Genomic DNA, 72,089 nt, shown 5'->3' with positions numbered 1-72,089 from the left:
AATATATGTGGAATTAGGAAATAAAAGTAAAAAAAAAAATATATATGTGGCAATAGGAAATAAAATGAAATAAATAATCATTTTGAACTGAGTACATGTATTTATTTATTTATGTAGGTAAATGAGCCAGGAAATGAAAAAAGGCGCCAATGACAATAAATAATATTGATCATGCCACCAAATACAAAGTAGTGAGCCTGGATTTAAAATATAATGAGTAGAAAGTACAGATATTTGTGTACAAAATATAAGGAGTGAAAGTATAAAGTTGTCAGAAAAATAAACAGTGAAGTAAAGTACTGATACCATAATGTACTCTATAATATTTAATCAAGTACAGTAACCAAGTATTTATTCTCTGTTACTTCCCATCTCTCGTTTATGGTAAATAAATAGACCAAACCTTTATACTCAGAATCAGTTTAAACACAATACAACATAAATAGCATATCTTATGGGAGTCTAGTTTCATTTAAAATAAAACATATTGAGGATTAACATGAATGTATGTTTTCCACGTTCCATCAAATCTGGATTTATGAGGGACTCTACTTTCAGTGTATCCGTCTGTAGTCTTTTATGGCTGCCTTCTCCAGTGATTGACTTGGCCACTTTAATTGAGCTGTATTGCTGTATGCATATCCAACATATATTTGAAATAAATATTGTGTTCATAGCGCTGTTAACTAGTGTTGTAGGTTTATCAGAGGGTGTTGTTAAGATGATGAACAGTACCAGTCCAAGGGGCGGGGCCAGTGCTGATTATGTCACAGAAGCTCTGGGTCACAGAAGGTAGTAAAGCAGGAGAATGCAGTAAATAAGCCGGGCGACGATCAAACAGTCCATTTATAAAGTACAGCACAATATCAAGGATAAGAAGTGTGTAGTTCTACAAACATGTGCAAACACAAGGTACAGTCTATTAGTACAGCTACACAGTATGCACTTTACTGGAATGAGAGAGAGAGAGAGAGAGAGAGAGAGAGAGAGAGAGAGAGAGAGAGAGAGAGAGAGAGAGAGAGAGAGAGAGAGAGAGAGAGAGAGAGAGAGAGAGAGAGAGCTGGGAAGAAGCGGAGGGGGACAGAGATAGAGATGGATCATGTTTAATGATCATGTTTAATTGCTTGCTTGTTTAGAATCAGAGTGCAATTCACTATCAGGTCTATCTCCATGCTCAATGCAGCGAACAACAACCTTTAAGCTCACAAAATGACACTGTTATTTAGGTATGTGAGCAAACTCAGTAAAGCTGTACAAAACCACCATTGATCTGGCAAGATACGATAGCACAAAATAACACCAACAATTTGGTGAGTATTTGAAGCAAATTACAGCATTCAAGTGGTTGCATCAAGTTGATAGCTTTCAATCAGGCAGCCTATGAGCAATCTAAATGAGGCAGGATTATTGCTGCCCTTGGTCTCCTGTTACAGTGTGACATAAGGTCTCAAACTGGGGGGTGATTGCAGGATGATTCAAGCCCTTTAATCACCTGGAAGGGTATGGACCAATCAGATGAATATGGACACCTGAGAGCATTGATCCATAGATTACTACCTGTGGTTCAAAAAGAGAGGGAGGAGAAGGGAAGGAGAAAGGGGAGAGAGACAGAGAGAGAGTGGGGAGAAACAGAGAGAGGGGGTAGGAGAGAAGGAAGAGATAGGAGAGAAGGAGGGGGTGGGAGAGAAGGAGGTGGAAGAGAGAAAGAGGTGGAGGAGTAGGGGGGAGAGAAGACTAGTAGCCGTTTCTATCTTGGTGGACAGGTGATGACATCAGACCTATGGTATCAGTGGTGCCTTTGTTGAGAGTAGTGAGACTATGGATTTCCTGCTGTGTAAAAAAGGATTGATTGTCCATCAGCAGCAGCAGGGGCCAGTCTCACATGATACTTCCTGTTCCTGCCTTCTACTTCCTGTTCCTGCTCTCTACTTCCTGTTCCTGCTCTCTACTTCCTATTCCTTGTGCTCCTCAGCTGACACAAACAAGTAGACGAGGATTTAGGGCACTGTCCAGGAGCCTGTGACAGAGCAGAGTACAGCAGGGTACAGCAGAGCAGAGTACAGCAGAGCAGGGTAGAGTAGAGTAGAGTGCAGCAGGGTGGAGTGCAGCAGGGTGGAGTAGAGTTGAGTAAAGTAGAGCAGAATAGAGCAGGTTCGAGCACAGCAGAGCAGAGAAAAATAGACTAGAGTAGAGTAGAGCAGTACAGAACAGGGTAGTATAGAACAATGCTGAGTATTGCTATATACGATGACTTCCACATATCGCTCCCATGATTAAGTGTGCATGGCTCAACCAGGAACACATCCTTATATCTCACCCAGGAACACATCCTTATATCTCACCCAGGAACACATCCTTACATCTCACCCAGGAACACATCCTCACATCTCACCCAGGAACACATCCTTACAGTTCACCCAGGAACACATCCTTATATCTCACCCAGGAACACATCCTCACAGCTCACCCAGGAACACATCCTCACAGCTCACCCAGGAACACATCCTTACATCTCACCCAGGAACACATCCTTACATCTCACCCAGGAACACATCCTTATATCTCACCCAGGAACACATCCTCACAGCTCACCCAGGAACACATCCTCACAGCTCACCCAGGAACACATCCTTACATCTCACCCAGGAACACATCCTTATATCTCACCCAGGAACACATCCTTACATCTCACCCAGGAACACATCCTCACAGCTCACCCAGGAACACATCCTTACATCTCACCCAGGAACACATCCTCACAGCTCACCCAGGAACACATCCTTACATCTCACCCAGGAACATATCCTTACATCTCACCCAGGAACACCACCTTACAGCTCATTGTACTGGAGACATAATCAAGCCCCTCTGATAGATCGGCTGAGACAGTTACATCCATATTTCAAAGCCAAAGTGGGATGGTACTTTGTTCTTTAGCAGCAAGATGAGGGAGAGAGAGACACAGTGATAAAAAGATGGAGGGAAAAGAGAGAGACCGAGTGGAAGACAGAGCGAGGGAGAGTAGAGTGCGAGAAAGAGGAGAAATGAAAGAGAGTATTTATACAGAGAGAGAAACCGGTTGACATGATTGCTACAGCATACAGTGGTCCCAACAGACAGATTTTATGAATTTTTCCCTGAGACAGGAGGTGAGAGAATACACCAGGGAACCTGACATGTTGACGGTTGAGCCCCAAATAAACAACTAGACATGCTGGAGGAACTGCTCCTCAACCTGGACAGTCACAGAAAGTCTTCATGTTATTCATTTAGGCGAAGCTTCCACCAAAAGCGACATACAAAAAATGGATGCAGAAAGTAAAAAAAATCAAGGATCAGAAATGCGTAGTTCTAACAGTATTTCAATGGTCAGAGTCAAGAAAACAGGGTCGAGGGCAGTTTGAGGCAGTCTGAGGCAGTTTGAGGCAGTCTGAGGCAGTTTGAGGCAGTCTAAGGCAGTCTGAGGCAGTCTGAGGCAGTCTGAGGCAGTCTGAGGCAGTTTGAGGCAGTCTGAGGCAGTCTTGGGTGATCTGAGGCAGACTGAGACACTGACGCATGTAGACTTGAGTCATCACTTTTACATGCAGCCTTGCGCTCAGACAGTACTGGCCCCAGCCCGAGGTCACCGAATCAAAAGCGTTTGTCTTTGTCCCCGACCCGATCAGATCCTCCTGGAGGATGCAGATTCAAAACATCTTCAGATGACCCACTTAAGAGTGAGTCAACCTGAGGGTTCATCTGTTGGAGGTGTTTGGGTTTGTGTGTGCTTGCATGCCCTCCAGACTCAGTCTGTCCTGCCCTCTATAGGCAGAGCACAACTTCAGCAGCCCCCTAGTTCATATCCAGTTCTTACTTAAAGGGGTCATTGACTGATTTTATTGGGTATTTCACACTGTTCCTTAAGGGGTATGTAACATTGGTTGGGCTGCAAATGGCCCGGGTGCTGTTCTATGCGCCCTAATGCACCCTGTGAAACAGCCCTGGAAAGAAACGTTTTTTTACCTTTTATGGTATGCTCATGAATATATAGATGAGCTGCACGCTGATTGGTTGGTTTACAACGAGCGAAGCTGCGTAGCCAAGACGCAACATAGCCAAACATGCATCGTTAATTGTAGATTTACAGGACAACATAGGTTATTTATTCGAATGAAACACAGTCAAGAAAATGAAATAACAATAGCCTCATTGCCAATAAACAATCATTACACATTCTACCTATGCTAGATACAGGATACGTTAGTGTAGCATGTTTCACCCTGCGTTGTGTAGATTGATTGAAGACACTGCCATAACTGTAGATATGCTGATCTAGAGTAGGTTTTATTTTCCCTGTGCACGTAGAAACAACCATTGGCTAGCTCAGCAACCCTGTCTGATCTGAGCTAGCTGTGTGCACCTCTCTCACAGCGCTCGGCCAGCTTAGTGAGCACTTCCTCATCCGCTATCGTCCTCACAGATCACAACCGGCACTGTAGTCAGCGAACTCAGTAATATTAACAGTGTAAATATGACATTACTGTACATTTTACAGTATCCCCTTGGTAACAAAACTTATATACAATATAAATATGAACTTGACATTTTACCACAGCTTAACAATTCAACAATTCCCAGACTCAAAGACAACATACAACGCTGGCTGGAGTTCAGGTTGAAAAGAACGATAGAACTGTGAGTACACAAATGACCCACGATGGGTCAAACCAAAACATAAAAATACTTTTTTAGAAAAATTTATATTTTTACTTTTGTAAACATAGATATGGAAAAATGTTTGTACACCAAAAATGTACATTCAATTTGCATCTGTAATTTCTTTTTTAAACACATTGAAATATGACCATGACCACCAACTGATCAACTTCCCCCTCCTAATGTGACCCACTTGACCTGGTCCTTATGTGCAATCCAGTGCGTAATCTAGGGATCAACATTCCACCGCTATATTAGCATTGCTAATTAACTGTTAGCGACAAAATCATACTTACAGCTTGCGGTTGTGATGAGCATACGGTCGGAACAGCAGCTCTTTTCAGCAACAGCGGTTTAGCAAATCCTGATTTATATAGTCCATGGTTTTCAAAACGTTCTTTGGTGAAATGGTTGGAGCAAATTAATAATTAAGTGTCGAACTTTACAGGGATCTTCTCATAGACAAACATCAGCCAACAGCGAGTTTCTCGGTCCCATCCAACGTCTATAAAGCCGAACAATGGATTTTGGTGTTTCAAAACCCATTGACACTGTATGAATATGTTTAGCTTGTGTTCTGCTCCTCTCTCTTACCAACCGTCTCTGGAGGAGGGGATCCCTCTCTGAATTGCTCCTCCCAAGGTTTCTTCAATTTTTTCTCCCATTGGGAGCTTTTCTGGGAGCTTTTCCTTGTCTTCCTTGAGGGTTTAGGTTGGTTGAGGGGCAGTTCTATGGGCGTATGTGAAGCCCTCTGTGACACGCTTGCGTGTAAAAAGGGCTTATATACAAATAAATTTGATTTTGATCAGCCATGCCCGTCGAGTGTTTGGTTCCTTAGGAAGACTGTGAAAAGTGTCAACATTCCCTGTACAACCTGGAACACTGCATTTACAACCGAAGTCCATTTTTTATATCCTTGAAAAACTTCCAAACTTTCTTCTTTGTAGGTTCTCGTGAAAGCACACAGAGCAGCGCGCAAAACCACATTTTGAAGCATTCATTGTAAAAACTAAATAAGTACCAAAAGTAAGAACCATAAGAGCATGTAGTTGAACAAGATACGATTAAACCACATGAACCTTGAAAAGTGAAGGGGTGTACCTGTGGAAAAAAAACTGCAACAAAATCATGTTACACAGAAAGTAGGGGCAGCTTTTCAGTGGCCACTACTGACAGCGGAATAATCCGGACAACGCGTGTCTTCAATAATAGAGGGTTTTATTAGTCTTTTGGTTGTCTCAAACAAAAGCTCTCCACCGCATTAACACAGTTGAATTTTTTTTCTTTCACTTCCGCTCTACTGGGCTCGGCGCTGCCACGGCCCTATATCACAGGTCCATTAGACATGTGTCAATTATTCAATCACGGCTAGACAGTTGACCAGGCAGAACATGGCGATCACAGTATTCATCTTCGCATTACTTTAAACCATAATTCAAATGTTTCATTAACTTAAACTTATCAACATTAACCATTCAGATTGTGGCTACATTTGGAAACTTAAATTACAGAACGGCTCCAACAGGTGTCAATGAACTTTGAAGTTCGCTGGAAGTCCATTTTACCCACAAACTATCGTTATTGAACTATGACAAGGTAAACTCGGTTTTGCAGTCAATGACCCCTTTAAATTGAAATGAATAATTAACAGCTTGATGCTAGCTATAATTAAAATCCTATAGAACAGCGAGTGTCAGAACGGGGATTTTGAGATGATGGAATTTCAATTACCCTCCTAATGCCAAAGCTCACAACTGTGTTTCTTTATTTAAGGATTTTTATTTTGGCAGATGAGAGAATGCACCCTGCTGCTGAATGAGATGTCGTTTAAGTCTTGTCACAGAGTCACACCACACACCCTCACACACACACTCTCTCACACACACACCACACTCTTTCACACACACACTCTCTCACACACACACCACACTCTCACACACACACTCTCTCACACACACCACACTCTCACACACACACTCTCTCACACACACACTCTCTCACACACACACCACACTCTCAGACACACCCTCACACCACACTCTCACACACCCAGAACCCCAAACCCTCCAATCGAACTCCAGCCATGGCATCCAGGGCCAAACAGGCTTGGCAGTTTGCCAAGGAACCTTCAGACGACATTTAATAACATCGAAAACACACAGTCACGACAAATCACCCACATCTACAGTGTTCTCTGCCTCATCGCCACGTCTGGGTCACTGTGTGCAGCTCAGTGGAGCATTTGACTGCATATAAAGAGGTTGTGGACTCGAATCCCCCTTTGAAATGCTGCTGTAGATAAAAGAGTTTGGTAAACAAACACACACTATACCAGAAAACCAATCATTTGTAGGAATTAACGCAAGGATCAAACTTTCCCAGCTTTGACAGGCTGGAGTATAACACTAACCAAGCCTTCCCACCAGCAGACGAAGGTAGTTGGCCCAGAGTCTCTGACTTTCCTGTGAAAGACCGGAGGGTCTTGGGGTCTGGGGGTCTGGAGGGTCTGGAGGGTCTGGGGGCTGGGGGTCTGGAGGGTCTGGGGGGTCTGGAGGGGCTGGAGGGTCTGGAGGGTCTGGGGGCTGGGGGTCTGGAGGTCTGGGGGGTCTGGAGGGTCTGGAGGTCTGGGGGGTCTGAAAGGGTCTGGGGGTCTAGAGGGTCTGGGGGCTGGGGGGTCTGGGGGTCTGGAGGGTCTGGGGAGTCTGGAGGGGCTGGAGGGTCTGGAGGTCTGGGGGGTCTGGAGGGTCTGGGGGCTGGGGGTCTGAAAGGGTCTGGGGGTCTAGAGGGTCTGGGGGCTGGGGGTCTGAAAGGGTCTGGAGGGGCTGGGGGTCTGGAGGGCTGGGGGTCTGGAGGTCTGAAGGGTCTGGGGGGCTGGGGGTCTGGGGGGCTGGGGGTCTGGAGGTCTGGGGGGCTGGAGGGTCTGGAGGTCTGGGGGGTCTGGAGGGTCTGGGGGCTGGGGGTCTGAAAGGGTCTGGGGGTCTAGAGGGTCTGGGGGCTGGGGGTCTGAAAGGGTCTGGAGGGGCTGGGGGTCTGGAGGGCTGGGGGTCTGGAGGTCTGAAGGGTCTGGGGGGCTGGGGGTCTGGGGGGCTGGGGGTCTGGAGGTCTGGGGGGCTGGAGGGTCTGGAGGTCTGGGGGGTCTGGAGGGTCTGGGGGCTGGGGGTCTGAAAGGGTCTGGGGGTCTAGAGGGTCTGGGGGCTGGGGGTCTGAAAGGGTCTGGAGGGGCTGGGGGTCTGGAGGGCTGGGGGTCTGGAGGTCTGAAGGGTCTGGGGGGCTGGGGGTCTGGGGGGCTGGGGGTCTGGAGGTCTGGGGGGGCTGGAGGGTCTGGAGGTCTGGGGGGTCTGGAGGGTCTGGAGGGCTGGGGGTCTGGAGGGTCTGGGGGTCTGGAGGGTCTGGAGGTCTGAAGGGTCTGGAGGGTCTGGAGGGCTGGGGGTCTGGAGGGTCTGGAGGGTCTGGAGGGTCTGGAGGGTCTGGGGGTCTGGTGGTTTGGAGTGGGAAGGTCTGGAAAGCCAACAAATCACTGAAGGACCTTGGCCTCGATGCACTGGCAAGCAGATGTCCATCTGGCCCGACAGTCTGCAGTCTGGTGTGTGTGTGTGTGTGTGTGTGTGTGTGTGTGTGTGTGTGTGTGTGTGGTATTCACTCCAAAAGCAAATACAATTATGGGGGATTTTGTTTCTCAACGTCAAGGTTCCTGAGAAACACTTGCATCACAGAGACACTTGTAGCACAGACGGTTTAAAGACTAAATGACATCAATTTTGAATCAAATGCTCATGGCTGAGGTTTCCTCTGGGACACAGAGGAGGGTAGCATCTGAGCTGAGGGAAAAGGAAAATATACAGTCTGATTTCCACTGGTGGTGAGTATAGTCCATCTGCATACATCTGATGTGTTTGGATGGAAAACAGCCCCCCACACACACACACACCCCAACATCACTCACGCATCACTGGTGTAGGAGACAGGGACCGGGGATTGAACCCTGTTTTGTCACATTGGTGCGGTGACTATTTTTAGTTTGTGTTGTTTAATAGTGTCCCTTTGGATTGGTCTAATACTATTCGTGTTTAACGGATGGGGTCAGTTTGAAGTCTACATTATGGGTAACTTAGTTTGACTGACCAATATTCATATGGTTGAGGTACTCTTTCCTAGAATATTTTGTCCTTCAGTCAACAAGAGCATTTTCGTATCAGCAGAGCAAGGCACCTCACACGATGAATGAAACAGCCGATAGTTCTAACCCTGGTTATGGACACAGCAAGATGTGAGTGAAACTGACCCCCCCCCCAAACACAACACTCGCGAATCCAATGCGTTTCCTCGCAAGCCACAGAACGTCAAAAAGACCTGCGTCAATGAAAGTGTCAATCTCGGGGTAAAATAGAGGTAGTGTTACTTACCGTATAAAGCGGTTCCTAGACTGATGTAGCCGGAGCGGTGAGTCCCCGAGGTCCGGCCACTACGGTGCTGAAGCTTATCGGCAGGTTAAATCAGTAAGGGGAGATACCTTATTTTGTTTTTTCAACACATCAACATTTGCAGACAATTACTTAAGAATACCGGCATTAGACTCGATAAAAATAAGATATTCGAATTCTCCCTATTCAGCAGTTCAGATGGCAGAGCGCGCGTTGAGCTACGGCCAACCCGCTTTCGATGTATTAGCGAAGATCCGGTGTACGGTACTGAACTATCTTTCCTTTCTTTTACATCGAATAAAATACGCTGTCACTGTCACGTGCTTTCATCCCCACAGAGCTCTCGGTGATGCACCGTACACACACGAGCTACTCCCAGCACTACCGACAAGACACACATAATAGCCACTTAATCCAAATCTCCATCCACTCTAACGCTGCCTGCCAATAATTACGTGAAGCACTGTTTGTAACGAGAGAGTTGAGGGATAATTGCCGACAATCTGTTTAGCACCATTGTTGTATTGGCAGAAACGTGCTGGTCCAGTATATGAGGGCTACCTCCTTCTCCTTCTCAATGTAACCTCTTGGTTATTTGATGGAGCTGTTAATATCTGTTTTATTCTAATAAATTCCTTTCCTGATGAAGCGTTTCAATGGTTATGACATTCTCTCTCTCCTCTCTCAATCAATCAATCAATCAATCAATCAATCAATCAATCAATCAATCAATCATTATTTATAAAGCACAACAAAACACAACTTTCGTTGACCAATGTGTTTATACAGAGTGCTAAAATCAACATGACAACAGATACATACAGACATGATATGGCAACAGATACATAGACAAAACACTCCCTCTCTCTCTCTCTCCTCTCTGTCTCCCTCTCTCTCCTCTCTGTCCCCCTCTCTGTCTCCCTCTCTCCTCTCTGTCTCTCTCTCTCTCCTCTCTGTCCCCCTCTCTCTCCTCTCTGTCCCCCTCTCTGTCTCCCTCTCTCTCCTCTCTGTCTCCCTCTCTCTCCCCCTCTCTGTCTCCCTCTCTCTCCTCTCTGTCTCCCTCTCTCTCCTCTCTCTCTCCCTCTCTCTCCTCTCTGTCTCCCTCTCTCTCCTCTCTCTCTCCCTCTCTCTCCTCTCTGTCTCCCTCTCTCTCCTCTCTGTCTCCCTCTCTCTCCTCTCTGTCTCCCTCTCTCTCCTCTCTGTCTCCCTCGCTCTCCTCTCTGTCCCCCTCTCTCTCCTTCCATCGTTTACTGTTCCTCACAGCAGCCCAGATCATTAACAAACTATGGTCTCAACAAAGCTCCTTGTGCTAGTCAGCCACAGCTCAGCGCTGTGTGTAGTGCTGATGCTGGCAGCACAGACGGCAGACACCAAGCTGGATTTAAGAGCCCAGTTTGGTTTGAGCAGTCGGAGCACAGGCCTATGGGCCTGCCTGTCTGGAGACAGGGGTGGAGTCCCCTCTCAGCAGAGCATACCAGTCACAGATCTGACCAGCGGGACCAGCTCAGACACAACCACACTCACCCTGACCCACTCCACCCAGCCCAGTACTGGTCATGCGTCCTGGACCGACAGCTGATGAACACAGTGCTGAGGTCTACTTATCCAGCTGTGTCTTGCCTGCTGGATATAGTCTTGCCTGTTGCGTCCGAGAAAAGCTCTTCATTCATCCCTGCGAGAGCGGGGGGTGAGGCTGGTGAACACGCTGGCTTGGCGGGGGAAGGGTTCACCCTGTTGACTGGCTCCTCAGTGGTAAGTCATGCTGACTCGCCCATCAAGCTTCTCTCACGTCCAGATCTCCATTAACACAAGGGGTTGAGAGCCATCTAATGAATGAATAATGAATCTGCCTGACCTGGCTAAATCAAATCAAATGTATTTGTATAGCCCTTTTTACACGCAAGCATGTCACAGAGGGCTTCACATACGCCCATAGAACTGCCCCTCAACCAACTTAGAACCCTTTAGGAAGACAAGAAAAACTCCCAGAAAAACTCCCAACAGGAGAAAAAATGGAAGAAACCTTGGGAGGAGCAATTCAGAGAGGGATCCCCTCCTCCAGAGACGGTTGGTAAGAGAGAGGAGCTGAACACAAGCTAAACATAGTCATACAGTGTCAATGGGTTTTGAAACACCAAAATCCATGGTTCCTCTCTCTCTCTCCCTCTTCTTCTCTCTCCTCTCTCCCTCTCTCTTTCAATTCCTCCTGCCTCTTTCCATTTCTCCCGTCTCCCTCTCTCTCCCTCACCTTACCAACTTCCATCTCTCCTCCCTACCTCCTCAGGCCCTTCACCCTCCCCCTCTCCTCCCACACACCCCACAGATATCATTTCTAGGTTTCCTGCTGATCATCAGTGATCACTGCCAGATCAATACTGGGGGCTCCTGCATAGAAAGATGGATCTTCTGGTTAGACACAAATGTGTTCTCATACACTGCAATATCAAATCATTGCTGGGCAGAGGTAAACAACCTTAAATATAATGGTCCTGCCTTTCTAGCTAAATGACAAATCGATTGGTTTGGCCAAAGCAATTGATGCACCCTGAGCGCCCAGCCTGTTGTACCTCGGATCAAGCGTGTGCTTCCTCAAGGTCAGGGGCGGTTCTACACGGGGGCCCACAGGGGCCAGTGCCCCTGTAAACATGTCCCTGGTCCCCCCCTGTGGCCCCCCTGAGCTGACTGAATAAAAATAAAAATAAACATTTTTTTTTACGCGTTTTTCTTCTTCTAGTAGTCATTATGAAACGAGAAAGGGACATTGCAGCCTTTTTTGCCCCAGTAAATAAAATAGAGAATCATATCAAGGTATTGAGAGAGCTGAGGAGCTGAAAGAGGGAGAGCCAGAGCCAAATTAAAGTATTTAATGTTGAAATATAATTTGTTTCCGTTTTTAATGTGCCCCTCTGATTAAACGCTGGCCCCCCCTTGGCCCCCCCAGTAAAATGTGTCTAGAACTGCCACTGCTCAAGGTCCACCCACACTGCTCAAGGTCCAGCCACACTGCTCAAGGTCCACCCCCACTGCTCAAGGTCCACCCCCACTGCTCAAGGTCCACCCCCACTGCTCAGGGTCCACCCACACTGCTCACGGTCCACCCCCACTGCTCACGGTCCACCCCCACTGCTCAAGGTCCAGCCACACTGCTCAAGGTCCAGCCACACTGCTCACGGTCCACCCCCACTGCTCACGGTCCACCCCCACTGCTCAGGGTCCACCCCCACTGCTCAAGGTCCAGCCCCACACCTAAGCTCCAGCTCTGGGACATGTCAGTATTTGCAGGCTGATATTTAATTACATTTTGGTGGTTAACCAAAGTCCTCCTGTTGCTATTGCCCAGCCTTACCACAACGCACCTCTTAGCCATGTCTCAGGGCATCATCACCACAGCAGGATGATGACGCCCCCAGGTCACCAGAGGTGACAGACGAGACACACCTGGTGAAGAGACCCCCCCTGGCACACACACACACACACACACACTCACACACAGACACACACTCTCACAGACACACACTCTCACAGACACACTCTCACAAACAGACAAGCAGGTGTTGTTTGGTTTCTGGATTGTTGATTACTAGAGTGGTTTCATCAATGGAACGCAATTCCAGAAATCATAGCTTGACATTTCAGAGTCAAGCTTGTGAACACGGATGAGTGTGTTGCTAGGGAGCACAGACCTCACCTCACGTTACACCCCATCAGAGATGTATACGAGAGGAATCACATTATGATTATCACATGTTATGACTGCCTATGGGCATCATCTGTCAGTACAACTGGCCATCATGTATGATCATTTACCACTTCACACCAGCTTGTGTTTGTCTCTGCGTACATGTTCTGAACATGAATGTTGTGTACATCTTCACTGGTCTCATCTCATTGGATCCTCTGCTATGTCTCTGGACGTCTGGGTGTATTTTCTGCAGGTCAAAGGTGTCATTCAGTTACACAGGGGTTTATGTGTGTGTGTGTTCTGGAGGGGGCATCAGTCTCCCACAGCATCCTGCTGGGAACCTACTAGAGTCTGTGTCAACCCCATTATACACTTCCCAACGAATGTTCTGTTCTCTTGGTAACCATGGATACCCACAACAATGGTGGCCGGGGAAGGCTTTGACGGCTGCTGATGGAGGCCGTGTCGGAGCCACAGGAGGCTGCCAGGGAAGCGCTCTCCTCTTTGCTGGCAGAGTGAGGAGAGCGGAGGCCTTGTGGCCTGCCGGCCGCAGGGAAGATGCCGATTTCAGAACACCAGAGAGCTCTGGAGAACGTCTCCGCGTTCTAGGACCCGCGGGGGTTTGGGTGTTTCTCTCTTGGTGGAGTCTGTCTGTGGAGGCTCCCATCTCCCTGCAGCCCTGCCGGCTCAGCCCATCTCCCTGCCGGCTCAGCCCATCTCCCTGCCGGCTCAGCCCATCTCCCTGCCGGCTCCGCCCATCTCCCTGCCGGCTCCGCCCATCTCCCTGCCGGCTCAGCCCATCTCCCTGCCGGCTGAGCCCATCTCTCCCTGCCGGCTCAGCCCATCTCCCTGCCGGCTCCGCCCATCTCTCCCTGCCGGCTCAGCCCATCTCCCTGCCGGCTCCGCCCATCTCCCTGCCGGCTCAGCCCATCTCCCTGCCGGCTCCGCCCGGATTACACTGAGACATCGATCCATGGAGCTGGAGGAGGGGAGGACGTAGGAGAAGAAGAGAGGAGGAGGGGAAGAGGGGATGAAAGTAGATGGGGAGGAGAGGAAAAAGGAGAGCAGAAAGGGGTGTGTGAGCATGTGAGTGTTTTCCGGGCAGGTTCAAAGTGTAGGATGTGTTGTCCTCAGTAGAGAACTGCCTTGAATGTAACGTAACATCAGGAACATTCTCCAGTATATTAGTGCTGTGTATTAACGCTCAGAACAGCCATGCTGCCGGTGCATCAACAACCCACATGATGCAGTTCACTGTCAGGAGGACAGGAGGAGTGCCTTGACTGGAAGGGTGGCTTGATGGAGGGGAGACATTACTCCTGCGTACCACGGCACTGCTCCCCAGTAGTCACTTCACGTTTATTTAATGCCATGGTGCAGCTGTCCTGCTTACACTCGCATGCTCAGCCCCTCCTCAGGGAGGATTCATGGAGCGCATCAATCACACCCGTTCATCCCAGGTGTGTGGTGTGGTTGACATCGATCTCTCTGGACAGAGACAGCAGACCAGGGAGCTGAGTGGACACACGCTTGATTTAGACGCTGGTTAAACCCACGTTCTGTCTTATGCAACACTCTCTCTCTCTCACCCAGCCCTCTCTCTCACCCAGCCCTCCATCACATCCACCAAACTGAACGCAGTCTCATCTGCAGTTCATCCAGCAGCACATGCAGCAGTCAGGAGTGTGCAGGTTGTTCCAGGGGGGCAGACAACAGTGAGCAGGTGCAGGGTCGGCTCTTTGAGGGGGCACAGCATTCCATTTGGGGGGGCATTGGCATTATAGGGTTAGGGTTAGTTTGCTCTGATCTGAACTGTTACAGCTGGGCCATGTTAGCGCGTTCCCCACAGAATGACAGAATCTGTGTTACATCTCAGTGTGTCAGAGGATTTTCTGTTTAAACAGGCGTTTTTTCTTATTCTGCTTTTGTCCTTGGAGCAAAGTGCTAGTGACTCTGGCATGACTGCTTGGCTGAGCCTGTTTCGATAACGTACCAGTTGTTGGCCCTGCAGATTCCGGCATATAGTCCGGCATATCGACTATGTTGATCTGGGTGCTTTGTGGCAATGTGAATATTGACTCTATTGACCTTTCATCAGGCTGGCCAGCCTGCACACCGAGGGACTCCCAGACAGGCTGACTGACCTGACGGGAGCTCTGGAGAGGAAGCACCCTGGCCCCAAGCGATCTGAGAGGAGGGGAGGGGAAGCACCCTGGCCCCCAGCGATCTGAGAGGAGGGGAGAGGAAGCACCCTGGCCCCCAGCCATCTGAGAGGAGGGGGGAGGAGGGGGATGGAGGTGTGAGGGGAGGGGAGAGGAGAGGGCTGAGTTTCCATCTGTCCACATTAGCAGGTGTCAGGCCCCATCCACGATTGTCATGGTGACAGAGTGTGGTATCCTCCAGGTGCATTGTGGGTTGAGGGTTAAGTGATTGCCCCAGTCTGCCTGTTCAGCTGGGCCACCTCTGTCATGAGCCCAGACTGGAGGAAGGAAGGCAGAGAAGGAGACAGACAAATTCTGGTGTGGCATTTTTTTGTTGTGGCTATTTTGGTGCATTTTTACAGCTTGCGTTCTGTATTATGAATTCATAAAAATGATGAGAGACAAACAGAAAGGAGAAAAAGAGAACGAGAAAGAGAAGGATAGAGGGTTCTACCCACAGCAGAGTTGCAGCATAAGCAGAATCTGCATTACTCCTGTAGGATAGGACGTGAGGGAGAGACGCAGGAATAGGAAGTATGTTAGAGTAGGTGGAGACAGGGAGGGAGGACAGACAGGATCGAACAGGGAGTGTAGGAAAGAATATGTAGTTGCTGAAGGAGAGAGGGAAACGGAGATGTTCAGTAGGGAAGATAGAGTACGGAGGGGAGGGAGGGAGGAAGAGAGGGAAGGAGAGAGGGAGGGAGAGAGGGAGGAAGAGAGGGAGGAAGAGAGGGAGGAAGAGAGGGAGGGAGAGATGGAGAGAGGGAGGAAGATAGGGAGGGAGAGAGGGAGGAAGAGAGGGAGGAAGAGAGGGAGGAAGAGAGGGAGGGAGGGAGAGATGGAGAGAGGGAGGAAGAGAGGGAGGGAGAGATGGAGGGAGAGAGGGAGGGAGAGATGGAGAGAGGGAGGAAGAGAGGGAGGGAGAGATGGAGAGAGGGAGGAAGAGAGGGAGGGAGAGAAAGAGAGGGAGAGAGGGAGGGAGAGATGGAGAGAGGGAGGGAGGGAGAGAGGGAGAGATGGAGAGAGGGAGGAAGAGAGGGAGATATGGAGAGAGGGAGGGAGGTAGAGAGGGAGGGAAAGATGGCAGCTCTGAGGCCTGTCTGATGTATTATGCATGTGTACCCCCCCCTTGCTGCTTAATCTGCACCAGATCTGCATGGATTGTAGACCAGGGCCGTCATCTCTCTCCACCCCACCAAGGCCTCAGCCAAGCTGCCACACAACCTCCAGGACATCAGAGCCCATTCTCTGGGGAGGATCTCAGGAAAGTGGGCCAGAAGAGGGAAGCCATTTGTCTTAACAGTAAAACCTCCTAAATTCTTTTGACAGAACTAGCAGCTCAGCAAGGACGGGGGTAAGTGTTTGGGATAAACTCCCTCTCCACTTTTAGGGGGCAGGTACAGAGAAACACACACACTCACCTCTATCCTCAGTGTAAATAGGGAGCTCTAAGTCTGTCTGTCCTCAGACACTGAACAGAGTAGCCTCAGCCTGGGGTGTGCGTCTGTGTCCTCTCCAACCCGTCTCCTAAATGTCAGCCATGACTCCTCTATCTGGCCGGCGACAACATGCTCACCAGCTGCCTGGCAGCTCACCACCATCACCAGCCCAAACCACAACACACAGTGTCTTCTTTGCTCATTGACATTCCTCTCAGCTAACGAGACACGGCACTAATGAAGATGTTCACCGCAGGCGTGGAGATTCTGCCAGAGCAGGCTGACTGACAGGAGGGGAGGAGGAGGGTGGGGAGGGAAGGACTGGTCTGTTCAGCTACGCACACTGGACTTTCAACCACTGAACAGGTGGAAGTCTTCTCCCAGGGCAAGGATAATGTGTGTTGCATCCTCCTGCAGCTGGCCTCTAGGGGCCTCTGGTGCATCCTCCTGTAGCTGGCCTCTAGGGGCCTCTGGTGCATCCTCCTGTAGCTGGCCTCTAGGGGCCTCTGGTGCATCCTGGATGGAACTGCAGCTCTGCTCTGCTGCTAGGACCTCAACAGCTGTGGTGTTGCATGTGTTCACAAGGACCCAGGCTGTGGTGCTGAATGCTCTCAGAAGGACCCAGGGCCCCACCCCAGGGCTATAGACTTAATTTGCATAACGGCGTACTTGACACTCAGTGGCTGTAATTGCTTCTTTTCTTTCTTTCTCTTTCTCTCTCTCTCTCTCTCTCTCTCTCTCTCTCTCTCCCTCTCTCTCTCCGTCCTCTCTGCTTCGGAGAGTAATACTAACAAAACTCCTCCTCTCTCCCCCCTGGTCAAGACCTCTCTCCTCCTGGGTCTGGGTGTGTGTGTTTATCCTATTCCTCATGCTCCCATATGCATGTGAATGAGAGTGGGAGAGACAAATAAAACAAGAGGAGAAATCTTACAACCGGGTTTGATCAGAGTGAAGCTTCAGAAGGAAGGAAGCCCTCCAGGAACAGGGATGAACTGCTGCTGTTAACGTGTGTGTATGTGTGTGTGTGCGTGTGTGTTTACCTTCCGTATGGTGGCCACACCCACAACTCTTCCCAGTGCTCCCATGCCTGTAGAGTACCATCCATCCTACTGTATGTTCAGACACATCAACATCATTTCACATCCTCACCTTGTGAACGCTTCCTGTTTCCACAGCAACGGGAGGTGAAGGCTAGGGGGTCCTCCTGTCTCTGTGGTTAGGTTAAGGGGGGGACAGAGAGGGAGGAAGAAGAGACAGAGAGAGAGAGAGAGAGAGAGAGAGAGAGAGAGAGAGAGAGAGAGAGAGAGAGAGAGAGAGAGAGAGAGAGACAGAGAGACAGAGAGAGACAGAGAGAGGGAGAGAGACAGTGTTTGCCCTTCCCCTTATCCTCCAGTGTCTGAGTAGCAGGTGTGTATTGATCACCAGGGCCTATTCTATCATTCATAACCAGCTGTCAGTACTCTGAGGTGGGGCAGACTAATGGGTTACAGTAATGCTTCCAAATCAATCACTTTGTTCATGTTCCCCGAAACGTACCGTGTTTGGCCAACAATCATTTACTATCAATGTCCCACCGTGCGTGTGCACGCTTGTGTTTGTGTGTGTTTGTATGTGTGTGTGCTTGTGTGTGTGTGTAAATGATGACTAAAGGAAAGTTCAAGCAGATAGACACTTGTGTGCACAACCTTTTCCACAATGACAGAAGACATTTAGTCATTCACAACAGGGCAGATTCTCTCTGAGAAGATCTAAGATTCTAAACTGTGTGTGTGTGTGTTTGCTTCCATGCGTGCATGTATGTGTATGTAAAGCAGCTGGAGGCCTTGTGGTAAAAAGAGGGAGGGAGGAGGAAGTGATAAGGTGGAGGGGACCTCTCTTTCCCTAGGAATCAACAACAGCTTTTAATGGGAGAGAAGTTAGTCTTAGGCTAAACAGTAAAGATGCAGTGGACAGTGTATTTGTGGTATTGGTGTGTTAATGTGTAAATGTTTTGCATCCTGGATGTGTGTGTATAATCTACTGGTTATAGAGGCCTGCTTCTCTCTAACACAAAGACTCTGAGCATCTGTCATTGAAGGATCATACATTTTCAAATGATGTCATCCTCACATTCTGCTGTAGCCCCTTCCAGCCACATGGCAGTATCCCTGGACACGGTAGCCCCTTCCAGCCACATGGCAGTATCCCTGAACACTGTAGCCCCTTCCAGCCACATGGCAGTATCCCTGAACACTGTACCCCCTTCCAGCCACATGGCAGTATCCCTGAACACTGTACCCCCTTCCAGCCACATGGCAGTATCCCTGAACACTGCTGTCGGTCCCCCTCCAGACAGCACTGTTTGGAGGGATGGGGGGTAAACTTTCTTTGAAGCCAGTTGATCACACATTGCCTCTCCCTCCCTGTTTGTTTTCACTGTCTTTCTCCCTCACACACACACACACATTTTGGTTTCCCTGGTAACAGCTAAAAGGCACTGAAGGTTTTCTTGACTCATTTCCAAACTATGTTTTCATGGTAACACATTCCTCATCTTCCTAGCGGTCAGGGTTACTGGCACACCCTGGCGGTGGTGATGGTTGCTTTTTAGCTATAGTTGTATTTGTATACATTGTATTCACCCTCTTCAAAAACATATTCTCTGTTGAATTAAACATTGAATTGAATTGCCATTTAGGAAATAATTCAGAATAATTCAGAAATAATTCAGAATGTCCTTACACAAACACATATGAAACACATACACATGAAACGTTCACACACGACACGTATTCATTCTACTGAACATTTACATAGGCCTACATATACATATTAAATACTGGCACAGAATGTGAATGTGAATCACACTCACAGGGTTAGTACACTCACACTCACAGGGTTAGTACACTCACACACATAGGGTTAGTACACTCACACACATAGGGTTAGTACACTGACACTCATATGAAACACTCAGGTCTCATAAGGATATACTCCCAGCTACAGCTGGGAGTTGCATGATTTCCATAACCATCTCAAAGTTGTTGGCCTGGTGTTTTGAGGAGGTGTTACTACAGGCTACACATTTGGTGTGCCTGAGTGATTGAGAAAAACGAATTCAGTGTAAATAACTATTGTCAATTATGTTTTTGCTGGCAATAACCTATACAAAATACATTGCTGTACCGTATCGCGATTCGCGAGTTCACAAACTGAGGTGAAAAATATTACAGCACTTGTGAGACTTTTATTCTACTGGACTGTCGCGATTTTCGTTTATTGACCATCACAACTTACATCAGGAATGTCTATTCATGTTAAAATGAATTTTAGATACAAGGAGACAAAAGTGTAAAGAAAGTCACCTTTATTTTCATGGATATAAACAAGCTGGCCAACACAATAGTAATATTCTGATATAGCACATCCAGTATCACACCTCAGGGGCAGTGAAGACAGCCTCCTGTAGGGTTGAAAAACACCAAACATGACACAGAGTTATCCATGCTGCACACAACTCACAACTCGTTCTTTTGGGACTCCCTGCATTAAGTTTAACTTTGTTTTTTTCTGTCTCACTCTCTCTCTCTCTCTCTCTCTCTCTCTCTCTCTCTCTCTCTCTCTCGCTCTCTCTCTCGCTTAACATGCATACGCACCACACACTCAACGATCACTTGAATTCTTTTAGACCAGCAAAACTCCCCAAAACATGCTGCCTCTCATCAAACGTCACTGACTGCCTACTGGGGGGGGGGACGGGGACGGGGGGGCGGAGAGACCACTCTCAAACACATCACACCGCCACAATGCGCGATGCAGATGCAATTCATGTATGGGATTGATGCATATATTGCAGATATATGCATGTATAGATATTAAACCCACGTTCATACAAATATTCATTCAGCATGCTGGAGACTCACATTGTTTTCTGCTGTACAGTTACGACTTAGCAACAAGTTCATTTACTCATACAAATAGTTAAGTTCCAAACTGACATTTTCAATAAGATCAAACAGCAGGGAAACAATAAAGACGACTTACAAAACAAAAAAGTTACAATTAATTAAAAAAGTAAAAACAGTGAAACAAAATATTTCTTGCTTTGGTCACAGTGTTTTGTTAGATCCAAAGGGCATTTTCAACATTGTAAGATAAATAAAATGCAACTTGCACACAACAATGGATGTTAAAATGTGCACTTTCATCCCGCTCCCGTCAGTAAGAACAGGCCGTGACCTCTTTCGGTAGCTTGACGCTGGGAAAGTGATAAGTCATGCGATATCAACCGATTACAAAGTTAGATAAAATGTGATATGCAAACAGAAAATAGGCTTGTGATCTATACTAGATCTTCAAGGCAAGATTTCACAGCAAAATAATGTCAGAACAAGACAGATAGTTGGTTGTGCTGTAGCTGTTGCTACAGTATGAAATGTTCAAAGGAAAACAGACATAACCGATCACTTTCCCAAAGGCTTGGAGAGTCTGCAGGCCTTGTGTTCAACGGTCTGTCTGTTTCCTGCTCACGGACGCAGAGGAGCCCTGGACCACAGGAACATCTCACTTTCACAGAAGACTTTCAATTAAACATATTTGTAATCTCTAATTAGTGTTAGTCTTAAATCCAATAATACAGCCCTAACTGCTAGACCTCTTACAAGTCTGAAGTTATTTAAATCCACCTGAAGATCTCTCTCTGCTTGGATGGCAGGAGATCCTCCCTCAGAAAATGACCCCGCATGGATAACATCAACACGCTCGTTTGGCACATCACATAAACATTACCATGTGTGAGCAATATTGACGTGTTCCAAGTTTTCTACCATTTGAAGTATTAGCTTACATGTCATGGTAGGAGATCTCCCTACTTCAAGTATTCGGTATTTATAAGGACCTGAAAATAGAGGATTGATACTCCCTAACCCTGATGGTGAAGAGACCTTTCATTCTTCCTCCTGTCTTTTAGCCTTTTTTTTTTTTCTTCTGTGACACCATGACCACTTTCCTGATGTTTGTAAACCCAAACACCAAAGGACATCAGGGCAGAAGGGGGGTGGTTCCTCAGCGAGGTAACCTGGTCTGACACCTGGAGGGCCGGAGGAGGCAAGGTCTGTTCTTGGCCACGTCGCAGGTTTCCATGGGATACGGGACGCTTTTTTTGTTTACGACGAGTAACGACATCATCCACAGGGAGACACACACAGGCACAGCTGGGGGGGGGGGGGGGGGGGGCAGGGGCGAATCAGGAACAGCCTGAAAGGTTTGGTCTAGGCACAGCGGGGGGGGGGGGAGGCAGGAACAGCCTAAAGGGTTTGGTCAACTTAGGGGTTGGGTTTCACTCTCACAACCACGAATGTCACTACGTTTACACACAAGGACAGCCAAAAGGAAAACCCAACAGGACAGGGAAGGTGCGACTGTGAGCCCTGCTTGGGCCTGCAGGGTCATGACCCCGCTAGGCTACAGGGTCATGACCTCTCTGCTGCTCTGGTTGTGAGCAGCAAAAACAAGGTGGTCAGCGTCTTCCCCTCTGCAGGGAGACCAGGCGTAGCCCGGAGACCTCATGAAGCATCAGTGTGACATCCAGACGTTCTCACACCGTGCTAGGGTCAGGGCTAGGGTCAGGGTTAGGGTCAGGGCTAGGGTCAGGGTTAGGGTCAGGGTTAGGGTCAGGGCTAGGGTCAGGGCTAGGGTCAGGGCTAGGGTCAGGGCTAGGGTCAGGGCTAGGAATGTAACGTTAGCTCTTAGCAGATCGGTCAGGTGGCTGCTCTGATCACTGTCATCTGACAGTGTTGATCACTGCTTAGGACTTGGTCTGACAGTGTTGATCGCTGCTTAGGACTTGGTCTGACAGTGTTGATCGCTGCTTAGGACTTGATTTGACAGTGTTGATCGCTGCTTAGGACTTGGTTTTTCTTGCCACGTACAAAACAGGGTCACAACACTCGACACACTAGATAACGGGACTCTAATGTCCAGCTCTTTTTTTACACAATATACATGACCACATATAGACACACTCTATAGATTTTCTTTCTCTCTCTCTTTATATATATATATATATATATATATATCTATATTATGTATACAAATCTTAAATGAGGTCCATGCCTTGTTTATCCGGAGGGAAAGGTGAAAGGTGAAAGGTCAGCATGTTTGTGTTTTGGGGGGGGACAGACAGGTGGACCTTCAGAGGAGGAGAAACAGACGGAGGGTGAATACAGCAACGTCTGAAACTGGTGTTCAATAGACTGGGTGATACACTTGTACTACTAAACACCTATTACATACCATGTCAGTCTATAATGCTATCTATAGTGACAATATACATAGAAAATCATGGTAACTGCCTGTCTTTATCATTGCAGTTCCAACTTATTAGATCCTTATGTACAGTTAACAGGTCTCCCACGGTTTGGGCAGGTCAAAGGTCAAACCCTGTATCTGTGATATTATTGGACAATGGCCGTGTCTCTCCTTGTTTTCTGCCTCCTTGTTGTGTGAGCACCAGTGGAAGCACCAATAGAAATTCCCCTGCACAAGAGTGGGAGGTGCATAGGTGCGTACTCTTATAAACACAGTCGTCTCATTGGTGAATACTCTCTCAACCACTCAGATGGACCACTCTGATTGGACTGGCGCCACTGAGAAATGCATAGGAATGCAGTGCCCTTGATTAGTGACTGGAAACAAAGCTGCATTGACTGACATCTGCATAGATTGAATATGGGACGGCTTCTGATTTTTCATGAGGTAATGATGATTTTTACAAATGGCACCTCACCCCAAAGACCCAACACAGCCCTCTCAGGATAGGAGACTCCAGACTCGACTGGCCCGGGAGGCCCCGACTGGCCTCGACTGGCCCGGGGAGGGCTCGACTGGCCCGGGGAGGCCCCAGGGACCCTCAGAGACAGACATCTTCTGTTGGTTGTGTGAAAAGCTTGGCTTGTTTTGCCCAACAGTGATGGACTTGACACCCAAGTCCAGCAGTCCTGTGTTGAACCTGCTCACCAGTGTTCCAGTATTCACGAACAGGTCATGAAGATGGCCGCTACTTTGTTTTTAGAGACACAGTAAAAGAGCTCCCACCAGGAGGATGGCAGTAAACACAAGTGGCAACTGTGTGGCACTTGATTGTATAAACAGCAGGTGAGGTTTGGCCCCAGAATGAAGAAAAAATGAACAACACAATGATCGAGTAAGCATCGTTTGTGATTCTGCTGCGCAAAACAAGAGTGTCAGCAACAACACCAGGAACAGACTGAGACAGGTTCTTCATAGAAGGTTAAGGGAAAACAGTTAACTAGTACAGCTGAGTCAATCACAGGCAGAAGGCAGGAATGCAAGCCAATTAGAGAAGGAAGCCATTTGTTTGAACCAATCATAGGCAGGAGAAGCCTGTGAGCCAGTCATAGTCTGGCAGGTCAACCAATAAGGTGTAGGTGGCTTTCTAGACAGGAAGTGGCATGATGGTGAACCCATCAGAGTTCCTGGGCGGACCAGCAGGGCGAGGGTGGAGATGTGGAGGCAGGAATAATATGAGGCGATGTACAAGATTGGCTCAGATGTTGACAGACAGCTCAGGTAAGCAGTGTGACCAGAAGCCAGTGGGGGTGGAGCTGGGCTATAGTCCTGACAACTGATAGGCCAGCTGATATGTCTGTCTGTCTGTCCAATCCACAGTCAGACAGTCTGACCTTGCAGGCCCCTGATGTGTCACTTCCTGTTCCGGCTCCCAGGCTGGTCTTGCTGCTGAGGGTCCAGGCAGGGGGTCAGCTGGGCTCTCGTCACATCTGCAGACACAACATCACGGTCATAACATCATGACCGTGTCAGACATCACATCATCACAGTCAGACAGCACATCATCACAGTCAGACATCACATCATCACAGTCAGACAGCACATCATCACAGTCAGACATCACATCATCACAGTCAGACATCACATCATCACAGTCAAACAGCACATCATCACAGTCAGACATTACATCATCACAGTCAAACAGCACATCATCACAGTCAGACAGCACATCATCACAGTCAGACAGCACATCATCACAGTCAGACAGCACATCATCACAGTCAGACAGCACATCATCACAGTCAGACATCACATCATCACAGTCAGACAGCACATCATCACAGTCAGACATCACATCATCACAGTCAGACATCACATCATCACAGTCAGACAGCACATCATCACAGTCAGACAGCACATCATCACAGTCAGACAGCACATCATCACAGTCAGACAGCACATCATCACAGTCAGACAGCAGTCAGACATCACATCATCACAGTCAGACATCACATCATCACAGTCAGACATTACATCATCACAGTCAGACATCACATCATCACAGTCAGACATCACATCATCACATTCAGACAGCACATCATCATAGTCAGACATCACATCATCACAGTCAGACAGCACATCATCACAGTCAGACATCACATCATGACAGTCAGAAAGCACATCATCACAGTCAAACAGCACATCATCACAGTCAGACAGCAGTCAGACATCACATCATCACAGTCAGACATCACATCATCACAGTCAGACATCACATCATGACAGTCAGAGAGCACATCATCACAGTCAGACATCACATCATCACAGTCAGACATCACATCATGACAGTCAGAGAGCACATCATCACAGTCAGACATCACATCATCACAGTCAGACATCACATCATCACAGTCAGACATCACATCATGACAGTCAGAGAGCACATCATCACAGTCAAACAGCACATCATCACAGTCAGACAGCAGTCAGACATCACATCATCACAGTCAGACATCACATCATCACAGTCAGACATCACATCATGACAGTCAGAGAGCACATCATCACAGTCAGACATCACATCATCACAGTCAGACATCACATCATGACAGTCAGAGAGCACATCATCACAGTCAGACAGCACATCATCATAGTCAGACAGCACATCACTCATCAATTCATCTTGCCCCAAATCTCAATATCTTTCCTTATTAACATTTCTAATTGGAGATATATATTTGACATTCCTGCAATCTAATGTGTGTTGAGAAGGAGATAAACAGGAAACAGAACTTTTGATATTCCACCAAAGAAGCTCATTGTACCTGCTCAGCGGTCAGCCTCTTCGCCCGGCACTCCCGCCTGAGCCCCCCCCCCCCTCCTCCTCCTCAGTAAAGATCCCCAATGTAGAGTGTGGAATTAGTGGTGCTAACAAAGACTTGGTCAGGTACTCGATGTGTTTCAGCATCATGGCATGCCTGTGCTGCTCCAGTGGTGACTGAATCATCTGAGAAGAGGAGGGGAGGGGAGGGGGAGAGAGAGGGAGAGAGGGAGAGAGAGAGAGAGAGAGAGAGAGAGAGAGAGAGAGAGAGAGAGAGAGAGAGAGAGAGAGAGAGAGAGAGAGAGAGAGCCAGAAAGATACTGTTATTTTGAAGAATAGTAAAAAGCCTATTACACACAGAGAAGGTGAGTTAGTGAAAGAGATACAGTTTGAATGAGAGACAGAGAGAGAGATATGGAGAGACACACAGACAGAGAGACACAGATAGAGACTCTGGGATATCTGGGGGTAGGTCAGAAACATGAATGCAGGAAAAGACAGCTCACCCCTCAGAACAACATCAAAGCTTTGGTTGTCATAGACAAGGATTATGCCCAGATCCCCTCCTCATCATCCTGGTGTTACAGCAAAGCAGCAGGAGGCAGCGTTGAGTAAAAAGCAGAATGTTACTGGAGTTAGTAGAAGATCCAAGTTCAAATTTTAAAAAGCAAAAAACTGATTGAGGGAAAACAAAGTGTTAGTTTAGTTTTCAGTCCCACAAATGTTTTATATTTGTGTTTTATAAGTATGTATTTGAACAGGTCTGAATGAGGAAAAGTAATACAGGAGGGTGGAGACACACAGATATGCATAGATTCTAATAGATAACTGTATGTAATAATGCCGAAATAAAATCACCCTTCAATTAGACCTACGACATGAAAAAAGGAAGGAGAGGCTAGAGATGGGATGAGAGCTTACCTGGTCAAGGGAGGGATGAGAGCTTACCTGGTCAGGGGAGGGATGAGAGCTTACCTGGTCAAGGGAGGGATGAGAGCTTACCTGGTCAGGGGAGGGATGAGAGCTTACCTGGTCAGGGGAGGGATGAGAGCTTACCTGGTCAGGGGAGGGATGAGAGCTTACCTGGTCAGGGGAGGGGCGATGCCCAGCATGGGGGGGTCCTCGGGCGGGGCCTCCTCGGTGATGGGGGGGCGGGTGCCGTGGTTGCTGAGAGTGAGGAGGTCCATGAGGGGGGTGGTGGGGATGTGGACCCTGCTGGGGGGGCGGCCCGTGCGGATGCTGCTGTTGAGGATGGGGGTGCTGTTGGGGGTGCTGTTGTTGAGGATGAGGGTGCTGTTGAGGATGGGGGTGCTGTTGAGGATGGGGGTGTTGTTGAGGGTGCTGTTGGGGGTGAGGGTGCTGTTGAGGGTGTGGGTGCTGTTGGGGGTGTGGGTGCTGTTGGGGGTGTGGGTGCTGTTGGGGGTGCTGTTGTTGAGGGTGGGACTGCTGTGGTCTGGGCCCTCCATGTTGGTGCTGGGATGGGGGCTGAGGGTGCCCAGGGTGGGGGTGCTGGGGTGGGGGCTGGGAGTGTCCAGGGTGGGGGTGCTGGGGTGGGGGCTGGGGGTGTCCAGGGTGAGGGTGCTGGGGTGGGGGCTGGGGGTGTCCAGGGTGGGGGTGCTGGGATGGGGGCTGGGGGTGTCCAGGGTGGGGGTGCTGGGGTGGGGGCTGGGAGTGTCCAGGGTGGGGGTGCTGGGATGGGGGCTGGGAGTGTCCAGGGTGGGGGTGCTGGGATGGGGGCTGGGGGTGTCCAGGGTGGGGGTGCTGGGGTGGGGGCTGGGGGTGTCCAGGGTGGGGGGCGTGAGGATATGGGGGCTGCTGCTGGGGCTGGGGGTACTGGGGCTGGGAGGGCTGGGGCGCAGAGTGGGGGTGGTAGTGGTCATCCTCATAGTTGTCAGCGATCAGCTTCATCCTGCTCTGGGTCTGTGGTCCGGAGGAGGAATATTGGTTTAGCAACCCAAACACTTGCTACAAGTACAGCGCTGTAGCTAACATCACATATAGTCCTAGTTGTTAGCTAACTAACAGCACAGAGATATTCCTGGTTGTTAGCCAACTAACAGATATAGTTAGCTAGCTAGCTAACAAGTAGGACGAACAGAGACAGTCCTACCCTTACAAAAAAAGTATACTTCAAGTTTAATTTGTAAGTATACTTAAGTATAAAAAGTATACTGATAGTGATTTGAGTAAACTGAATTGGCCCACTTTTTTGTTTCTTTAGTACACTTTAAAGTACACTTACGGTGTGTTTTAAGTTCACGATTGAATATCTTAAAGTAGCCTGTGAAGTGCACTTTTAGTTTATGAAACAGACTTTTTAAAGTACTTAAAAGTATCCTTTTTAATACTTTAAAGTAACCTGTGTAGTGCACTTTCAGTTCATGAAGTATACTTCTTAAAGTACTTCAAAGACGTATACCTTTGAATACTTTAAAGTAACCTTTGTAGTGCACTTTCAGTTCATGGAGTATACTTCCTAAAATACTTCAAAGTATACTTTGGAATACTTTCAAGTGCACCTTCAATTAATGTTGTCTTCTCCATGTCCTTAACTCTTTTCTTACTTCCGGCACTTTCCTGTCTGCCTTCAAACAGGCCAGAGTTAGCCCTCGACTTAAAAAACCCTCCCTGAACCCAGCCGTCCTCCACAACTACAGACCGGTATCACTGCTACCCTTCTTTTCTAAAACAATTGAAAGCGCTGTATCTAACCAACTGTCAAACTTCCTCTCTCAGAACAACCTGCTTGACCCCAACCAATCGGGCTTCGAGACTGGCCACTCCACAGAAACTGCCCTCCTGTCAGTCACCACTGCCCTCCAGTCTGCCAGAGCGGCTTTGAGGTAATCCGTCATCATTCTGCTGGACCTTTCTGCATCTTTTGATACGGTTAACCATCAAATCCTGCTCGCCAGACTTTCTGAGATGGGCATCACTGGCACTTCACTTCAGTGGATCTCATCCTACCTGTCGGGAAGATCCTACCAGGTCTCCTGGAGAGGCAAAGTGTCGGCCCCCCGCCAGCTCTCCACTGGTGTCCCACAGGGCTCTGTCCTTGGACCCCTACTCTTCCCTCATGGCTTCTCCTACCACTGCTATGCTGACGACACGCAACTGTACCTGTCGTTCCCCCCGACTGATCCGGGGATCTCAGCTAGGATCAAGGCCTGCCTCACAGACATCTCCGCCTGGATGACCGGGCACCACCTCCAGCTGAACTTTGCCAAAACAGAACTCCTCATCATCCCAGCCAAAGCCTCAATCTCCCACAACCTCTCAATCACCCTGGGATCGGCTACGGTGACCCCTTCATCCTCGGCCAGGAACCTCGGGGTTGACCATGGATGACAAGCTTTCCCTCACTGCCCACATTGCTGCAGTCTCCCGGTCTTGTAGATTCACCCTCTACAACATCCGGAAGATCAGGAAATACTTGTCGGAGCATTCCACCCAGCTGCTAGTCCAAGCACTTATCCTCTCTAAGTTGGACTACTGCAACTCGCCGTTCGCCGGTCTCCCAGCATGCGCAACCCGCCCTCTCCAGAGGATTCAGAATGCGGCGGCCCGTCTGGTCTTCAACCTACCCAGACGCTCCCATGTTACCCCGCTCCTCATCTCCCTCCACTCGCTTCCCATCATGGCCCGTATCAGATTCAAGACTCTGTTAATGACCTTCCGAGCGGTGAACGGGACTGCACCCGACTACATCAAGTCTCTCCTCCAGCCTTACACCCCCACCTACCACTCAAGAGCGCCCGGTTTCAACACAAGCTCTTCTCTGTCTGGCCCCTCAATGGTGGAATCAGCTCCCCACCTCCATCAGGGACACTGACTGTCTCCCCACCTTCAAGAAAAGGCTCAAGACGCACTTGTTCCGGGAGTACAACGGCACTTAGGAATACTTGGCTGGACTTGATGTTAGTTTCCTCCAGGTTCACAATGACTCTTATTGAGAGACTTGTTGCTCTTGTTGGTTAGTTGTAACGGTTTTTAAATTCTTGTACTAGCTGCGAAATATTTTACTTTTGATTGTTTTTTTCTACAGGTACACTGTTGCACTTTTTGAGTTTCATGTTGTTTAATTGTAACTTGTTTAACTGCATGCTCTTATGGTTCAAGAAGTTACATTTGTATTTCGAACAAACGGCAAATTCAGAGGCAAATTTTAACACTCTATTTACCGCCTTGCATCATGGGAATTGACCATCCAATGAGCCACGCTATCTTCATTTTTTCACATTGTTATTTGTTCTTCAGTCAGTTTGACAGTATAACCTTCAATAATGGGCATAATGCATCCCTTCTGTCTGCTTCTTTTTCAATTTGCTTTTTCGTTTTTTCCATTAATACTGATAATTATTAGTATAAGAGTATAGGGCTTTAAAATGTTTTGGCAGTAATTAAGGTTACAGCTTCAGTAACAAAAAAGATTCAATGTGCAATGAATAATAGATTTTCCTAGACATGAATAATTAGAATATACAGGATGGATCTAAAAATGTAACTTGTAATATACTTTTAAAGTATTTTGACTGTTTTTGCTGTATAATAAAAGAAAACGTACATCCTACTCCTACTCTTTTTTCAAAGCATACTTCTTAAAGTGAAAAGTATACCAAAAGTGAACTATTTTCTAAGCATACTTCTTAAAACGATATCAAAAGTGAACTAAAAGTGCACTATCCATTTTTGTATACTTATAGTAGACTTGAATACACTTATTTTTCATAAGGGGAGTCACAGCACAGTCACACAAGGCAGAGAGCTAGTTGCTACCTGTTGTTTGAGCTGGTGCATCAGTCTGTCTTTCTCCCTCTTCAGCCCCAGAACCTCCTCCTGACTCTTCTTCTTGTTGGAAGCAGACAGCTCCAGCAGGGCAATATTAGCATCTTTCTCACTGATGGCTGCTAGCAAGGCTTGCTGCCTGGGGAACGCAGAATAACGAGTTAGCTTAGCATAAACACAGTAATATAGCTGGCCTAGCACAGCAACAACCAAAACCTACAACCAGCTATATTGTTAAAACAAAGAGAAAACACAATATAGGTCACAGTAAAGACAACAGTTAGTACAAGAGTAAAAGTTAGAGTACATGTACACTGATCGACTTAATAATAGCAAACAGAACAAAACAATCCAATAAAATCGAAAGTCAAAATTTAAATAATTGGGTAAAAGCAAGTCTATATCTACAATGGCGTATTAGGGTCATTGTAGGTAAGAGGGGGGGTCATATTCAGAGAAAGAAATTGTACATTCAGTCAGATGTTTGAGCGGTTAGGGAACCGGGCTAGTAATCTGAAGGTTACTAGATCGATTCCCTGCTGTGCTAAATGAAGTTGTATCCTTGGGCAAGGCACTTCACCCTACTTGCCTCGGGGGGAATGTCCCTGTACTTACTGTAAGTCGCTCTGGATAAGAGCGTCTGCTAAATTAGTAAATGTAAATGTACATTTGCGAGAAAAAAAGTCTGAATTTCCAAGATTAAAGTTGTAAATTTGCAAGAAAAAACTATTAATTTATTGGGGGAAAAAACTCTGAGTTTCTCTGAGATTATAAAGTCACATATTTGCAAGATTAAAGTCAACATTTTTCCAGAAAAAATAGTTATTTTGAGAGAAAATGACCTCAGACTCAGATTTTTTAACCCACAATTGCCCTAAAACGTCCTTTTACTATATCAGTGTGTTTTAAGACAATGGGCCTCATTCTCGAACGCAGTTAAGAAGAATTTAAGAAGGAATTTCTTCTGAATTGGATTTAGGAAAATATTTAGCATTCATGAAAGTTTTCTCATCTGGGATTTGTTCTGAACTTCAGAAGACTTTCCAAACTCAAAATAGCAGACGTAAATCGGCCACAGTTGTCTCAAATGCGATTCCTTAAAAAACACAAGGATCAAAGGAATCGCATTTAAGAAAACTCTCGATGTTTGAAGTGTTAATGAAGTTATGAGAAATCGTTGGTGATTGCGTTCAACTATACAGACTATGGCAAGCCGTTTTATCATTTAACCAATGAATTCTTGATATCCAGAATTGCATTTTGGATATCAAGAATTCAAATTTTGGATATCAATAATTCAAATTTTGGATATCAAGAATTCATTGGTTAAATGATAAAACGGCTTGCCATAACAGACATCCTCGGATTTAAATAATTTTAATAATTAATCTTGCTTAGTGTGCACACTGTTCGATCCAGTGGAGAACAATTCCACTGCTCATCTTACTGGTATGATGTTGCACCGATGCACCTGTGCACCGGTTGCTTTTCGCTTGGACATAACTTGCGTTCCTGTTGCTTTCCTAATTGTGTCGATTCTGACTGCACACGTCACTGCTGTTGCGTGCCCTTATAAGGAGCTGTCGGGGCGTGTATGTATGCAAATTCAGGAGCACGAGGACGCGCTTTCAAGTTAAGAAAACTCTTCCCGGGGAGCACAGCTCAGAAAACCTCTGCTGCGTAGGAACACATTTTCAAGCATTCATGAATTTGGCGGATGTCTTATTCCTACGTTGTTTTTCCGAAGCCCGTAAGAAACATTTCAGAAGAAACTTAAGAAAAGGTTCGAGAATGACAATATTTTTTTTAAAGAAACTGATCGGGCTAGTCATTGCGGGCAAATCATTACTCCAAGGACGTAGAGACAGCGCCATATAGAGAGAAGGGCTCTACGTAGAGCTAAGTTTGTTTTCAAAAGTGACTGAGCCAGCTTTTTTTGAGTAAGCGGCCCTAGATAAAAAGTAGTTGATTTGTCGTCATCCTGCTCAAGATGGACTCACTTCATCTCCAGGATCTCCTCCAGCTGTTTCCTGCGTTCCTGCCTCAGGTTGGTCAGGTGACCATCCCTCTCGTGCAGGGATTGCTGCGTGGAGGAGAGCCGCTGTTTGGTGGCCTCCAGCTCCTGCCTGGTCCTCTCCAGCGTGTTCATCAGCTCCTCCAGCTGAAACACACACACATACACGCACACACACACACACATGCACGCACACACACATGCACGCAGACACACATGCATACACACACACACAGTTATCCAGCTGTGTGTGGTCCGGTAGTAGAAGTTAGCTAGCTAGCTTTGTGTGGCCCGGTAGTAGAAGTTAGCTAGCTAGCTGTGTGTGGTCCGGGAGTAGAAGTTAGCAAGCTAGCTTTGTGTGGCCCGGTAGTAGAAGTTAGCAAGCTAGCTTTGTGTGGCCCGGTAGTAGAAGTTAGCAAGCTAGCTTTGTGTGGCCCGGTAGTAGAAGTTAGCTAGCTAGCTTTGTGTGGCCCGTTAGTAGAAGTTAGCTAGCTAGCTCAGTGTGGCCCGGTAGTAGAAGTTAGCTAGCTAGCTGTGTGTGGCCTGGTAGTAGAAGTTAGCTAGCTAGCTGTGTGTGGTCCGAGAGTAGAAGTTAGCTAGCTAGCTGTGTGGCCCGGGAGTAGAAGTTAGCTAGCTAGCTGTGTGGCCCGGGAGTATTAGTAGGAGAATAGTCTGTTTGTGTGGCGTTTATGTAGGTAGTGGAGCGACATGGTTTTATCATCTAGCCCTACCCCAACATGCACCATCTGTCTTTACACTACCACACCCTCTCTCCCTGCTCTCTCAAACTGCAGCGTATCCACACCCAAACTGAAACACACCTTCACGTGCTGGCTACTATCCATGGTGTTGTCCTTGCGAGGGTCTTGACCTATGAGTTTCTTTTCCCCTTGAGGTCCCAGCTTGATGTTTGGACCCTTCTTGGTTACTTGGTCCTTGCCTTGCCTGTGAAAACAAACAAATGACATGCTTTCCAGATAATACATCTCAATATGACCATCCTGTCTCTTTGGATTAGCTCTCTGCTCAGTCCTGTTACTCTAATGATGACGCCTGTGAGTGGGAGTCATACACCCTGTCCTTACAGTCACAGTCTCACACAACCTGTGAACAAAACGATGGCAACTGGAATTCAAGCTTTAAAAAAAATAATGCTTTTGTGAAAAAAGTTAGATTTTGAATGATGTTATTGGACGTAAAAGAGCTGAAGAAGACATGAGCCATGCAATCAGAGTGGAAATTATACAATGACAATCGCGGGGGTCAACGTCTTCTCCAGGGCGTGTGTCGACCTCCCCGACCTGTTGTTTTACATCTTTTGGGGCGGTCCAAGTCTTAATTAGGGGGGTCAGACCTCCCCAAACACCCCCGTAATTCGCACCCTGCATGCAACCTTCAAGTTCACTGTTAGAAAAGTTAAAGATGTAACTCTTTATCCCGTATAAAAAGTGTTCAGACTTTCCTGTTTTGTGTGTCATCTTTTTATTAGTAAGTAAAATGAGGGAGAGGTGAGGGAGATGGATTTAGGGTTGAGGGGTCAGTGGTTATACTGGGGTCAGGGTGTTATGCTGGGGTGGAGGGGTCATGCTGGTGTCAGGATAGGGTCAGTTGTCATGGTGAAAAAACACTCCTTACCTGGGAGCAAGGCTACAGACGAAGGATAGGAGGAGGAAGAGGAGGAGGAAGAGGAGGAGGAAGAGGAGGAGGAAGAGGAGGAGGAAGAGGAGGAGGAATGGTAGGACAAGAGGAAGAAATAGCAAATACAAGAAATAAACAGACATTAGAACCTGGACAGAAACAACAAAAAGAAGACCCACAAAACACCAGCCTGTCCAGCAGTCTGGCTTCAGCCGTGACATGATGCTCATCATACAGGGCCCAGCCGTGACAGGATGCTCATCATACAGGGCCCAGACGTGACAGGATGCTCATCATACAGGGCCCAGCCGTGACATGATGCTCATCATACAGGGCCCAGCCGTGACAGGATGCTCATCATACAGGGCCCAGCCGTGACAGGATGCTCATCGTACAGGGCCCAGCCGTGACAGGATGCTCATCATACAGGGCCCAGCCGTGACAGGATGCTCATCATACAGGGCCCAGACGCTTCACCCACAGGCTGGATACAACAGCAGCTGGCCAGTGGAGCGAACAGAGGAACAGTCTCATACTGCAGTATTTGTACTGGACCAAGACGGACCACAGGTAGTTTGTGCATGAAGCAGCGACCGGGAGACCCTGTGACTTTCCTCCTCAAGCTGACAGCAACGGAGCGTGTAGCGTGTGTGTGTAGCGTGTGTAGCGTGTGTGTCACGTGTGTGTAGCGTGTGTGTAGCGTGTGTGTAGCGTGTGTGTGTAGCGTGTGTGTCATGTGTGTGTAGCGTGTGTCTCGAGTGTGTGTAGCGTGTGTGTAGCGTGTGTGTAGCGTGTGTGTAGCGTGTGTGTAGCATGTGTGTGTAGTGTGTGTAGCATGTGTGTGGCATGTGTGTAGCATGTGTGTCGAGTGTGTGTAGCGTGTGTGTAGTGTGTGTAGCATGTGTGTGGCATGTGTGTAGCATGTGTGTAGCATGTGTGTAGCATGTGTGTGGCATGTGTGTGGCATGTGTGTGGCATGTGTGTGGCATGTGTGTCAGCTGTAGAACCAAGGGAGAGGGGGGTGTTTCTTCATGCAGTCATACGAGCATGGGGGAAGGGGGTCCAGCCAGCCCAGACAGGGGGGGGGGGGGGGGGTGGTTGAACAAAAATGAAACAGAGAGACACAGAAAAAGAGAGACTACTGTCTCACTTTTAGGCAATAGGACCATCAAGACAGGAGTCAGCGAGAACAGAGGGAGGCAGGGAGGGAGGGAGGCAGGGAGGGAGGGACTACAAACACACAGACACCTCCAGAAATCCCTGATTCAGTTCAGACTGAGCCCTACCTAGTCTAACCCCTCTGCTCTAAGCATGCAGGCCCGCTAAGACTGAGCACATTCCTTTAACATGTGGTGCAGTAAACTGGGGAGGACGGTGGAGGGAGGGTGAGGGCCGAGGTGAGGCTGAGCTTGTGAAGGTGAGGGCCGAGGTGAGGGTCAGCTTGTGAAGGTGAGGGCCGAGGTGAGGCTGAGCTTGTGAAGGTTAGGGCCGAGGTGAGGGTCAGCTTGTGAAGGTGAGGGTGTGGAGGAGTTTGACACTAATACTGGCTTCTGATTTGAGCCAACATGGTTCCTGTTTATTTGATGCCTAATCTGTAGATGCTCCAGAGATTTGGATAGGAATGTTCCGGTCTAGGTTAACTGACAACATCTCCTGAATTAGGAAAGGAGGGGTACCAGTTTACCTGAGTTACGACCCTTAGAGCTGCTTTGTAAAGAATGATGAAAGCGAGATAAGACTTTCAGAAGGACTGTTAATCTTCCCTCTGCAGATCTTTGTTGTTGCCTGCAAGCTTGTGTTAAACTGGATTGAGCCTCTGGATTCTGGGTCACTGGTACCTGTTTGTGTTCATACTCGACTCAGAGAACCATTGAAGCATGTTATGGTTTGTGCTTTACAACGTTGACTGTCCCAAAACAGGTTAAGGGTGGAGGAGAGGTTTGGAGGGGGGAGTAGGAGGGAGCAGGAGGGGGGAGGAGGAGAGGGAGCAGGAGAGGGAGGAGAGGGAGGAGGAGAGCTAGCAGGGGGGAGGAGAGGGAGCAGGAGGGGGAGGAGAGGGAGCAGGAGGGAGCAGGGGGGGGGAGGAGAGGGAGCAGGAGAGGAGGAGAGGGAGCAGGAGGGAGGAGGAGAGGGGAGGAGAGGGAGCAGGAGGGGGAGAGGGAGAAGGATTCAGCTCTCTAAAGATAAGACCTTCCCACATCATGAAAGCAACATCAAACAGCCAGCACACACAAAGACACAGAAGAAAACTGGTGTGGGTAAACAGCTGTATAACAAGCAACACCACGTTCATTACAACTGAGATGGAGTAGACCCCCACAGGAGGGTACAGTAATATGTCTGTGTTTCATGTGTTCAGCTGTAGTTACAACTGAGCACAGCACAGATGAGCAGGAGACAGTCACATCGCTCCCAGCATTCCTCTAGTTCATTCCTCTAGTTCATTCCTCTAGTTCATTCCTCTAGTTCATTCCTCTAGTTCATTCCTCTAGTTCATTCCTCTAGTTCAGGGGTCCCCAAACTACAGCCCGTGGGCCGAATATGGCTCGCCCACACATTTGAACCGGCCCTCTGAACAATGCCAGAGACATATTTAGAACATTTAAATTTAAATAGGTCTATATGTTTTAATCATATCATATCTGTACTTGATAATGAAGGTTGGCTTTCAAACTAAAATTTCCCTTAGTTATTACCTATCAACATTTCCCTTAGTTAATACCTATCAAAATGTTAGTTATTAACTATGATTATTAACGTAAACAAATAGTTTGTTAGATCCACCCACCAACAGAAAGGTACATTCAACATAACGTTCCATCGTGATCGAGCCAGCAAGAAAATCCGGTCCAAACAGACCGACCTGGCCCCACATTAAAGAAAGGAAAAATGATCTGGCCCTCGCTGAAAAAAGTTTGGGTACCCCTGCTCTAGTTCATTCCTCTAGTTCATTCCTCTAGTTCATTCCTGTAGTTCATTCCTGTAGTTCATTCCTGTAGTTCATGGTCATAAAGGGACACATTCCTTTTAGACCTTTGATGCTTGAAGCATCTCAGATCATCTCAGATGACTCATTCTTCATGCTACACAGACAGATGGAGAAGCTACATTCAGAACATCTGCTGACACACAGAGAAGAAGGCCACAACACAAGATGCTCTCAGAACTATTCAGGTGCAGTTACACAGTCTAACAGTCACTTGCATGCATTCAGTGATTCACACTGAAATGATTAATGAACGAATGCAGACATTCACTAGACTAGGTGTGATCCAGCGATCTCCATATCAAGAGGATGGGCTGATCCACGTATGTCACAGGGGAACTTAAGCTCGTTCCTCTGATATAGGCATCTACCAACAGCAGACAGACAGGGCCAGGCAGACAAGCAGACAGACAGACCCAGGTAGACAGACAGGTCAGGCAGGCAGGCAGGCAGGCAGACGGACAGATAGACAGACAGGGAAGACAGACAGACCCAAACAGACAGACAGACAGGCAGACAGGGAAGACAGACAGACCCAAACAGACAGACAGACAGGCAGGCAGGGAAGACAGACAGACCCAAACAGACAGACAGACAGACAGGCAGACAGGGAAGACAGACAGACCCAAACAGACAGACAGACAGGCAGACAGGGAAGACAGACAGACCCAAACAGACAGACAGACAGGCAGGCAGAGATGCGTTGCTGGGCCAGTCAGACTCTAGGGGACCAGGCAGCCCAGCTGAAGATCCAGGGGGCAGAGCACTCACTTTCCCAGGAAGTCCCAAACCATCCCCCCTATCTGCTGGGGGGCGGGGTCAGGAGAGGCCCTGCCAGCAGGACGGGGGAGGGGCTGAGGGGCAGGGAGGGGGGGGCTGGAGGAGGGGGGAGTGGCCCACCGAGAGGAGGGGGGGAGGAGGGGGGAGGAGGGGGGAGGAGGGTGGGAGGAGGGGGAGAGGAGGGTGGGAGGAGGGTGGGAGGAGGGGGAGAGGAGGGTGGGAGGAGGGGGGAGGAGGGGGGGAGGAGGGGTGGGAGGAGGGGGGAGGAGGGGGAGGGTGGACAGAAAGGAGTAAAGAGAACAATAGAGTGGTTGAGGAAGAAGAAGGACAGAACAGGTAACAAGCAGGGAGACAGGATAGAGGAGGGTGAGATGTAAACAGGATACAGGAGATGGAGATGTAAACAGGATACAGGAGGGTGAGATGTAAACAGGATAGAGGAACATTTGGACAAGGATGGCAAAGAAGGACAGAAACACAGAGTTGATTAAACACAGCTGCTGCCGGACAGAGTGGACACTGTGGCCCAGAGTGCAGTGCCTCTCTGTTCCTGCAGGGGGCGCCAGGTGCAGCACTCCTGTGTCTGGACCCTTTGTGGGTGCATGCTCACACACAAACACTCCTCATGTTGGGTCTCTGTTCTCCAAATGTACAATATAAACTGAAAAGAGGTTTGCCTTTCCACAGACTCACCACACAGGGGTGGTTTATCAATCCGCAGAACGCTAATATGGTACTTGTGTTCTTGAGAAGAACGTTCTCGATTAGAGCGGCAAGATCGTGGGGACGGAGATACACTAATTACACAACACTCTTCAGAGAGTCGTTCGTCCAAAATACCTTTGTTTGCTGTAACTAAACTAGTACTTCAGGCTGTGAACGGCTGTTGAAGTGACCTTTCTGGGCAGTGCGTGTTCAGGGATACTAAGAATGCACAGACTATGAAGACCACCAACAAACCTGGAATCAAGATCAATGGTCTGCTTCCATGTGTAAATTATGGACAATCAGAGCCCAAACCTACATCTCAATCATCAGAGCCCAAACCTAAATCTCTCAAATCTTCAGAGCTCAAACCTACATCTCTCGAATCATCAGAGCCCAAACCTACATCTCTCGAATCATCAGAGCCCAAACCTACATCTCTCGAATCATTCCAGACGTTTTCATGAATATGAGAAGTCAGAGGAGAAGCACATTTACAATTTAAGACCCATTCTAAATGAAAGATGGTTCCAGATGTCGGTACATTAGGGCACCCCCACCTCTCCAGCTCTGCAATCTTCTTGTCCTTGTCGGTCTTCTCTGTCTCCACCTCCCTCAGGATGTCCAGCAGCCTCTCCACCTCCGCCTGGGCCTTGCTTGACTCCTCCTTGTAGAAGGACAGCTCCTTCTCCAGCTGCTTCACCCGCTCACCGTACTCTGGAGCACCCCGGGACCCCACCTGCTGCTCTACTTCGTGGGCCTTCTGCTGTCACACACACACACACACACACACACACACGCACGCACACACAGTTGTAGTCATTGACTGTGTGTTATGAGCTGTAAGAGAACAGGGGCTTCATTACGGTCACAGGCTCATTACGTTTAACAGACCTTTTAGTCATCCCATTAACAGCCCTCTGAGACTACCAGACTGCTGTGTGTGTGTGCATGTGTCTGAGCACATTGATGATACCAACACAAAATATCTTAGCTCTGCACCCTTGATGTGCTCATTTTATAATACAGTATTTTACAGTTTGTCAGTGAATCACTGGAAAAAGTGAATGTATAATGGCAGCCCTGTAATCCCAGTGTCAACAGAGTAGATCTACACTTCATCTTCTTAACATCACCTCAGAAGTCAAAAACCCATCATTTCAACACACATCTATGAGGATCTAGGGCAACGTGATGCAGCAAGAGAGGCAGAGCTTCACTACAACACTAGCCACACCCACCACCACAGTAACCACCACACTGACCACACCCACCACCACACTGACTACACCCACCACCACAATGACCACACCCACCATCACACTGACCACACCCACCATCACACCCACCATCAGACTGACCACACCCACCACCACACTGACCACACCCACCATCACACTGACCACTCCCAACCGCACAGGGACCTCACCGACAACATGACACACTGACCACACCCACTCAAGCATGACAGTGACCACACACACACACACACACACACACACACACACACACACTGAAGCGTGGCACAGTGACTGGATGGCATGCAGTGTAGAGCCGCACCCATGCAGGACCCTGGCAGGAGGTCATTCTATACGCCTCCTGTCATCAGGAGGACCCTGGCAGGGGGTCATTCTATACGCCTCCTGTCATCAGGAGGACCCTGGCAGGAGGTCATTCTATACGCCTCCTGTCCTCTTTAGGACCCTGGCAGGGGGTCATTCTATACGCCTCCTGTCATCAGGAGGACCCTGGCAGGAGGTCATTCTATACGCCTCCTGTCATCAGGAGGACCCTGGCAGGGGGTCATTCTATACGCCTCCTGTCCTCAGGAGGACCCTGGCAGGAGGTCATTCTATACGCCTCCTGTCATCAGGAGGACCCTGGCAGGGGGTCATTTTATACGCCTCCTGTCATCAGGAGGACCCTGGCAGGGGGTCATTCTATACGCCTCCTGTCCTCTTTAGGACCCTGGCAGGGGGTCATTCTATACGCCTCCTGTCCTCTTTAGGACCCTGGCAGGGGGTCATTCTATACGCCTCCTGTCCTCTTTAGGACCCTGGCAGGAGGTCATTCTATACGCCTCCTGTCGTCAGGAGCAGGTCGGACCGTTTCACCACGGCAACAGGAAGCTACATATCAAAAGCATGAGGAAGGTGATGGTCCCACATCTGAAGGCTGAGGATATATATCCTGTAAGATTCTCATGCTGCAGATAACACAGCAGATCTTTTCTTCTATACACAATACTATATTGTATATAAATGCAAAGATTATTCTGATTAAGAACTCTTCTTCCCCCAAAAGTTTCGGGATTTCTCTATCACAAGGAGCTAAGCAGCTAAAATTGTCAAAAACTCATTCTTCTGTAACCACAACAAAAGTACACATACTGTAGCCTCCTCCGTCAGTGATGTGGCCAGCACTGTCTGTCGGGGAGAATATACTAAGATGACACTCACTCCGAACATCCCTAATTAACATCACAAGCTACAACTCATGCTGAGTAGTAGCTAATGCTAATGCTATAGCTATAGCTCAAACTGATTTTCCTTGATAAAAGAAAAGCTAACGCCAACGATGCTAATGCTAACCATGTCTTATTTTATAAAAATGCTAACGCTATTGATGCTAATGCTAACCATGTCTATGTGTGCTGAGCAGGTCTAACAGGGGCCTGCAGAGTGCCAAGACCAGCATGCATGTAGGTGTCAGAGCGTGGGGTCGTGAGAACCACACCATCACGTTACAAACACTCCAGGAGCCAGACACGATCCTCATGCTTTAACACGACCACAGACAGCTGGGGAGGAACACTTACAGGGTTGTTCATCTGACTGAAAAGCTGCTCAGCTTGCTACATAGCACAGGTGGGGGGGAGAGGGGAAAAGAAGGGAGGGATGGAGGGAGGGAGGGATGGAGGGATGGAGGGAGGGGGGAGGGGGCAGACCCAAGGAAAGGATTGTTAGCATGTACTGTAGCGTTAGTGGGATCAAGGCAGAAGTAGATGTGTTACATGGTACATGTTAAAGGAAGGTCAGACAGCAGACAGGTTGACATGTTCCTTAGGGGACTGCTGCGGGCAGGAGCGGGATCAGGGGGAGACCGGGGGGGTGACCTCTTGGAATGTAACTCCCCCGGGGCAGAGACGGTATGACAGGAGACAGGACCACTTATATCTCCTCAGCACACACGTCATAAACGCAGATATTATGTTTTATACTTTCATACTTTTCTCTTCATATTCTGTTAATTTCATTACAGCATGTTGGTAAGTATTAGGAACAATTACTATTTAGTTTTGGTTTTTCACAATATTATAATAACAATTGTACTATAAACAGCATGAAACAGAACAGCACATTGGGTGAAGATGGGGTGCTGGTTATGATCAGGAAAACAAGGATTCAGTCCTTGTCCTTGAGAGACTTTAGTTCACAGCCCATTATTTACAGTAAATAAATCACTGATGCAACTAAACTTTGCATCATTTGGCATTGAGTAGTTACCAAAATATTCTAATTATTTATTCTTTTGAGAGCAGCCAACAGTATTTCAAATGAGGCTGTAAGATAAAGTCTTATTATCTGCCATGAAGGACATGACTCATGGACACAAACCAAGATCAGCAGCATGCAGGATTAAAGGGTCGAAACTCAAAACATCCAGGAAATTAACTTTACCAGTCAGTCAAATGAGCCTAGAAATCAACAGGTCGATAAGATCATTTCTTTCAGAACTTTCCTTCTATGTCATAGCAGAAACTACACTGGTAAATTGTTAAAATTCAGTTACTGTAAACTTCTAATTTGAAACTACCACAATCACCAGACAACGTCTTCCTCAGTCGACTTCCTCAGTTGTCTTCCTCAGTCGACCTCTAACCTCAAGATCCACCTGCTTCAGTCTACATGCAGTGTTCTGTAGTCTACCTGCAGTGTTCTGTAGTCTACCTGCAGTGTTCTGTCGTATATCTGCATTGTAGTCTACCTGCAGTGTTCTCTAGTCTACCTGCAGTGTTCTGTAGTCTATCTGCAGTGTTCTCTAGTCTACCTGCAGTGTTCTGTAGTCTACCTGCAGTGTTCTCTAGTCTACCTGCAGTGTTCTCTAGTCTACCTGCAGTGTTCTGTAGTCTACCTGCAGTGTTCTCTAGTCTACCTGCAGTGTTCTGTAGTCTATCTGCAGTGTTCTGTAGTCTACCTGCAGTGTTCTGTAGTCTACCTGCAGTGTTCTCTAGTCTACCTGCAGTGTTCTCTAGTCTACCTGCAGTGTTCTCTAGTCTACCTGCAGTGTTCTCTAGTCTACCTGCAGTGTTTTGTAGTCTATCTGCAGTGTTCTCTAGTCTACCTGCAGTGTTCTCTAGTCTACCTGCAGTGTTCTCTAGTCTACCTGCAGTGTTCTCTAGTCTACCTGCAGTGTTCTCTAGTCTACCTGCAGTGTTCTCTAGTCTACCTGCAGTGTTCTGTAGTCTACCTGCAGTGTTCTCTAGTCTACCTGCAGTGTTCTGTAGTCTACCTGCAGTGTTCTCTAGTCTACCTGCAGTGTTCTGTAGTCTACCTGCAGTGTTCTCTAGTCTACCTGCAGTGTTCTCTAGTCTACCTGCAGTGTTCTGTAGTCTACCTGCAGTGTTCTCTAGTCTACCTGCAGTGTTCTCTAGTCTACCTGCAGTGTTCTGTAGTCTATCTGCAGTGTTCTGTAGTCTACCTGCAGTGTTCTCTAGTCTACCTGCAGTGTTCTCTAGTCTACCTGCAGTGTTCTGGAAGGGCGTAGCTGAGGACACACCCACCTTCTGCAGCTGTGTCTCCAGCTTGCTGCACTCCTCCTTCTTCTGCTCGATGGCGATCTCCAGGGTCTTCAGCTTGGAGTCCTTTTTCAGCCCAGAGGAGGCTAGCGATGATGCATGCTCCTTCAGGTCTATCAGGCTGGACTGGAGCACACACACACACACACGCACACACACACACACACACACACACACACACACACACACACACACACACACACACACACACACACACACACACATGGTGAGCAGCATCAGACATACAAAGCAAACACACAAAACTGACATACATACACCCTTTAGATGTTAAGTACGCCTAAAATACACACACACACGACTGACCTCCTTCTCTGTTAACTCCACCTGCAAAGTGTTGACCTTTTCCTTGAGGTCCTTGTTTTCCTTCTTGTAGGACTCAACTTCATCCAGCCTCTCCCTGTCCTCCCTCTCTCTCTGGTCCTTCAGTCGCTCAATTATCCTCTCCTGACACACACAAACACACACAAAAACATGCACACATGCAAGCACACACACACACACACATGCACACACAAACACACGCACAAATGCATTAACACCATTGCTCACCATCCCTGGTAGCTGAGGTACCTTTGTGATGTTGGCAGTACATACAGACTGTCCCTAGACCACCCTAACACAGCTCAGCACTTCTGATCCTTGATCTTCTCTAGATGCACTATTTATATTTTGCTTTGGATAAAAGCATTGGCTTAATGACTCAACAATCAAAAGTAACTGTAGCACCAGGGGCGGAGCCAGACGTTGTCAACAATCAGGGCTTAGCCCCAACCTAGGACATGTTTTTATATGGAGCTTAGATAAAGACTTCCACAGTTGATGCGAGTGCGCTAGGCACATTTCATTGCATTAATTTGAGCATAAATATAAACATTACGTTGGACTCATATTGTTATTCTGTGCAGTCACACATCAATTTGTACGTTCGTAACCTTATTCCGACCAATTATTAATCTGTTAACATTAACGACTAGCAAATCAAATCAAATCAAATCAAATTTATTTGTATAGCCCTTTTTACACGCAAGCATGTCACAGAGGGCTTCACATACGCCCATAGAACTGCCCCTCAACCAACCTAAACCCTCAAGGAAGACAAGGAAAAACTCCCAGAAAAACTCCCAACGGGAGAAAAAATGGAAGAAACCTTGGGAGGAGCAATTCAGAGAGGGATCCCCTCCTCCAGAGACGGTTGGCAAGAGAGAGGAGCAGAACAAGAAAGCTGATAATCAGATGATTGAGTGTATTATAATGTAGCAACAAAAAAATACTAGCTAGCCTAGCTTAATGTTACTGCTCAAATCTGTTCGATAGCTAGGTAGTGATAGCTAGCTACTTTTACTGTGTGAGTAAATAAGCCTTATCTTCAATTGTCGATGTAGCTTGAAACATAGGCTACAACCCCTTTTCCTTCCTGCTTGAAGGGCAGCAACATACAATCCTATGTAAGTCATTAATTGTCATTTTGGGAAGATCACCTAAACTCAAGGATCATTGTAAGAAACGGCATTTTGTATGATTTACATATTTGCAATCTAAAAACGTCTGAAACGTAATTTTCAAAACTTGAAAGGATAGGAAAGAGGAGAACATCGAAGCCTAAAACTATGTAGAGTAAAGCAGAGTACAATAGGGTACTTATTTTTCAAATTATTTTGAGGAAAATACTTTTTCAACCAATCTAAACCTCTTTGGGATTTTATTTTTAAACCTATAAAAAACTTTTTTCGAAACTTTTTGGGCAAAATATTTTTTCAACCTCAAAACTCTGCGGAAAATTTACAACCTTTTAAAACTTGAGAAAGTGAAAGGAGAGGGTATAGAAGAACATCTAAGTAGCCTACAACCAAGTAGAGTAAAGCAGAGACAATAAATTATTAATCTTGCCACCAAATACAGATTAAAACTAAAGTAACAAGCTGGGCTTGTGTAAGCTTCAGATTCAGGGCTTTCGAGAAAACATTCGGCAACTCGCCCATGTATAGCACAACTCCTGTCCTAATGCAGCTGTAGTGTCAGTTCAGCAGCACATCCTGTGGTGCTCTGAGAGCTGCAGCTGTGAGGAGCACCTTCTCAGACAGAGCCTCTTCCAGAGTGGCCAGGGCCGTGTCCGTGTTGCTGGAGTCCGTCTGCAGGGACTTGACCCGGTCCTTCAGACTGCACAACTGCTTGTCCTTGTCCCTCAGCTGCTCCTGCAAGTTCTCAATCTGGGGGGCAGAGGTCAAGAACAGGGGCAGAGGTCAGGACCAAGGGCAGAGGTAAGGACCAGGAACGGAGGTCAGGACAAGCATGGTGGTTTGGGAGGGGGGTTGTCAGGGACATACACCATGAGGTCAAAACTGCACATAAACATTAAAACGTTTGGCCGGATCCATAGGATTGGTTTCCTCCGCTGTCAATCAGTTTCTGGAACACAACTCATTTCCTGTTCAGGCCTTTGACGGTTTAGAGCCTTGAGCATCTGATGTTCAGGAAAGATTTCAACTCCCTCCAAACAGCATGTGACCGAAATATACAGATATGAAGGTAAAGATGACGAAGTTCAGATACAAAAAATAGGAGTGTAAAGAGGGAGAGAAACAGAGAGAGAGAACAGGAGAGAGAGAGAGGGAGAGAGAGGGGGGTAGAGAGAGAGGGAGAGTAGAGGTCAGGACGATGAAGATCATGTGTATGTTTATAACCTACACTACAGCCAGGGAACCACAGTCTGATCGTCTCAAACTTTATGGAGGGCGTTTCTGAACACATCCAAGATAAAGAACTATTGATGTGAACACGTCAGGTTGGGAAGGACGTTCACCTTCTTCTGCAGGACGTTGATCTTCCTCTCCTTGACCTCCAGCATGTCCTTCATGTCCCGTATCTCGCCGGCCAGGGAGCCCTTCTCCTCCGTCAGTTCCTGCAGTTGCTTGGTCTTCTTGTTCAGGAACGACTCCTTCTCCTCTAGACGTAGACGCAGGGCGTCCACCTGAGGGACACACACACACACAGGACAGAGACACACACCACAGACACACACACACACACACACACGGGACAGAGACACACACACGGGACAGAGACACACACACACAAACAGGACACAAACACACACAGGACAGAGACACACACACACAAACAGGACACAAACACACACAGGACAGAGACACACACAAACAGGACACAAACACACACAGGACAGAGACACACACAAACAGGACACAAACACACACAGGACAGAGACACACACAAACAGGACACAAACACACACAGGACAGAGACACACACAAACAGGACACAAACACACACAGGACAGAGACACACACCACAGACACACACACACACATACACACACAGGACAGAGACACACACACACACAGGAGAGAGACACACACACACACACACACAGGACACACACACACACAGGACAGAGACACACACACACACACACAGGACACACACACACACAGGACAGAGACACACACACACACACAGGAGAGAGACACACACCACAGACACACACACACCACAGAGACACACACATCACATAGCTTTTCACAATGTCTGCTTCATGTTTTGGATCCCAGCAATGTTTTTCTGGTCGTTTATGATCATTGACCTATGCACTTTTGTAAAGCTCTCTCTTGTAAGTCACTTTGGATAAAAGCGTCTGCTAAATGAACAATGTAAATGTAAATAGAAACACACGTGCACAAACACATGAATAAAAAAGCAAGGTTTGAAGAGAGCCTCACGGTGGAGACAGAACACTCGTGTCTTTAGATGTTCCTTGGTTGGTTATATTTACACGCTCCATGTTCTGTCCATATGAGGCCTTCTGACTTGGGATGATTCCACATCTGTTAGTACCAGACACCATCCACCAACACATCTGGGTGTGTACGCACGTGTCTATGTGTGTCTGTCCTGTGTGTGTATCTGTCTTGTGTGTGTGTGCGTGTGTGTGAGTTTACCTCTGTCTGCAGGATGGCGGCTCGCTGCTCCTTGGCGGTGAGCGACTCCTTCAGCACCTCGATGTGCTGCTTGCAGTCAGAGTTCTGGTTGTTCAGCGTCTCCAGCTTGGTCTGCAGAGCCAGCAGCTCTGACTCCTTCTTAGACAGCTCCTGCTTCAACTGGTCGATCTGTCACACACACACTGTCAACTTCACACCACAGTACTGTGTTTGTGTGTGAGTGATAGGCAAGCCTATTACTGTGTAGGGGTGTTCCTGCACTGTGACACTGGACCAACAGTGTCAACACGGTCAACAGGACAGAAATATCAACATAAGACACTGTGATAAGTTACAAACCAAAACTAGGGGGCGCATCATCAATTCAATTCTATTTGTATAGCCCTTTGGTGAAACGGGAAAGAGAGGTGCGGAACACAGGCTAGACATAGTCATGCGTCAAGAAAAGTGCCAACGGGTGTTGAAACACAGACATTCAAAGTTCAAATCAGGTCAGAGTTGGCGAATGTCAGTTTAAGCCGTGGTGAAGCTGGGGGAGTATGACTGGGGCAGCATCACAGGACAGCCAGCAAGACGGATGGACAGGAAGGGACCAGGATGACCAGGTCATCAACATGTGTGTGGTTGTGATTGGTTGATCCTTGGACTAACAGCCTCTGTGGGGGTTATGTGAGGGAGAGTGGCTTGTGTCCCAGACTAAGTCCTGTCTCTCCTCTCATTAAAGATGCACTCAGGACTGGCTTCCCTGTACGCTTCATACATTATCCAGCACCCTGATCTATGATTGATGAAAAGGCTTCTAAATATAATAATAACAAAACTGGTGTTGAGTGGACGTAAACAGACAAATCTGCCGTGGGGCTAGCCAGGCAGACAAGAGACATCTCACACCTGGACTCACAGAAGATCACAGACCAGACAGACCAGATAGACATGCTAACCGGGCCTAGCCAGGTAACTGTGTTAGCTAGCACTGTGGCAGAGCCAATCAGAGACGGCTGAAGTTGAGCGGAGCCGGATCAACCAATTACATAACACAGTTTCTAATCATGATATTTCTGTGCTGTTATCTCCTGTGCCTTGCAAAAATATTCGTTTATCAATAAATTATACTCCTTCACTCAAAAAAAACCCAGTTTCGGGTAGATTAGCCAACATACAAATGTTTTCTTTATGAAAGAACTCTGAACACATTGGGGTTCCGATCCGGCCTCCCTCTTCCTGACTCATGTTAAATGCTGAGCATCAACAAACTAGAATCTCAGATCGCTGTCAGCACAGCACTGCTGAAGCCAGCAGGTCGTTTAGCGCTAAAGCTAGCTCCTTTCAGCCTGACAGTCCGCCCTGTCAAGTCACTAGACATCAGAGATGCCAATAATGAGTCTTTTAGCAACGTTTTGGGCTACGTGAATCTGGGCACCTCTGTCAGTCGGGTGTCATTTTTTCGTGTGTCTGTGTGTCCATGCTCCAAGTGTGGATGACTGAGGGAAGTGTGTGTGAGAGTATGAGTGTGGGAAGTGTGTGTGAGAGTATGAGTGTGTGATGTGTGTGTGTGTACCTTGGTCTTCATGAACTTGGAGTGGTTCTTGTAGATCTCCATCTGTTTGAGTTCTTCCTCCCTGTCCTCGGAGTTCAGAAGACCGCTTGCTTTCAGCATCTGGATCTCGTCCTCCAGATCCCGAATGTTGCGCTCCAAAGACGCAATCTTGGTATCCTACACACACACACACACACACACACACATACGATCAGGCCCAGCTCATGATCCAGTACAACAGCCCATGTTCAGAGAGTAAAAGAGAGTTAATAAAGAGAGAGAAAGAAGCGGCTGGATGTAGCTGTGAGCCTGAGAGTGACTGAAATATCAAAAGCCTCTGTCTCTCTCCCTCAGCCTCTCTCCCTCAGTCTCTCTCCCTCAGTCTCTCTCTCCCTCTCCCCCCCTCTCTCTCTCTCTCTCTCTCTCTCTCTCTCTCTCTTTCTCTCTTCTCTCTCTCTCTCTCTCTCTCTCTCTCTCTCTCTCTCTCTCTCTCGGGTTCTCTAAAGATTAATTACCATCTGATAATACTGAGCAGACATCCAGCCAGAGGAGAGACCAGCCAGAGGAGGGAGAGACACGACGAGGAGCAGAGAGACCAGACGTGATGCCTACTAGTCCTCCACACATCAGTACAGAAGCTCTCTAAACTGCTAGCGCAACGCACAGCCTTAACTTTGCAGCTTTTAAAATAAATAATCCAACGTCTTCGAGATTAGCCATGGTCCATCTCCTACTCCTGCAGAGAGTACTGAGCAAACAAGGACCTCTCTCTCTCTGTTTATATCTCGTCCCTCCCTCCCTCTCTCTCTCTCTCTCTCTCTCTCTCTCTCTCTCTGTTTATATCTCGTCCCTCCCTCTCTCTCTCTCTCTCTCTCTCTCTCTCTCTCTCTCTCTCTCTCTGTTTATATCTCGTCCTTCCCTCCCTCCCTCTCTCTCTCTCTCTTCTCTGTATATATCTCGTCCCTCCCTCTCCTCTCTCTCTCTCTCTCTCTCTCTCTCTCTCTCTCTCTCTCTCTCTCTCTCTCTCGCTTTATAGTATCTCGTCCCTCCCTGTCTCTCTCTCTCTGTTTATATCTCCTCCCTCCCTCACCCCCGTCTCTCTTCCGCTTCATACCAAGCCCCATATTATATTCCAGAGTGGGGGGGCATATATCCTGGGACCCCCACAGCTGGGGGGTCTACACCTGCCTCTCCAGACTGTTTACCCACCAGCCCATAAACAGCACCTCAGAGAGCGTTGCTGCTCATCAATACGACAGGAGATGGTACCATACCTCAGCCGGGCCAACACTTTCCTATCCGCATCCATTTGGTGCACCACCTGATCAGAGTCCATCTCACGCTATCTCGGAAGGCTGGCTCCCTTTCATTTCCCTCTCTGTATCTGCCTGTTATAAACAACCACACCTGTTTCCATGGTAGCAGCAGTCAAGCAGGTTCAGTGCGCTATGTTGTCTCTAGTGAGCGAGGGGAGGGGGGGGGAGGGGAGGGAATTACTCATGCTGCCATCAGCATCGACATGGCTGTGGAGGAGGAGAGGAGGAGAGGAGGAGGAGGAGGAGAGGAGGAGGATGAGAGGAGGAGAGGAGGAGGATGAAAGGAAGAGAGGAGGAGGATGAGAGGAGGAGAGCAGGAGACAAGGAGAGGAGCAGGGAGTTCCTCCAGAGCAGGGGGGGGGGGGTGTTGCTCTGATCGCTGGGACCCAGTGGTGTGCTGGTCACATGACCATGCTGAGGGATGCTGGGAGACCGCTCGAGCAAGCAGCGCTTCAATCCTGCACGGGCTGTGTGTGTCAGGCCTGGTGTGAGGTCATGATTTATTTTTAGGAAGTGATGTCATGGCTTTGCAGAGGAGATGGGAGGCAGTAGTGTGGTTGTACCTGAAACTGCTGCTACAGCAGAGCGCCTCTACAACGCTGTGTTCCATCTGTCCCGCATCTCCATCACACACAGCACCTTCTACAGCTACAGTTGGGCATTAATGTGTGGTGTACACTAATGACAGAGCAACAGAGCAGTTATGGCTTCGCGTTAGAGAGGGGTGATGCTGTTTTGTAAAACATTATTTCACCAAATATGATGGGTTTTGGTAACATTATTATGCCCTTTTCATTCATGTATTTACCTCTGGAGAGCTCCTCACCCACTCCCCAATGATGGTATGCATTGGCATAACTATTTATACCATCCAGAAGTAAACATGATCAGGAAATGACAGCATTACATGACACGCTTGATGTCATCGCTAATTTAGTCAACAATTTCTGTGAAAGGGCCAATGACAAACTAAAACAACTTGACAAAACAACATCAGAAGTCCCATCTTCATGGTCGATTACATTACATCATCACCAGCTAGCTGGCTGAAGTTGATCTTCTGGTCCAATTACATTCATGCACCGCAAGCACAAAACTCAAATTGCGATCTTGTATTGCCTGAAATGACTGAATTTTGCTCAAACTTGCCAAATCGTGCTGTTAATGCAGGCTGAGAGCATGTAGCCTAGAGAACGTTCCAGAACCCTACCACACCTGTCCTGGCTGCTGAGCCGGCAGCAACATAATAAACAGTAAGAGTAACAGTAACCAGTAGGATAGGAGTGAAGGATAAAAGGAGCACCTAAAGGTGACCCGACAAAACAACCTTTGAACCATATACGTATGTCCTCATACCATGTTAGGATAAAACAGCATGTATATATACTGCATGTATATATGACACGCTTGATATCATCGCTAATTTATGTATATATACTACAGGTATATATACTGCATAACAGGTTTACAAACATCAGTAAGAGTATATCTGGGTCACTGGTTACTGCAAAACACAATCAGAAATACTTCTCTATGTGATTGAGGTTATGGTTAGTATTTGTATACCTTCCATCTGAGGTAACAGTATTTATACACTGTAGCAAATATGCTGTTGTACAAAATAGTATTATATACAATAGTTTAATGTTGTTGTCTAAAATGTTTTTTTTTATGGTTTAACTACATGTGAGTGTTGCTGGCCAACGGAGGAGAACATCCGCACATGGCGGCCATCTTGCTACAGTCAACTCACTGTAGACTCCGCCGTAAGACATCTAGCCTTTATATATATCTATGGCTGTGCCTCTCACCTTCATCTCTGTGATGTCATGTTGCTGTGCCTTAACCTTCATCTCTATGATGTCATGTTGCTGTGCCTTAACCTTCATCTCTGTGATGTCATGTTGCTGTGCCTCTCACCTTCATCTCTATGATGGTCTGCAGAGCCTTGGTCTTCCCTGGGTCCTGGTGCAGCTGGTTCCTCCTGTGCAGCTCCTTGGAGAACCCACAAGAGCTCAAGTCACACGGGAGCAACAAAACAACCTGCTGTGCTGTGGTCTCACCCAGTCGCTCACCAAGAGTCAGACAGTGTTGGAGCGTTTGGCGGATGTCAGGATGTTGCTTCGGAGCAGCCAGAGAGCCCAGGTGTGTCGGCATGGAGACATGCACCCCCCATGTTCCCACCCATCCTTCAAACTCTTTACCCCGTTGCCTTCTGGCAGGCGTTACCGCAGCATCCGGTCGTACACCCGCAGACTGGACAACAGTTTCTACCCAAGGGCCATCAGGCTTCTGAATGGACACTGATATGGACATTGATTTACTGCACACTAGTCACTTATACACTGTCACTTTAAGCTACTGGTTGCACTATCAGTAACATTGCACTCTGTACCTCACTGTACCTTGCCACCAGGCTCCTGTATGGTCATTGACTTAGTCACTGATCTGCAAATTTGTACTAATGTACTGTACTCACTTAGGTTAGAATAGGTTATAGGGTTGAAACAGGTTTTATGTGCATTTAGGGTTAGTATAGTGTACTATTTATTGTTATCTCTATATTTAGGAAATTTTAGTATTAGGGTTAGTATAGTCGATTATTTATTGCTATCTGTACATTTAGGAAGTTTCACTTATTTAAGCTCAGCATAAATGTAAATTATGTTCTGTGTACTTATATGTTATGTTATGCCAGGTGCTTGCATTGTCTTGTCTTAAGAATTTCAGTGCCCAGTCTGACCTTGTGTTGTTCTGTGTACCCGACAAATAAAAGACTTGACCTCATGCTGCCTGCTCTAACAACCATCTCACATCTCAAGTCAAGTAGCGCCCTCTAGTGTTCAGGAGTAAACACTCCAGACACACAGAAGCAGAGAGAGGGATCTCTAGAATTTGTGAACATATTTCTACACTCTCACAGCCATGAGGTCAACCCCCTCATGATCTCCCGACACAATCCTCCTAGCGAGCCAACCGGTGTCAGCCCGCCAGCAGCACGCCTGGCGGCACAGCAGGACACCAGAGGGAGGAGACAGGGCCGTACCTCTCGCAGGTGGATGTTCTCCTTCTCTTTCTGATCCAGGATAACCTCCAGGTGTCCCAGCTGAGCCTCTGCCTCCGCGATGCGTCTCGTCCGCTCCTGCTCCTCCTCCTCCGCCCCCCGGCCCGGCCCCGCGGGCAGCCCCTTGCTCTGCAGCATCTCCAGAAGCTTCTTGATGGACTCGTCCCTGGCGCCCAGGGTCTGCTTCTGGGTCTCGATCCTCAGCTCCATCTCCTCCAGGGTCTTCCTCAGCAGGAACAGCTCCTTGGCCTGACGGTCGTGTTCCGCCTGCAGCCGGCGGAAGTTGTCCTCGTTGAGCTCGATGGAGGTGAAGTGGTCAGAGCCCAGCCGGCTCTCCTGCTGCAGCAGGTGGTTCAGGTCTCTCTGGGTACGCAGTTCATCCTGCAAGGCCTGGATGGTGAGCTGGAGGTGCTGGGGGGGGGAGGAGGGGGAGGCAGGGGGGAGAGGGGGCAGGGGGGAGGCAGGGGGAGAGGGGGCAGGGGGGAGGCAGGGGGGAGGCAGGGGGAGAGGGGGCAGGGGGGAGGAGGGGGAGGCAGGGGGAGAGGGGGCAGGGGGGAGGCAGGGGGAGAGGGGGCAGGGGGGAGGAGGGGGAGGCAGGGGGAGGCAGGGGGAGGGAGGGGGAGAGGGGGCAGGGGGAGGCAGGGGGAGGCAGGGGGAGGGAGGGGAGAGGGGGCAGGGGGAGAGGGGGCAGGGGGCAGGAGGGGAAGGCAGGGGTAGAGGGGGCAGGGGGAGAGGGGGCAGGAGGGGGAGGCAGGGGGAGAGGGGGCAGGAGGCGGAGGCAGGGGGAGGGAGGGGGAGGGAGGGGGAGAGGGGCCAGGGGGAGGCAGGGGGAGGCAGGGGGAGGGAGGGGGAGGGAGGGGGAGGGAGGGGGAGAGGGGGCAGGGGGAGAGGGGGCAGGGGGGAGGCATAGGGATGTTAGGGTGATTCCAACAGGCAGGGTGAACTAATCAGTCCTACTCTGGTGCTATACAACCATCCTACAGACGGGGAACACTACAGAATACTCTGGTGCTATACAACCATCCTACAGACGGGGAACACTACAGGAACCAGAGGAGGTGGGGTACTGAGGAGCTGTCCCTGGCTCTGTGGAAGGAGAAGTTTAGGTGTACAGAAGACACACACACGTACACAACACACACACAAAGTATGGGAAATACTGAACATAATAAAAAAATAAACTTACCACACTAGAGCATGGGGAAAAGCAAAAAAAAAAACATACATTGTTTGGCGGCAAAACAAATCAACAGACGTGTATGTATGTTCTGTCTGCTGAAAATTGACTGTTTATCTGGTAACTATTTTTGTACAAACAAGCTACAAATGTCTGTCTACCATTGAAACTCTGGACAGATTTACTCCAACTGTTGGAATTAAATGAAAAGGCCAAGAGGAACAATGCCGTCAGAGATGATGGGATGGCTGGGAAGAACTGCCAGTGTGTTTGGTAGATCCAAACACAGAGCACCTGCTGTAACAGCTCCTCCTGCATCAAACAGCACACTCACCCTCGTTTACAGGCTCAAGTCTCTCCTCCATCTTTGAGTTTAGGACTGAGTAGGTAAAACATACTTAGTCAAGTCTAATCAGATGCAGGATTCCTTCTCAAAGAAAGGAAGGTAGGTGTAAAACACGCAAGACTCATGATGTTTGTACTGTACAAAATAAATACAGTCTCTTTATTCGATCAAATAAGGATGTCTACATATGGTAGAAATACAAACGGGTGTATGGTCATGAGGGACTGAGGAAGGAGATCATGTCTCTAGATAGCCTGAAGTGGTGGGAAGGTCTGGTGTAAAACTCTGACTGAGACCTGTTAGCTCAACACTCAGGAAGTGGTGTCCGGATAAGGAAAGGTGTCCTTACATGAGAGACTCATTAATAACAAAACCTATTTAAACACTTAAAAAGTGTTTGTTACGACAGGTAACAGTGTTTACAGTGTTTTGGGCACAAACAGAAAAGAGGAGCAAAACGTTTCATAGGGGGAGTGTTCATAGGGGGAGGTGCACGCATCATGCAGTTAGGCCATCAGTGCACAAAAACCGTGAGTAGTTTGAGTAAGGTTGGAAGGGGGCAGGACAGGGGCAGGTAAAGGGGCAGGACAGGGGGCAGGACAGGGGGCAGGACAGGGGGCAGGACAGGGGCAGGACAGGGGGCAGGACAGGGGGAGGACAGGGGGCAGGACAGGGGCAGGACAGGGGGCAGGACAGGGGGCAGGACAGGGGCAGGACAGGGGGCAGGACAGGGGGCAGGACAGGGGGCAGGACAGGGGCAGGACAGGGGGCAGGACAGGGGGCAGGTAAAGGGGCAGGACAGGGGCAGGACAGGGGGCAGGACAGGGGGCAGGACAGGGGCAGGACAGGGGGCAGGACAGGGGCAGGACAGGGGGCAGGACAGGGGGCAGGACAGGGGGCAGGACAGGGGCAGGACAGGGGGCAGGACAGGGGGCAGGACAGGGGGCAGGACAGGGGCAGGACAGGGGGCAGGTAAAGGGGCAGGACAGGGGCAGGTAAAGGGGCAGGACAGGGGGCAGGACAGGGGGCAGGACAGGGGGCAGGTAAAGGGGCAGTACAGGGGGCAGGACAGGGGGCAGGACAGGGGCAGGACAGGGGCAGGTAAAGGGGCAGGACAGGGGCAGGTAAAGGGGCAGGACAGGGGGCAGGACAGGGGGCAGGACAGGGGGCAGGTAAAGGGGCAGTACAGGGGGCAGGACAGGGGGCAGGACAGGGGCAGGACAGGGGGCAGGACAGGGGGCAGGTAAAGGGGCAGGACAGGGGGCAAGACAGGGGGCAGGACAGGGGGCAGGTAAAGGGGCAGGACAGGGGGCAGGACAGGGGGCAGGTAAAGGGGCAGGACAGGGGGCAGGACAGGGGGCAGGACAGGGGCAGGACAGGGGGCAGGTAAAGGGGCAGGACAGGGGCAGGTAAAGGGGCAGGACAGGGGCAGGAGAAGGGGTGGTGGCAGGGGTAGAATTACACGGAGGGGTCGTACACACTTGTGGTGACAGAGTGTGTCAGAAGCAACAGCATCTGTACAGGGTCTGGTGACATCACACACCTCTCTGTAGTGTTGGGCTCATCTGAGGATGTGTGTGTTGAGGGATGGGGGACAACCAGCCAGGTGTCTGAGGACCCTGGGGTTTGGCAGGGGAGTGGAGGGGCGGGGCGGGGCGGGGAGTGGAGGGGCGGGGCGGGGAGTGGAGGGGCGGGGAGTGGAGGGGCGGGGCGGGGGGAACACATGTCACCCTGAGGGGAGACTCTATGTTGTGCCACGTCAGCGGAGGCAAACATAGCAGACAAACCTTGGTCCTGCGGGCGTCCAGCAGCTAGCGAGGGCGGAGCCAACAGAGAGAGGGCGGAGCCAACAGAGAGAATGAACACAGCGTCAGAACAAACACACACCTACACACACCCCTACACACACATACACCTACACACACCCATATATACACACACACACACACCTACACACACACACACATACACCTACACATACATACAGACACACACTTACACACACACATACACACATGTAACCGAGATGGGTGGTGAAAGCAGTACCCATGAGAAAAAAAATACAAATATCTTTCAATCATCCATTCATCCTTCCTGAAATTGGTGTAAAACTGAAATGCATGATGAAAGTATTGGATCACACCTGACATCTCCAGTTTTTGGGGGAAACCTTTGTGGAAAGAGGCAGAGACACTTCTGAACCATCACTGGTGGATCAACTGTTCCTGGAGACGCTGAACCCTTCTATAAGATGTGAACCTCACTGCACTGCTGAGGGCTAGAGGTGTCCCAGCAACACCGGAATCCTCTCTGTGACATTGCTTTTAAAAAGGACTACTAGGGGTGGGAATCCTTTGGTCCCTCACAATTCGATTCAAATTGATTCTTGGGGTCACGTATCGATAAAAAAACAAATCACAATTTATTTATTTTAGGCACAAAAAATGCATTAAAAACATAAAAAACATTTTTTTAACATTTGTGAATCGATGTGAAGCACTAGAAGACTGAATCGCGATTCAAATGTGAATCGATTTTTCCCCACCCCTAATGAACACATCTGATTTGATGACGTATGTTCTTCCGTCCTGATGGGGAAAATGTGTCCTGCAGGGGGCAGTGTGTCCTGCAGGGGGCAGTGTGTCCTGCCAGCCTGCAGGGGGCAGTGTGTCCTGCAGGGGGCAGTGTGTCCTCCCAGCCTGCAGGGGGCAGTGTGTCCTCCCAGCCTGCAGGGGGCAGTGTGTCCTGCAGGGGGCAGTGTGTCCCCCCAGCCTGCAGGGGGCAGTGTGTCCTGCAGGGGGCAGTGTGTCCTCCCAGCCTGCAGGGGGCAGTGTGTCCTGCAGGGGGCAGTGTGTCCTGCAGGGGGCAGTGTGTCCTCCCAGCCTGCAGGGGGCAGTGTTTCCCCTCAGCCTGCAGGGGGCAGTGTGTCCCCCCAGCCTGCAGGGGGCAGTGTGTCCCCCCAGCCTGCAGGGGGCAGTGTGTCCCCCCAGCCTGCAGGGGGCAGTGTGTCCTCCCAGCCTGCAGGGGGCAGTGTGTCCTCCCAGCCTGCAGGGGGCAGTGTGTCCCCAGACAGGGCTCTGAGGAGCGGTGTGCTGTAGCCAGAGCAGCATCTTGCTTCTGCTGCTCTGGGCTCTGGGCTTACGTAAGACACCAGGCCAGGGCACTAAAACCACCTGGCAGCAGTCGGTCACTTCAGAGCATCTTCACACACAGTCTCCTGCACAAAGACCTCTGTCATGTTGTTTGATCAAAATACAAAAAGTAAAACATACTGAAATGGTAAAAGAAGTGTATGGGGGGAGGGGGAGGAGGGAGAGGGGATGGGGGGAGGGGGAGGAGAGAAGGGGAGGAGGGGGAAGAGAGGGGGGAGGGTTTCTGCTGGTGAGGATCAGATGTTATGTTTGTCTTCTGCTCACCTCTGCTCATCTCTGCTCATCTCTCTCAACATACAGTAGAGTTAGACTTAATATAGATTAACCCTAACCCTAATATAGATTAACCCCAACCCTAATCCATACTGTATATCTGTTAGTAGTATAGAACATACTACAGTACAGTTGATGTCAGACTAACTGTATTCGCCCTCTAATGGCATACATTCAGCCCAATGAACTGTCCCAACCACAGACAGGATAACACCAAATCTGCAGGAGAAATTCTATCTCTCCCTGCAGGGAGATCATTGAGGACATTTCTTAATTTCTCATTGGCTTTTCCCACTGTCATCTCTCTCTCTCTCTCTCTCTCTCTCTCTCTCTCTCTCTCTCTCTCTCTCTCTCTCTCTCTCTCTCTCTCTCTCTCTCTCTCTCTCTCTCTCTCTCTCTGTCTTTCACTCCTCTCTCTTCCTCTGATCAATATTCTGTCCTTTCATGGTGGTTGGGGAAGCGGTCCAATAGCTCCATCTGCATGATTGCACACTGGGGTTACAATCAGCAACCAGTCTTCCATAACCAAGCCTTATCCCTACCTCAACCCACCCTCATCCACACTCCATTCTCATCCACCCTTATCCACCCCTCCACCCACTGTCATCCACCCACTCACCTATCCACTTACTGAATGGGGTCTGTAAGAGCTGGAGGGCCCAGACCAGGGGTCTGTGTGGGGAGCTGGAGGGCCCAGACCAGGGGTCTGTCTGGGGAGCTGGATGGCCCAGACCAGGGGTCTGTGTGGGGAGCTGGAGGGCCCAGACCAGGGGTCTGTCTGGGGAGCTGGAGGGCCCAGACCAGGGGTCTGTGTGGGGAGCTGGAGGGCCCAGACCAGGGGTCTGTCTGGGGAGCTGGAGGGCCCAGACCAGGGGTCTGTGTGGGGAGCTGGAGGGCCCAGACCAGGGGTCTGTGTGGGGAGCTGGAGGGCCCAGACCAGGGGTCTGTCTGGGGAGCTGGAGGGCCCAGACCAGGGGTCTGTGTGGGGAGCTGGAGGGCCCAGACCAGGGGTCTGTGAGTCGCGGGAGGGCTGCTGTCTGTCTGTCGTGACTCAGCAGTCTCTAGGGGTACGAGGAGTCATGATGTCTTGTCTCTCGACAAGACAGGCTAGCAGAGCTCACCGGAGCCGTCTTGCACTGATGACAAATTTCACCTTTGTTGAAAGTAACACCCAGACTGTCAGTCACACATGCACACACACACAAAATTGGCTCATAGGCAGTTAAAAAGTATCAACACAATGACAAGGGCTCTCCACCCGTCTACACACACACTCACTCACTCTTCTCTCCGCACCTCCCTCCTCTTCTCACCACATCAGTGCTATATCTCACCCCCCTGCTGGAGCACCTTAGCCCCTTCTGTGCGTCAGTGAACATAGGTGGGTGACAACATGGACTTCATGAGTCAGACAGACTCACATACATCCTATAGTACAGTCTCTCCTGATACATCCTACAGTACAGGAGTCTCTCCTACAGCACAGGAGTCTCTCCTACAGTACAGGAGTCTCTCCTACAGTACTGGAGTCTCTCCTACAGTACAGGAGTCTCTCCTGCAGCACAGGAGTCTCTCCTACAGTAAAGGAGTCTCTCCTGCAGCACAGGAGTCTCTCCTACAGTACAGGAGTCTCTCCTACAGTACAGGAGTCTCTCCTACAGTACAGGAGTCTCTCCTACAGCACAGGAGTCTCTCCTACAGCACAGGAGTCTCTCCTACAGCACAGGAGTCTCTCCTACAGTACTGGAGTCTCTCCTACAGCACAGGAGTCTCTCCTACAGCACAGGAGTCTCTCCTACAGTACTGGAGTCTCTCCTACAGCACAGGAGTCTCTCCTACAGTACTGGAGTCTCTCCTACAGTACAGGAGTCTCTCCTGCAGCACAGGAGTCTCTCCTACAGTACTGGAGTCTCTCCTGCAGCACAGGAGTCTCTCCTACAGTACAGGAGTCTCTCCTACAGTACTGGAGTCTCTCCTACAGTACAGGAGTCTCTCCTACAGTACAGGAGTCTCTCCTACAGCACAGGAGTCTCTCCTACAGCACAGGAGTCTCTCCTACAGCACAGGAGTCTCTCCTACAGTACTGGAGTCTCTCCTACAGCACAGGAGTCTCTCCTACAGCACAGGAGTCTCTCCTACAGTACAGGAGTCTCTCCTGCAGCACAGGAGTCTCTCCTACAGTACAGGAGTCTCTCCTGCAGCACAGGAGTCTCTCCTACAGTACAGGAGTCTCTCCTACAGTACTGGAGTCTCTCCTACAGTACAGGAGTCTCTCCTACAGCACAGGAGTCTCTCCTACAGTACTGGAGTCTCTCCTACAGCACAGGAGTCTCTCCTACAGTACAGGAGTCTCTCCTGCAGCACAGGAGTCTCTCCTACAGTACAGGAGTCTCTCCTACAGTACTGGAGTCTCTCCTACAGTACAGGAGTCTCTCCTACAGTACAGGAGTCTCTCCTACAGCACAGGAGTCTCTCCTACAGTACTGGAGTCTCTCCTACAGCACAGGAGTCTCTCCTACAGTACTGGAGTCTCTCCTACAGCACAGGAGTCTCTCCTACAGTACTGGAGTCTCTCCTGCAGCACAGGAGTCTCTCCTACAGCACAGGAGTCTCTCCTACAGTACTGGAGTCTCTCCTACAGCACAGGAGTCTCTCCTACAGCACAGGAGTCTCTCCTACAGTACTGGAGTCTCTCCTGCAGCACAGGAGTCTCTCCTACAGCACAGGAGTCTCTCCTACAGTACTGGAGTCTCTCCTACAGCACAGGAGTCTCTCCTACAGTACTGGAGTCTCTCCTACAGCACAGGAGTCTCTCCTTAAAAGGAAATGAGTTTCTGTCTCCCTATTCCCTGACCCCTACACACAGCACCAAAGACAGCACCATGTCAAACAAGGGGAAAAAACCTGGCTGTTAGACTGCTTTGTTTGAATCAACGTGCTCCACTATTTGATCAGTAGCATGTCAAACTTCATGTCGAGTCGTTCTGTCAGTCAATGCGACCACCTCCCTAAACTCCCAGAGTCCCCGTGTCGCTCCTTTACAGCTGCAGCCTGTCTGGGTCTTTCTCCCAGGGGAGACTGGCTGTGGCTGGAGGGCCGGGGACTGACGCGTCCCAGGAGAGAGGCCGCTGACAGCTCCAGTCCACCTGGTTAGGCCAGCGCTGGGCCAGGGGGCGCTGGGAGAACCTGCGGCGATCAATAACCTAAACCTGCTCACGTCTCACTGCCTCCTCTCTGCTCCGCCTCGCACACACACACACAGACTATGGCTTATCCACAACGGCTGATCCTGCCACTGATCCGGCCTCCCATCTCCTGTACGGCTATTTGTCTCTCCAGATATCCTTTCTCACTTTCGGGACAAGATGCTTCAAAGTTTCAAAGGGTTGGCTTCTCTCTGCTCTCTTCACCTTCACTCCAGAAAGTCTTCCTCTTCACCAGACTACACTCTTGCCCTTAATTTAGCTCTTTTCCTCACATCCTTTAATGTTCAGTGACCCCTTTTCTCCTCGCCTAACTCTTCCTGCTTCTGGAGAAACAGTGGCCCCAGTGGCCTTTCATCAATGTTTTTTTCCGTTCTGTGTTCTTGCAAAATCGTTTGACGTAATCTTTCATTGCCCAAGTATGGTTCCAATCCAAAGAACACAAGTCACCAAGAAATTGCAACAAGCTTAGCTATTTGGATGGTTTGAGGGAGGCCAGAAACCAGGAAAACTGGGGAATTTGATTATTAAGATATGGATGTATTTAAAATATATATACAATAATAATTGCAGTATCCCATCCATCATTCCCTCCACCAAACACCTGCATCGCTCCATCCAACTCTTCATCATTCCCTCCACCAAACACCTGCATCGCTCCATCCAACTCTTCATCATTCCCTCCACCAAACACACCTGCATCGCTCCATCCAACCCTTCATCATTCCCTCCACCAAACACACCTGCATCGCTCCATCCAACTCTTCATTACTCCCTCCAACAAACACACCTGCATCGCTCCATCCAACCCTTCATCATTCCCTCCACCCCATCAACCCCTTTTGAGTGCCACATTTTGAAGGACTTCTAGATTTTTGCGATCACCAAAAGACCAAAAAGAGTATGACCAAAGCAGTTTTCCCCGCTAACAATACTCTCTGTCTTCAACTTGGTTGTTAACAGTTGCATGTTTGCTACATCAGTGTAGCTCATAGGTAAAAGTAGCTAATGTGAATCACGTGTGGTTATGTATAAAACCACTCTTGAAAACCACTCGTGAAATGATTTTGACAGCAAAGTTGAAGTTAGATAGCTAACTTTAACTTTATTGTCCAATTCAAGACACCAGAATTGTTTTATACATAACCACACGTGATTCAAATGAGCTACTTACACTGATTCTCGTCCATCTTGTTATGAAACAAGCTACATCAATTCCTCTTCTTCTTCTTGTTATAATTTAATGTCGAGCTGTAACCTACATTTAGTACTGCAGGAAAATATTGATGATCTTGTTCCGTCCATGTTTATCCAATTTGCTCGGTGGCGCTGTCAGATAAAACAAGGGTCCTGGAACTGCGGTCCTGGAACTGCGGTCCTGAAACTGCGGTCCTGAAACTGGAGCTCTCTGGCTCTGCAGGTACATGGTACTCAAAACTACCCAGAAGTGTCCTTGATCCACCCCTTTTATCGAGGATGCATCGGATGGTGACTTGGTCAGCGAGAACGCATCTGATTTCCCAGAAGTCATTGCAAGAAAACACGCATCTCTGCAGGTCATGCTTCAGTTTAGACATTACACATGAAAAATGAGTAGGCACAAGCACACAACCACGAATACACACAAACAGTCTGCCTCCTACGCAGTGGTGACAGAGAGAAGCCCAGAGGACATCTTAGTACACAGCCCCTCCACACAGCAGATTAGCACGCTTCAATTAGAGTTTGCACGCACACAATTCATGCACAAAAGACACACACGCTCTCTCACACGCATACACATTCCCACAGGCTGGCTTCACTACGTCGAGCCAGGCAGCTTCAAAACCTAATGCACGAGAGGAATGCACAAGCCCCCATGCAGAGACAATCAGATACAGCATGACGTCTGTGTGTGTGTGTGTGTGTGTGTGGCTGCGTGCATGTGAAAGTGTGCATCTCCTCTACCTGCACGGCCGAGCCAAAGATAACAGATCGTCCAGGGTGGGAGCACTTGTCCAGGCACACACACCTGGCACCTGGCACTATTTTGACTGCATCGCTATGTGAGAGGAGCAAACACACACCTGCATGACACAAACATGCTATACAGAGATCCATACAGGTGGCTATCAATGCCTCTACTTCCTCCTCACAGGCTGACAGGCCTTCTCATACAGACATTCTGCTTACCCAGACACAACCCAGCTCGAGAAGCAGTTTTCATTTTCTGTTTTTGCCAGTCTAATTGGCTACATACACATATACATTTACTCTTGTCTAATCAACCTTCACTTGATAATGAATGTATGTCAGAGGAATCCCATATGGTGCCCAGGGGACAACTGCTAAAGATATATAAGAGAGAGAGAGAGAGAGAGAGAGAGAGAGAGAGAGAGAGAGAGAGAGAGAGAGAGAGAAGAGAGAGAGAGAGAGAGAGAGAGAGAGAGAGAGAAAGAGAGAGACAGAAAGAGAGAGACAGAGAGAGAGAGACAGAAAGAGAGAGACAGAGAGAGAGAGAGAGAGAGAGAGAGAGAGAGAGAGAGAGAGAGAGAGAGAGACAGAAAGAGAGAGACAGAAAGAGAGAGACAGAGAGAGAGAGAGAGAGAGAGAGAGAGAGAGAGAGAGAGAGAGAGAGAGAAAGAGAGAGACAGAAAGAGAGAGACAGAAAGAGAGAGAGAGAGAGAGAGAGAGAGAGAGAGAGAGAGAGAGAGAGAGAGAGAGAGAGAGAGAGAAAGAGAGAGACAGAAAGAGAGAAAAAGAGAGAGACAGAAAGAGAGAGACAGAGAGAGAGAGAGAGACAGAGAGAGAGAGAGAGCAGACAGACAGAGATGTCCTTGTCCTCTCCAGACTTTGCACTTCTCCTCTCTTCACAGAGAGTGATTTAACGAGGCCACAACTTTACACACACACACACAGATACACACACACACACAGATACACACACACACACAGAGATACACACACATCACCACGCTATAGGCAACCCATGTACGTCACCTCAACAAACTAGTTAAACACTGCTTCCCCACATCATGAATATGATGAGCAGCTGCTCACACCCCTGTGACATCATATTTCAGGGTTAGGGTTAGCACATACTGACTTAGCACTGAAACACCATGTTTAAATCTTCTAATGTTCTCGACACCAATAGACCATACACAGGGGTTCCTGCAGAAAATGTGTTAGTTAGGGTGGTAGGGTGGGGTTTGGGGTCAGAACGGGGGGGGGGGGGGTTGCTAGTTTGTGCGATAGACTTTGCGTTCTGCAGAGAAGGGAGACTGGTGTGTTGGAATGGAAGGAGAAGACAGGACAGAGTAACACGGTGGATATCGCTATAAAAATAAAACAACGTAGTTAAGGCGGCAGGCGAGTGTTGCTTAGGCGGCCGCCTTAACTGAAAAGTTAAGGCTACTGTAACAGGGAAACCCTGATACGGTAAATTGAAATTTGGAAACAAATATGACTGAACATCCTCTTGATCTATTTTAACACTCACGCACTCCCATGCAGTGGGATTGTAAATGTTACTTTGAAATGAATCATAAAAAGCTGTCAAGATGAGTATTTGAGATATCAGTGAAAGTAGCCAACAGTGAACCCTATAAAACTGCCTCGTCACACTGACTGATGGTTATTACCACGATAAAACACCTCAAATTCTCAATGCTAAACATAATCATAGGAACACATTCTTCCAGATGGACATTTCATATCCACAGCTGTCCTCAATATCTGTTCATTCATGTTGAAAGAGACCAGCCATTGTCAGAAGGAGGTTAAGAGCGCGTTTGAATGTGTGTTAAAACATTCATGAATGCCAACACCTCTTTCCAGAAAGGTTTCCGCATGAATTGAAAAACCAAAGCACAAAGTTGATTCCTCTGGACAAAAGGACATACCCAGCGCACCTTCAGAGAGAGAGAGCCTAACTGGTACTGGGTGCACTGGACTATAGTGAGGGTGAGAGACACATGCAGGGAGCGCCGGGCTGCACTGAGTGTTGGTGAGAGTGTGCAGTCTGTTGGCTTGATCTCACCTGGTTCTCCTCGTGGGTGACCCTCATCTGCTCCTTCAAGATGGAGGTCCTTGCCGCCTCCTCCTTCCTCATCACCCTCTCCTTCTTCAGCTCTGGGCTCCAGAAGCTCTTGATGCTGTTGGTGGAGGACCCCAGCTTGCTGTCCTTCAGGTCCAGCTCCCTCCTCAGTAGCTCATTCTCCCTCTGCATGTCTCTGAGCTGGGCCTGCATCTCCAACAGCTCCCCCCACCACGCACCGCCTGCCGCAGCAGTGCCGAGGGAAGCCCCTGCTGGTGGTGGTGGTGGTGCTGCAGCATAGACAGGGAGCCCAGGTCGCTGTAGGAGAGCAGGTCGGCGTGGTGGTGGCCCAGCCCCACTGTGGCGATGTTGGGGCTGCTGCCCATGGCGGTGACCCGGCCTCCATACATGGCCCGGTTGGAGGCGCGGCCTAGGGTCACGGTGCCCTTGGGGTAGGTGGCGGTGGAGCCCACAGCCTCCTGGTCGCTCAGGTACATGGGCCCCGAGGTGGCGTAGGCGGCGTTGAGAGACTGGATGTTCTCCATAGAGAGCGTCTTGCCCCCCCCCCCCGCCGCCCCCGCCGCCCCCCCCCGCTGTGGACCCTGCGGTGCCCGAGGCGGGGCGAGCGAGGCAGGCGTGGTGAGCGGGAGGGGCTGCTGTCGATGTGGCTGGTGGCTCTGGCACTGCCGTACATGTCCCGGTGAGGAGGGGTGGAGGGAGAGGCTGGATGGAAGGGGACGTCCTTACCTGGGGTACGCTAAGGTGGAGGAGGAGGAGGATAGCAGGGTTCTCTGGTGATGGAGAGCCGAAGGGTTCTCTGGTGATGGAGAGCCGAAGGGTTCTCTGGTGATGGAGAGCCGAAGGGTTCTCTGGTGGTGGAGAGTAGAAGGGTTCTCTGGTGGCGGAGAGTAGAAGGGTTCTCTGGTGATGGAGAGCCGAAGGGTTCTCTGGTGATGGAGAGTAGAAGGGTTCTCTGGTGGCGGAGAGGTGGTACTGCACGCCTGAGAGAAATTACTCGACAACGGCAGATCTGGGAAAAATAGGGAAGAAGCTGTCAAGCTATGTGCTGCTGTCACATAATAGTAAATAACAAATCCTAAAAGGGACAACCATGCACAATCTCCTCTTTAAAAAGTGCAGGATTGTGAATGTACACATAATATACAGAAACTTGCACAGGCACATCTTAGATGCTTCAATTGAATTATGTTAATTTAAGGAATTTACATCAGAGATTTTACAAAGGGCATTAAGGGTACAAACCGAACACTCCACATCCCCCATCTGCCTACCAGCTAAAACTGTCATATTTATGCAAATGATCATCAGTTGTCAGTATTTTTTTAGGTTGAAAAAATATTTTCTAAAAAAGGTTTGAAAGATTAAAAAAATATTTTTGAAAAACATTTACGTTGAGAAGGGGAGGGTTAGCAATGAAAAATATGAGGGAGATGTTCGAAATTGTTGGCATCAAAAAGGATTTCTGGAGAATGCACTGCATAGTTAACTATCAAACAGTCTCAGTCCGGCACAGTTAACTATCTAACAGTCTCAGTCCAGTACAGTTACAGGGGGAACAGATGGATCATTGGGATTTCTTGGTCCTGTTTTCTCCGTTTCAGTTTCCAGGGAAACTGTACAGCCGTACAGCTTACATCGGGAGCACAATCTAGACACCGCTGAGCAGATGATGTCAGCGTGGCTGTGAGACATGAGTGTCCTGACAGTGTACAGAACATTAGACGAGGCATGTTGTACTGCATACATACTGCGTTACAAAGCGAGGCGTGGCTAAATTACACACAGATCCCACACACACACACACACAGGGCAGCTTCTCTGCTCAGTCTTCAGGGGTGGATGAGTCACCCTCTCTGTGGATGTGAAGGGATTCCATGTGTAAGTGAACCCACTGGGACTCCCAGCATCTTGCTGGCTCCCCTCCCACAGGCAGGCCCTCATCCAGTCCCCGTTAGTGCTGACCTGGTCCCCAAGCACACACAGCACACAGGACAGACTACCATGCAACCCACTGTTTGGGAGCACTGTTGGTTTACATCACCTTGGTCAGCCTTTCAAAACAATGTATTCTTTAGTCTAGGCTTGGATTTAACAAGCATACCTGGTTTAACCAGCCTTTAATGACACAGCCTGGTATAGTCCTTGAATTACACTTTAAAATTTAAGGTTTGCTCTGATTTTCATTGAGACTGTGTATTGCTTTCCTGCTACGCTTCTCTTATATAGCTATCTAGCTAGCAGGCTACATATTCACATACAAGAGCAAAGCGTTTTAGCTACAAAAAAACACAACATTTCCCCCTGATATAAGGTAAGCCTACTGCTTGTGAATGACTGTGACCCAGTACCAGCTCAGGGGAGGTGTGGGAAGAGCTGAACTCCTGGTGCTCATTAAACACTGGAGACTTCAAAATGGCAGCCACATTTCTGCTCACAACTCACAGCTAAAAATAGCATCCAGTCCATCTTGTCCTTTTACAGAAGCGGATCTATGTTGAGTGGCTCAGGAAGACAGGCAAAGATGGAATGATGGTGGGGCAGATGAGGGTGGAGGTGGGGCAGATGTGATGCTTATGAGGGTGCATGTGGTGCTGATGAGGGAGATGGTGAGGCGGATGAGGGTGATGGTGAGACAGATGAGGGTGGAGGTGGTTCTCCTTCTTTGTCTCTTAGTTCCTTCCGGGCTCTACCACCTTCTGAGGTTGTCATGGTGACCATGTCTAGGTTTACAGAGATTACACCTTGCTTGTCTTACATAATGACAACTAAGATGTTGTCACAAGCCAAGGATTTATTCTGGCATTGTAGTTAATTCCGGTGTGTATGAGAGAGAAGAACTGCAGATGGCGTGGTCATCTGTGCCACTCCTGCGCCCCATGCCAGGGTGACGACAAGATGGCCACAAGCCCTTCCGGAACTGTTCTTTTGCCTTCCTGCTTGCCCACGGTGTGACCCCCCACACACACACATACCTCTCCACCAAACAAACAGTATGTGCGTTTGCGTACAGCATAACAGATTGAACTTTGGAGATGGAAGGAGAGAGGTAGGGAGAGAGGTGAAGGTAGAGATGGAGGGAGCGATGGAGGGAGAGATGGAGGTGGTGTACTGAAGGGAGAGACGGAGGTAGATATGGAGAGAGAGGTGGAGGGAGAGAGAGATGGAGGTGGTGTACCAGAGGGAGAGATGGAGAGAGAGATGGAGGTGGTGTACTGGAGGGAGAGATGGAGAGAGAGATGGAGGTGGTGTACTGGAGGAAATCTAAAGTATTGGGATGTGTTTAGCATCGCACACAACATTGTTGCATTTAACGTTCTTCAAGCACGGGAGAAACACCCTTGCCCACCATACCACCACCCTTGACACGTCGCATCGTGAACTAAGCTTTAATTCATTCACACGTCTTCAGTTTCCCTGAAACCACACCCAGAATGGGATGATGCCACCGTCAAACCTCCATCGGATATTTCTGGACGAAGGCCAGCATGGCCTAGGGACAGCATCTTACAAGATGTAAGATGTCACTACATCTTACAAGTTTGTGATGTTGAATAACATGATGTCTGATAACAAGCCTGTCCATTTCATGAACTTATCTACTTGTGACCTACTTGTGACCTTGTGTAGCTTGTTTGACCCTTACCTAATTTTTCCTACTCCTCCACTCAATCCTGCACATCTTGACATTTGGTGACATTTTGTGACATTTCTAGAAGCCACTGATAAAACAAAGTGCCACAGTTCTCATGAATGTGATCCCGAGGCTGCGAGGCACCAGAGAACACCAGCAGTAAGGATGCACTGAGGTAACAACTGCTGGGGATTCACACACACACACATACATAGGCTTTGAAAACAGGACTTTCCCTTCCTGTGCTTCCTGCACGCCCTGAGCCCTGCGCGCCCCTGTTCGTATAAAGCCATGCCATTATCCTTTTGTCAACGAGAACATCATGTAGTTTGGGCCAGTGTTCTCCCGTCTTTATGCTAAGGAGCTGTGGGCTATGCTTGGCTTGTTCACATTAACTGATTCAACTAGTAGTAGAGTCGTGTCACTGATGATCGGGTGAATCAGGCGTGGTTATACAGGAGTGGAATCAAAGTGTGCTGAAATTCTGTCAGTGAATTTATCTTCTCATCTGTCCTCAATGCAGTCCATGCACACCCAGGCACTGTGAGAGAACACCGTGGCTAAACCATTTTTATCTGTACAGCACAGGCTTTTGATGGACAGCTTGGTGAGATCCAAGCCAGACATTCAGACTGGCCCCGACTGTGGCACCCAACCTCACAACATAAGCCCCTCCCACAACCTTCATTGATTGGTTGATCGGATCAGGTTGTACAATACGGTTAGTGGCGTTTGCCTCTTGACATATTTTATGCAATGTCAATTGATATCTGGTCCGTGTGACGCGAGCTACGTGTAGCTAGTTCCAACAGACTATGAGACTGTGTATTATAATGCTGCATGTGAATAATCATCAACAGTAAATTTATTATTAGGCTACTCTCAGTGCTCTATAAAATATAAGAGATGGGCCTGGTTTTCTACAGTTGAAAGAATATTGCCTCACGGCCTGAACTGAAAGCATATAGACTTCTACAGATTTACATAGATATCGGGAAGGGAGAATGTATGTGTAGTATGATAAATACGATCATCTGGACACAGTACATCTGTATTAATACAAATGTGTCCAGCATCAAATACTCATAATAGGTCGACGGTTGTTATTTTCCACAAATCTGTTAAACGAAATTGGGATATATAACGTAATAGACAGGCGGCGATAGTCTTTTCTGTGCGTGACAGGCGTCCAATAGGATACTATATCGTGCCGCGTGTTTTCCAATAATCTCAGAATGAAACACGTGAACATTTAGATAAAAATTGATTTCGTGAGCTACACCTAACGAGCTGACTGTAATACTCATGATTTCGCCCATGTAGGATATTCAACGGCCACTAACACAAAAATGCATTTCCCCGAACCGTCGAGCATTAAACGCACGAGACGTGGGATGCTTTGCTATATGACAAAGCATTTCATAAAAGATTTCCAAATGGCTGTGATTGTAAATCAAATAAATAGAAATACGTTTACCTTTTCTAATGTTAATTCCTCTCCATCATCGTTTCGAGGGAACGTCTTCCAGCTTCCATTTACACCAGTCTCCTAGCATCCTGCGCTGTCATTGGGTAGCGGACACGCGCTCTCCTCCTCTCTCTTGCTGGACGCCAGGGAGCAGCAGTGTCAGTACATAATAGGCGGATGAGACTGGTCGCTTGAGATGCCAGGCTACTTTGTAGAATCAAAACTAGAGGAATCACAGTCGTGTCGCTGCATAACCACTCCCCGGGGTCGGCGCTTTAGAAACTGTGATTAAGATTTTCATTTTCTTCTGATTGGCTGACAACGATTTTGTTTATGATAGAGGGATAGGCTTGTCATAATAAAACACAATTGTCTTGCTTTTCCTGATAAGCAGCATACATGTCGACACCAGTGCCTCAGACCGATTTAGTCCTTGTTATATGACCAGTGATGCAGATAAATGCCAGCTCAGAGGTAGTCATAAAATAACTCCACTCAATTCTACTCAGTATCAGAACAAAGTTTGATATTGCCTGGTACACTGTATTGAAGCATAAATACACATGACTGGGCACTACAGCACAGGTCTTGACCGTGTTGTTGCGTTCCTCAAAGATTGGCACATCATTTATGGTTTATATTTCAAAACCTCGCGCCTTTATTTGATGTGTATTCCTCTCTGTGTTGAGAGCCCAGGCCCTGTCAGGGTGTGTAATACTGGCTTACACTCACACTATGTGTGGCAGGGGCTGGTCCTGGGGAACAGAACCTCAGCCTAACCCTGTGCCCACACCCCTAACCTTAACCCTGTGCCCACACCCCTAACTTTAACCCTCCAGATAGGTGTATTCAGATGACTGTGAAGGCATCACAGGTAACCAATAATCCCACAGGGTGGAATACAACAGTCCAATAATCCCACAGGGTGGAATACAACAGTCCAATAATCCCACAGGGTGGAATACAACAGTCCAATGAGAAAGGCAGGAGGAAAGGAAGCCAGAACAAATGCTCCCTTGCCTTACTCTGCCAACCCGTTTAATCTGGTTATTTTTCCTTTCCGGAAATAGGCAATCAATACTCTGCCATTGATCTCTGCAGTGGCCAGACTGCTACAACTCCCATTTCCGTGGATAGAAAAAAAAACTTCAACAATCCCTCTTAAAGAATGAAGGCCCTGAACTGGTGAAGGATTGTTTAATTATCAAAGCACCCTTTATGGATCGTGCTGTCTGTTGAAATCTCAAGCAGGCGCTTTAGGGTTGAGAGTGGCAGATCGTAAAGGAGAGTCGGAGAGGGCCAATGCTGGCCAGACTGTGTTCTTTTGTGGTTCCTTCGATAAGAGAAAGTGACTCATCTGTGCATCCAGGGACTGAGAAGGCGTGAACAGCTCACTAGTGACCTCTGGTGGTTGGTGTGGACACAGCTAAATATAAAACTTGAACAGACTCTGAACACGAGTCTTTACATAAACGTTGAATCTCTAATCACAGATGATACACACAGGGTCCATGATGGATGTGTCCATCTCACTTGGGTCAGAAGGTGTTTTGTCAAACCTCCGGGAGCAGAAGAGAGGAGTTCCTACTTCCTGACATTTGAGTCTGGTTCTGAGAACAGTGACTCTGACACCTGACCTGTGGGCTTAAGAGACAC

At 48.5% G+C, this 72,089-nt stretch overlaps 1 protein-coding gene across 1 annotated transcript; it reads right to left on the bottom strand.

Annotated features, from left to right (window-relative positions):
- Nucleotides 1-26,095: 26,095 nt before the first annotated feature.
- LOC146272224 (ERC protein 2-like) lies at nt 26,096-66,007 on the bottom strand. Its single transcript, XM_084705175.1, is given in 21 exon segments — nt 26,096-26,122; nt 26,631-26,886; nt 27,028-27,467; nt 30,324-30,471; nt 32,333-32,493; nt 33,168-33,291; nt 37,742-37,846; nt 39,016-39,218; nt 41,274-41,309; nt 43,239-43,379; nt 43,578-43,718; nt 45,344-45,481; nt 46,075-46,242; nt 47,228-47,395; nt 48,786-48,941; nt 52,001-52,075; nt 53,127-53,555; nt 56,455-56,478; nt 65,317-65,543; nt 65,546-65,894; nt 65,897-66,007. Coding segments are annotated over 21 exon segments (3,627 nt in total).
- Nucleotides 66,008-72,089: the final 6,082 nt, after the last annotated feature.

Source organism: Hypomesus nipponensis, chromosome 9 (genome assembly GCF_054491055.1).
Source record: "Hypomesus nipponensis isolate SF chromosome 9, ASM5449105v1, whole genome shotgun sequence".
Lineage (NCBI taxonomy): Eukaryota > Metazoa > Chordata > Actinopteri > Osmeriformes > Osmeridae > Hypomesus > Hypomesus nipponensis.
Note: the sequence above shows the minus strand (reverse complement) of the source record. Positions and strands in the feature narration are given on the sequence as shown.